The sequence below is a fragment of the Hibiscus syriacus genome, unplaced genomic scaffold (assembly GCF_006381635.1).
Source record: "Hibiscus syriacus cultivar Baekdansim isolate YM2019G1 unplaced genomic scaffold, ASM638163v2 tig00110864_pilon, whole genome shotgun sequence".
In the NCBI taxonomy this organism is placed as follows: domain Eukaryota; kingdom Viridiplantae; phylum Streptophyta; class Magnoliopsida; order Malvales; family Malvaceae; genus Hibiscus; species Hibiscus syriacus.
The window spans coordinates 1419179-1491267 of NW_024062893.1; the positions used below are offsets into that span (position 1 = coordinate 1419179).

Consider the following 72089-nt stretch of genomic DNA (forward strand, 5'->3'; position numbering starts at 1 on the left):
TAGGTTCTAAAACCCCCAACTGAACCCATATTTGGTTATCATAGCTAAAACTTGCAAAGGAAGACTTGAGATAACCAATATATGATTCTTACTTTTAGAGTCTTAGACCAAGCTTGTTAGGTCACCAAGTTGCTATGTTTCTTAAGACACAATGGGGAGTTTGAATGAGGAATAAGACAAGGGTGAAGAAAAAGAGACATGAAGCTCTTCCATGTTGACATCATCCCTTATTAAGGGAATTCAACTTTAGAGAAAGTTTATGGGAAAATCGTTGCCTTTGTCCCCTAAGTCTTAATCCTATTATAAAGGTGTCATCTTTATGACAGCTTGGGCTCAACCCAATCCCAAACTTACACTACTTGGGTTAAATTTTCCCATAAGGCTAATGGACTTATCTAACACACTTGCGGATTAACCCAAAACTACTAACCCAAGATTCGGGTTGCTACATCAATATTTATGTTTTCTCAACTTCTTTCAATGCTTTGAACCTGAACCATACTTCTTCGGTTCTTCTTGACCCTTATAAACAACCAAAGCAACATTTGGGGTTTCTCGACTTTTTTCGATGCTTTGAACTTGAACCCTACTAGAAAATGAGATGTTAGTATATCTCTTATCATGAACTAGCTTGAGCAAATGGTTCATTTCAAACTCAACCATTTCTGGTTGAATCCCATCATCTGACCACAAATAAATATCCATCAAAACGAGTAAGGTACGGAGGAGTTTCTACTCCTTATATCAAAGATTTCCAGTACCACCAAAAGTTTCTAATTACCAGTTTTGCCATATTTATTACAAATTGAAACAATTGTAATACTATTTCACTCCAACTATAATTCACATGAATATCTTTTCCACAATGAGGATTCCTAAGGAAATGAAAGTCTGTAGAGAGCTTCCAATCACCATCTTTCACACTTATAGAGCTTTGTAAGTGGGTAAATAAGTATATAAGAAATATATGCAACAAACTCACTACAAATGATGATTTGATTTCATGAGCAGGAAATCCTATTTCACGAAGTAGGTCTGAAATAATACTCAATCCACAATGATGAATTACAATTTGATACAGATAATAAAGTGTTGTAACCGTCTCTTAAGCTCGGAACGAGTCTCGACTTATTTGTGAAAATTTTAATTTTTGTAAAATAAATGTTTTGGAGTCGCCATCAACCTTTTGGGTTAGGTAGGTCGAATACCTAAAAAAGGTCTTTTAAAAGAGTTTTTAAGAAAAAATCATTTTAAAAGATAAACAAGTCTACGTGTAACCAGAAATTTATTTTTTGAATAAAATAAAAAAAGGGTTTGGGTCTGATTACGCGTGGGGAATGATAAGCACCCCACAACGCCCAAAATTGGTACCCTATCGATTATAAATTGTCTCCAATAATGGAAATCTAAGAATTCAAATATAAATTTAAGTTATGATCCTATTATTCCAAATTCAACCATACAATTTTTTAACGGAAAATTCTAAGGAGAAATAGAAAATATTCCAATATTTACAATCGAAGAGAAAATAATCCCTAAAATACTTTAGGATGAATATTTCTCTTTCTAAATGAAATAAAAAGAATATAATAATTTCTCCCAATAATTATAGATTAAAATAATTTGATTAGACAAAAATAAAAAAAATAAGCCAATTAATCCAAATTATATTAATCATGCTAGATGATGAAAGTTTATACTAGAATGAAAAAATATAAACACAATAAAAAACAATGATCCAAAAATAAGTATCACACAATATAAGTGCTTAAATAAAATAAAATGATAAATAACAAAAGGATCAAAATGCTAGATAGCAAAATAAGGCATTCAATGTGATAAAATATGAAACATACATACATATATTCATAGGACTAAAATAGAATAGGCAGAAAATAAAGCGTAATAATAAAAGGACTAAATTTAAAGTACTGACAAATGAAGGGAACAAATAAAAAGACAGTAAATTAAAGTAATGAAATTAAAGGACTGCAATTAAATAAATAAAAAGTAAAGGGAAGAAATTTAAATGTGAATAAAATTAAATGACAAAAATAAAAGAGCAATAAAAATAAAATCTTAGTGTTAATTTTTAATATTTTACCCGGACCGTAAATAATGTGAGTAGTACTCGGGGCGGGTCGTCACAAGGTCATACTATGGTTTAAATATAAAATAAATAAATAAAAAACAAGTTAGCAGTTAGTGGTTAGCGGTTAGATGTTAGTAGAGTCTGGACCATAGTATTGTGGATCGTACCTTGGTCGAGTCACCACAAGGTCGATAAAGTTTAATATTTAAATATTTGTATTTTAATAACAAGGATTAAAAACATAATAAATAAATAAAAACACCAAATTGGCATTGAACAGTAAATAACATAAACATGAGTGACCAAAATATAATCAACAAAAAAATAGCATGAAAAATTAAAATAAAACAAAAATGCAAAATATGACCAGAATGTAAACAAATAAATTAGCATATCAAAAATTAAAATAAAGTGAAAAAGTGACCAAAATAAAATAAAAATAAACCAAAAAAGTGACCAAATTGAAAGTTAGTAAATCAGTAGGCTAAAATTGTAATAAATTTAAAAAAAGGCACAGTAAAGCGAATGAGATGCAGGGAATAAGAGAGGATTTTACCAAAAATTTTAATATAACTCAAATTTTACTAAGCCCATATCTCTTCCTCTCGTGCTCTCAATCCCCCTGTCAACACCATGCGACCGCCTCTCGCAAAAAAACCACCAACGCCAGCCACCGTAAATCGATGGCAATCCAAGTTTTTAACAGCACCGATGTCGACCGGTGGAAGACAAAATCACCCTCTAAAACGATGTTAAACCCCTAAGTCTCTTTCTTTTCTTCTCTTCTTCCTTCGAATGAGATCATCGAACCCTATAAAACTCTAGACCGAACAAACCATCAGCTACACAAACCCCAACGAAGGGTTCAAACCATTGGATAAATGCTCACTCTGGACCCGACGATGACCAAGGTAAATGTCTAACTCCTTCCCTGTTTTGGTACTAGCTTTTGATATCAAACAAAGAAAACAAATTGTGCTGAAAATGAAAAAAAATGAAGAAAATAGGAACTTAAGAAAGCTTTTTATTCCAATATTAGGGGGATAAGAATTTCTTATAGTGTTCTCTTTTGTTTTTCAGAGATAAGAATTGGCGATAACAAAAAAAAATTGGGGGAAGAACTCCCTTATAATTTTTTATTTTTGGGGGTTTTATAACCCATATTACATGAAAGAAAATTTCATTTTCTTTGTTTTTATGTTTGGTGTCCTGCTGAGGATGCGAGCTACTAGGATTAGGTGATAACAGCTATTGGCGTGGTGTGATAGAGTGATGGCATGGAGCAGACGCAGATGGCAGGGCATTGTGGTGTTTGACTTTTTCTTTTTGTATTTTAATTAATTTTTATGGATAAAATGGTGATTATAATTGTCCCTCTTCGCTCATTCTTGTGAAACGAGAATGGAGCGAAGACATAAAGTACCAATTTTATCCAACTTGGCTACCTGAAATCTTTAAGCTCCATGCTCTTCATTATGAACTCTTCACTTTTTTGCAAAAGGTTCAACTCCTTCTCTGATAAATTAGACAAGTTTTTCTCATTAAGGTGAATTTTGAGGTTGAACAAGCTCTTCCATATGAACTTCATCTTCTTTAATCACTTCCCATTTTTCTTGAATGATTAGTCGAGCTCTTCTCATTATGATTTTTTCCTTTGATGAACGAGTTCTTCTCATTATGAACTTCTTTTCCTTTGATGAACAAGTTCTTCTCATTATGAACTTTTTCTTCGGGGTGAGTTCTTCTCATTATGAACTCTTCCACTGGAAATAGCGATCCACCTCCTTCTGTGAGGGATTTGAGTAAAAGGTCAAACAAGTTCTTCTAACTATGAACTTTTTTTCTTTGATTATGCTGATTCACCTCCTTTTGTGATTAAGTCTAGCAAGAATGACAATGTTGATCCACCTTATTCTGTGATGAAATCAAACAAAATATTGATATTGATCTATCTCTTTCTGTGATAGAATCGAGAAAAAGGTTGAACAAGTTTTTCTCATTATGAAATTTTCTCCTTCTTTGGACGACTTCTTCTCATTATGAACCAATCCATTGGAAATGGTGATCCACCTCCTTCTGCAATGAATTTGAGCAAAATGGTGATGTTGATCTATCTCCTTCTGTTATAGAATCTAGCAAAAGGGTGAACAAGTTCTTCTCATTATGAACTTCTTCTCTTTCTTTGGATGAGTTCTTCTCATTATGAACCCTTCCATTGGAAATGTTGGGCCACCTCCTTTTTTGATGGATTTGAGCGAAAGGTTGAACAAGTTATTCTCATTATGAACTTTTTCTCCCTCATTGGATGAGTTCTTCTCATTGTTAACCCTTCTATTGGAAATGTTGATACATCTCCTTCTGTGATGGAATCAAACAAAATGACGATGTTGATTTATCTCCTTCAGCGATAGAGTCGAGCAAAAAGTTGAACAAATTCTTCTTATTATGAACTTCTTCTTCCTCTTCGGATGAGTCATTGTCATTATGAACCTTTCCATTGGAAATGTTGATTTATCTCCTTCTGTGATGGAATCGAATAAAATGCTGATGTTGATCTATCTCCTTCTGCGATAGAGTCGAGCAAAAGGTTGAACAATTTCTTCTCATTATGAACTTCTTCTTGTTCTTCGGAGGAGTTCTTCTCATTATGACTTATTCCATTGGAAATGTTAATCCACTTTCTTCCGCGATAGATTCGATCAAAATGTTTTTTTAGTCATGGATTTGTGAAACAAAATCTCTGTTAACTTTTTGAATTCCTGTCAAACATGAATGAAAAGAATTTGTTGCAATCGAAGTTATCTCAGATGGGATAAAATTTGTTTAAAGTGAAACAATTCCAAATTTTGTATTTCAAGAGAAAACTGTCTTAAGCGAGAAAAATTTGACTTTAAGAAAAAACAATCTCAAGTGATATAAATCTTGTTTTGAGTGAAGCATTTCCAAAACTTGTGCTTCAAATGAAACTATCTCAAGCGAAACGAAATTGATTTTGAGAAAAACAATCTCAAGTGAGATAAATATTGTGTGAAGTGGAGCAATTCCAATACTTGTGCTTCAACGTAAATTGTCTCAAGTGAGATGAAATTGCTTTTAAGAAAAACAATCTCAAGTGAGATAAATTTTGTCGTATCAAATGAGAAACTTTGAAAATCAATTTTTCATTTTCCAAAAATATCAAATGAAAATATCATACCTGAAGGTCTTATAGATTTTTTGGAAATAATTTATTAAGTAAGAAACTTTGGAAATCGCTTTCTTACTTTTTGAAAATTTCAATTTTGGGAAAGATTAAATGAGAAACTTTGAAAATCGCTCTCATTTTTCACAAATCATATGTAAACATCTTAGTGGCTGGGTGACATGCCTCACTTCCAAGTAATAATATTTTTGTGGATTTGGCTCCTTTGTTCTTGAGACTTTGCCACTCTAAACATGATTTTCTCTTCTCGAGGTATTGAAGTCATAAGCCTTTTTATTTATTTAGAAAATTTGTAAAAAACTATGCATTTATTTATGAAGATATGAATACAATTAAATGTGTCTAAATGTAATACATTTTATTATGCAAATGATGTTCTCATTGATGCAAAAATGTTGTTTCATTTTCATTTTGACTTCAAAGTGGAGAACTCGATCTTCCTTCACTTAATCAAATGTTGGCTAGAGCCTATTCCAATAATAGTGCGGAAACTTGTGAATTCAAGCAATCATTCTCTTTTTTGGAAGAGCAATCTGATCAGATCGTGTCATTATGTCTTATTTCTTCTATTGCTTTTATTTTTTATTGAAAACCTCAGAAGAAATGCTATCTTTTAATTCTTGTTGTAATCAAGTATATGATCTGACGTTTTTTCTTCAAACTATTCTATTAAAGAAGTTTCTTCAAGACTATCCTGCCAAATGAAGCATGAATGGTTTGCTTTTCAAAGTAAGCTCTTATTATCTCTATATTCTACCCATGATACTCCAAGCAACGAGTTTTATTCTCAATACATTATTGACTTGAATTTTGTTATCCTCACATGATTCAGGTCTTTGGTCATGCCCCAATGTGGGTACTTATGACGCTCTTAATCATCGTTATCAAAAATCTTATTGCCAAACTTGCTTTTACAAGTGATTAATACATTTAATACAGGAATGACTTGAACATTTGTTATGACTTGAGATGCCATGAGATCTCAAAATAATACATGTCTCTTCTTATTAAGGTGGTTATTTGATTCTTAATTGGTTATTGATGATGTCACAAAGAAGTGTGAAAAGTTTTATTCTTGAGTCTTTTGATCTGTCAGACTTCATTGTTCCAAGGATCGAAGAATGTCTCCCTTGCCCTTGCATTTTTATTTGAGACAGAACAAGACTCGCTAGCTTCAAGGATCTCTATCATTCTTTAGAAATCATCTTATTTATTTTCCCCAGATGACAACATCTTGAAAAAAAAACTTTTACGGGGATCGAATAGTTGTCCTCATGAATTCAGCTTATACAATCTTTTACAAATGAACACGACTGTTAAGGTTTTTGGGCTACTTTTGATTCCATGTACTTTAAAAGATTAGCTCAAAGTAATACCAAGAAATCTTTTATTTTCTTTTCAACTACGTTAATCTACTTATAAGATGCTTGTAAATGAACAAAATTAGGGCTCGATATGAGAAAATTAGAATTTTATAAAGTCATGACAACCATTGAAAGGGTAAAAATCGAGAAATAAAGTCAGATGCCTTAAGCATAACTAACATGAATGTTCATGAACCAATTGACTTGATATAATTTGGAGCATTGAGGTAAGCTTCTGTTTAGAAGATCTCAAGTGTTGTCAAAGTGTCTGTAGATGTGAAGCTCCTTTTAAAATATCAGGCTTTGTAAATCAATCAACAAAATATGGCCCCGAAGCATAGAAGTAAGTTCTTGTGTCTAAAGGACTTCAGAATCACCAAAATGTTTGCAAACACAAACTCATCCCAAAGTACCAGAATCATCAGAGGGTTTTATTTGCCAAATGTCTAATATTAACATATTTGATTCGCCTTTTCAGGTTTTCAACTCAAATCCTTCATTTGGTTTCAAGATGATTTTTTTGGATTATCGTCTTAAACCCTCATTTTAATTTTCTTTCCTTTTTCTCCTTTTTCTCCTTTTTCATTCTTCATTCTTTATTCTTCTTCTTCTTCTTCTTTTCATTTTTATTTTTTCATTTTTTTCTTTTTTCTTCTTTTTCTTCTTTTTCCTTATTCTTTTCTGTCATTCTCCTTTCTTCGAGTGTAGTACTTCTTATCCCAAATTTGACTTTATTAGATTACTTAATTTAACAACACTCCTCCGAAAACAACCTCATTGACAATATTTGGTCGTTTCTCCATTAAGCATCCATCTCCCAAGGAAATCTTTATGAATTGGAAAGATCTTTTCAATCACTAGATCACCATCTCAGACTTATATTAGACAAATTTTCTTATCATGAGCTCACGTCATTTGCTTCTGACACCTTTGTTCATAGCAGATAACTTTCAACCTCTTTTTCTAACAGAGTTCAACTGATCACATCATGCTTAAATTTTGCCTCAGTTATACTTTTGTTGAAACTTGAAGTAACGAGTCTCGACTGTGATGAGTAAGATTATTTTTATTCCAGAACCAAATGGAAATGACGTTGCACCTCATCAGGGTACATACTGAAGTTGGATATGTATACACAATGAATGATAATTTCCTATGGCAATTCTCACTATCTTCGTAGTTTATAGACTTCTAATCGAGGAACTTCCACATACTTTAAGCACTGACATATTCTTTCTATGACTTCTCTTATCCTCAAAGCACAAGCCTCAAGTTCTGCCATATTGTTAGTGCAAAAGAGCTTTGGTCTATTTGTGAAAGGGTAACAGACATTAACACTGCCCCAATTCCATTTCTCAAAGCATTGAAAGCCCCATTAAAGTTTCCGAGATTCATCTCTTAATTTAATTTCTTCTTTAGTAGAGATGTACAATAAATCCTCATATGAAAAATTAAAAATGAGGGACTCATAATCATCTGATGCATGACTAGCCAGAAAATATACTACGACACTTCCTTTTTATCATCTTTTAGCTTGCATACACAATGTGAGATTCTATAACAACCCTTGCTATTGATCCATTCTTCTAGTTAATGATGATGTCTGTGTTAAGCACTTTAGAGGATCGAGTCTAGAGATCGGCCAAGTTGTAATGTACTACCTAAACCTTCAGGCAACCCATACCAAGGCACAACATAGCTTTTGAATTGACGGGTATTAGATCTCTCAATCAATGAACTTCCTATTAAAATGGTAGATGGCTCTTCTATTTTTTTTCCAGACTCATCATACAGTCCCAGTACACATCTCAATAAATTTTCAAAGACTATTAGATAGAGGGTTAATAGTCTATCAGGAATTTGTGCATTATTACATCTGTATTCAATCTTAGCATGTTGTGATACGATCAAGAACAAATTTCTTTAAAATCTTGTAGTAACTCTACTAGTTATTGCATTATTTCATGTGAAAAAGTAAAGTCAATTTCTATATTTCTTCTTTCTTCGTTAATTATAGATTCAGAATCTCGATTAATTCTTTATGATATAAGCTCTGTTTATCCTCCTTTTTCACCAGCGTTGATGATTTTCTAGAAACATCATATTCTACCTCATTTTTGCACTCATATATTTCTACTAAACACGGGTCGCTCAAAATTTATTTCATGATTAAAATTCAGAAACATTCATATTATTAATGATTAGGGCACCTGTAAAGAAAATTTGGAACGAATATATACATTTAGAAGAGTAGTAGACATTTGTATAGAATGAATGGAATAATAAAAAAATGTAAAAATGAAATAAAAGAATATAAAGAATGATAAAGAATATGAAAATGTATAAAATGATTACCGCTTGAGAAATCAAGGAAAACATCTTTAATTGAAAAAAAAGTAAAATTAACATAGAAGCCATTCACAAAATATCCCTTAATGCTAGTGGGCAAAAGCATAAGGGTTAATTTCGGGTATTACTCTAAATTTAATCTAAAAAACTACAGGAAGATCCTTTGTTCTCCACTTAAAACATCTTTAATTGAAAAAAAAAAGTAAAATTAACATAGAAGTCATTCACAAAATATCCCTTAATGCTAGTGGGCAAAAGCATAAGGGTTAATTTCGGGTATTACTCTAAATTTATTCTAAAAAACTACATGAAGATCCTTTGTTCTCCACTTGTTAAGTTTCTCTTCAGGGAAACATGGTTAGATTTCAATGCAAATTTTCCAACCTCAGCATCTTCAAGCATCTTGCTAACATGCAGCTCTTTATCTTTCATCTTCTCTTCTTCATCAGTTGTTTCCACAAAATGTGGTTCAACATTAACCTTTCCAAACTAGAAAGTATTCTTCATATTCCTCAAAAGACAATCATATTTCTTCATGCTAACCTCTTTCTTTTCTTCTTGCTTGTTTAACCATTTCTTTTCTGGTTGGAAATTGAGCCCAAAATTTGATCCAAAATGGTTCTTCTTAGGGATGATAATATTAGCTGGGTTTTGAACATCAATTGATGCAATGATTGGTGGAGTATTTATTAGACTCTTTAAAATGTCTAATGTCACACTTGGCATCAGAAAATCTAATACAAGTGTCTGAGATGTTTTGAGGCTTGTATCTTAACAATTTGTTCCTAATTCTATAGGACAGTCTTGGATTACATTCAGTGAAACCTTCCTGCTTGGATTTCCTTTCTCCTTCTCTTGCTCCATCTTGCTCCATGTAACGTTCACAAGATTTGATTGCATTAGTTCTATTGGAAAAGAGGTTTTTGGGCACTGATTTTTAGCCTTTCACTTTCCTGCCTTACACCTCTGAATTTCTTACTTGAGAGGATCTTGAAATTTTCTTTCAAGGTCACTAGAAACCTTTGCTAAACATTTTGAGGTTTTAATCTAGTTTATCCAAGAAATCTCCTTATAGGATCATTCTTCTTTCGGAGGCTATTGTGGAAGACTCTAACCCTTTTTGGCTTTCTTGATCAGTATTCAGGTTTCTTCTTCGCCGAATTCTTTGAGTGAAGCCTACTCTTCATTATCAATTCAACAGAGCCTTCTGGTACCACATCTGAGTTCTAGAGCTGGCTCAAAACATCCTGCTCCCTAATAAGGTCTTGATCATCTCTCGTTATCCTTTTGACCCTACCACCATCATTTAAAATCTTATTCAGAGTCTTTACAGCGGGATCCTCTAGTGGTTTCTCCCCAAAAATCAAAACAGTCACCATGTGCATCAACTTAGACATTTGATCTCTTGACTCGTCTTGGAATTTCCTTACTTGATCCATCATCTCTATTGAGTCTTAATAAGTTGCTCTTGGAGTTTCTCAATTCTAGCAACTCGTGCTAAAATCTCATTTACGGCTCTTATCTTTCTCTAGGAAGACCAAGTTGTCTCCAATTTACTTTTTAGAATTTATGCCATGGAATACTCCATGAATTACTCCCAAATTTTCATTATTAAATACATGTAGAACAAGTTCAAAACAAACAAAATGTGAATGTGTAATGTAAAAAAACAAATACAAAAGTAAAGAAGCAAACGTGCGAATGTAAAAATGAATATGCAAATGCCATGAAAGTGTTAATTCCAAAGTAATTGTTATAAAACAACTTCAAAAAAAAATACACAATGTCTCAATACAACGACGTAAATGAAAACTACAAATCATGTCATCTTGCTCGATTTCATAAATTCTTTTTGATTGAATGTGCAAGGAAACATCATTCTTCTATCTATGGTTTAATGTATAACTCCAACATTTCAACTTATTTTCCCAAAAAGTGTACTTGTTGAGCAACCATATGCGACTAGCATCATCCACTGTCTCACATTAGCTTTTGTTGTTGTTTGATGACTTCAAATAGAGTACTTCTTTTCAGCTAGTTGTATCAACAGCTTGATCAATTGCATCGTTTGAGCTTTATGTATTCCAACTTGATGTACCTCTTCAGTTGCTTCCTAGAGCACCCTTCTGAACCATTGATGTGTTTTTACAGTTCTATTCTACCCCTTCGAGTGACATTGTCATATTGAAAGCCTTCTAATGCGACTATATACTCAGGAATCAATACCTTTTATGAAATGTATGAAACATGTGTTAATTCCAAGGTAATCATCTTAGAACAACTTTTAAAGAACTCACAACATCTTAATATGTCAAAACAAATAAAATAAATCTTATTCCCCCTTTCCTGTGGAGTTGTCATTTTGAAAGCCTCCTCATTTTGATAATTAACCCGGGAATTAGCACCAAGTTTATGCACAAAATAAAGCAACAAGACAAGGAAAAGATGTTAGCAAAAATAATAATCAAAGAGAGGAAATATGTGTTAGTGAAATATGAAAATATTAAATTCAATTAGTAAATAAACCATAAAAAACAATGAATAAAACACACAGGGGAAATTAAAACCCTAACCGCTTGTGTTCTAGTTCAATGCATTTATTCAAAAATAATCTATCGAATAAATTAAAATATAAAAGTTTGATTTCATTTCTCATTTGTGTACATTTATTTGGGTACTTATGGACAGAATTTCAGCATGGTCTTAGATCGGGTGGGTTTCTACAGTTTATTATATGTAAAGTTTCGGTTCTAGGAGTAAAGGTACTCAAATTGTCCTTGTCAGTGCCCCCTTGGGTGATCTAGACCATCAATCCTCACTCATTATAGGCTTAAGTGGATCGAGTTCAATTTGAGATGGCACATTTCCATATGCCTAACACGGAGAATAAATCCTCACGAAGATATAGGGCATATGAACCCCGGAAGCTATTTGTTAGGTCTGTTACAGAGAATAAATTATCATGAAGACATCACTTTCACTCACACTTAAAAAGGGAAGAGCTCAGGTATAGAGCCTATATTATACAATACACTTGTTATGTGTGAGGAGAAATTCTCAAACCTTTAACAAACAACCACACAAAAATCGAACTAAAGTGAATCCAAAATTTTAATATCTGAAAATCAATCAAATACAAACATTAATATATATAAGGATATAAAATTAAAAAAACTGAAAGGAACCAATGATGTGGTCACGCCTACCTTGGATCCGGAAGTGATACCTCAAGGTCTCATTACTAGATCAAGGGCCAAACAATTCAGGGAAGTACTCTTAACTAAGTGTCTTGAAGCTTTCAATTCATTCGACAACTCAACACCATCCAATGTTTAGTTTTATAATGTTTTAATAGCTAAATAATAACTTAGCATATCCACATCCCTATAATTGATGAACATTTTTATGATAAGTATAATTAGAATAGTCTTGCATTCATTTAAGCATGATTCATTACATTCATGAAATGATAGCATGCTTAATCATTCATTTGTTAACTCATGTTCATTCATTTTAGCTCTCAGACCATATACATTAGCATACATATGTTATATAATGATATACTTAGCTCATGTCGTGCATTCATATCTCATAAGGACATAATCATGCACGACAGCAAGGTAATTGGATCATACAAGCTCAATGCCTTTGACTTACCTTGTTTTCTTTGCACATGTAGGTACATGGGAGCATGGCACGCATTGGGGCAGCTTGTTGGAGTGTTTGGGATCCATATGTAGCTCACAATTAGCTCATAAACATCATGGCAGCTCGTGGAACACAATTAAAAGCTCAACTCGGCTAGAGGAGCTCAAGGCTAGCTAATCTCATATAGTTGGACTATTTGGAGACAATTTGTTGAAAGTGACATCAAATGTAGCTGAACATAGCTGAATGTGATGTTAGGAAGCTTGGGAGATCATGGCTAAGAAGTTCCTTCACCACCAGCCCTTGCATTGCTAGCTAGCTAGACACATGCAAGCTTGAAGATAGCTCAACTCATGCCCAAGCCTGCTGCACATGCTTGGTCTTCATCCTATGCATAAGGCGACATCACAAGCCTCCTATAGAACCATGTGCACGCCTTGTGACCAACTAATCTATGTGCTATGTGTATGCCCCTTTTAGGCTCCAAGATGAATGACTACATAACCATTCGGCCAAGCATCATTTATCCTCTAAATTAGCGCCAACTTGAAAGGACTCAAGCACTATTTGGCCATGAGACATTCCCCCTCCATTCTTTCAAACTAGAACCTATGTTTTCATGTTATTTATTTAATTATTTATGTCATTTTAGAGGACACAAGGGCTGGCCGAACCACCATGTATCCATTCGACCATGTCCCTTCAAAATCTATAAATATGCTAGTCATATTCATATGTAAACACACATTTCATTTAATATAAGTGAGTTTATTCTCTTTTATCAAGTCATTGGGACTTTTATCGACTTATTAAGTAAGTTAATTATTTGTGGCGTTAACCCTTTTTCATTGATACTTATGGTTCATATCTCCTTATAGATAGTGGGTCCAAGTCATTTGTTACCACCCCTTAGAGTGATTTGTAAGGTCGGGTCTTTGCTCATTATAGAATTGGTTATTCCTTGGTATTTCTAAGATAATATCCTCACTAACAATCCCTTGTTTCATTACCCATGCCATAGCCAGATCAACATACTTCCACAACCTTTTTCTCATAACATAAATAACCCTCTATTTCAACTTTACATCTACCACCAAGCCATCTCTTTGAGCCATTCACTTTTGCAGGTTGTTTTTCTTCTTTCCTAGATCCACAATCAATTTAAGGTAGGAGTATCTTACATCAAGCGGTATTCAAAGCTTTGGTGGAAGAAGCAAAGTGTAACAATAACGAAAATAAAATACAAAAAGAAGAAAATCAGCAAAGAAATTACAACACTCAAAAGAAGAAAACAAAAAGAAGAAAAGAAAAGAAAAGTTGAAAGCACACAACAACAAGTTTCATCACCAAGCTATTTCAAGTAAGCATCTAAAATTGATTATGGTGATAGAAGGGTTGTGAAGTGACTTTGTGTAAGTAACCCCTTTATTATCTTCTTTCTTATTTCTAAGCCACCATTTTCATTATATTTTGCTTTCCATTCCTATTAACCCTTTTCTAGTCGACGCACAACAAGTAAACTTTACTTGGTATAGTTTTGAGTAAAATTACTTAGAACTTGATATAAAGAGATTGAGAGGAAAAGGCTTGAGTGTGGGAGACTAGAAGAGGAATAGTAAAAGGATTGAAGTCCTAGAATGCAAACATGAGCGGATTGAGTGACATTCAAGTTTCATTGGAGTGAACTCGTGAGGCTTTGTGAGAGCGTTATTTGGTAAGGTAATATACACATTTCATTTTCTTATTTTACTAACATGTCTCTTCCATCCAACATATTTGTAGTTAAAGAAAGTTGTACAAATGTAGCAAGCACTCACATGGTGGAAAAGTTGGGCCTAAAGACTTCCAAACATCCTCATCCTTATAAACTTCAGTGGCTCAATGATGTGGGGGAAGCAAAGGTAACTAAACAAGTTGTAGTCTCTTTCTCAATTGGAAGATACAAGGATGAAGTTCTTTGTGATGTAGTGCCCATGAGTGCAAGACATATTATATTAGGACGGCCTTGGCAATTTGACATGAAAGCTACTCATAATGGGTTTTCTAATGAGTATTCCTTCCAATATCAAGGAAATAAAATCATATTGGCGTTTATGCTTCCAAGTCAAGTCCATGAATGTCAAGTGACCCTAAAGTCGCGCATAGAAGAATGAGAGAAGGAAAAGAAGGCCAAAGAAGTTCATACTCAAAAGATGAACATATATTCCAACAGAGGAGATGTTCAGAAACATTTATCAACAAAGAAAACTATACTTATACTTATGTATAAGGAAAGTTTTCTACTCTTTTGCAGGAATTTGAAGACATGTTCCCTGAAGAAATTCCTGATGTTTTACCATCGATTAGAGGAATTGAACATCAAATTGATTTCATTCACAAAGCCATCATTCCTAATAGACTAGCGTGCAGAAGCAATCCCGAGGAAATCAAGGAATTACAAAAGTAAGTCAAAGAACTACTAGACAAGGGATACACACGAGAGAGTTTAAGTCCTTGTGTTATACCAGTTTTGTTAGTGCTAAAGAAAGATAGAACTTGGAGAAGGTGTATGGATTGTAGGGCTGTGAACTAGATCACTATCAAATATAGACACCCTATACATCGATTGGATGATATGCTTGATGAACTTAGTGGTGCCAGTATCTTCTCCAAAATTGATTTGAAAAGTGTCTACCATCATATTAGAATGAGGGAAGGTGACGAGTGGAAAATCATATTCAAGACTAAACAAGGTCTGTATGAGTGGTTAGTCATACCTTTTGAATTAACTAATGCCCCTAGCACCTTTATGCATTTAATGAACCATGTCTTTCGGCCTTACATTGGTAAGTTTTATGTTGTTTATTTTGATTACATCTTGATATACAGTAAGTCCCTAAATGAGCATGTTAAACATTTAAGATCTATTCTTAGCACTTTGATAGAAGAGCACTTATATGCTAATCTCAAGAAGTGTGCTTTTTGTATTGTCCAAGTTACCTTCTTAGCATTATAAGTTCACAAGGATTAGCAGTGGATACAGAGAGTATTAAGGTAATTCAAGAGTGGCCAAAACCTATCAATGTCAGTCAAGTACAGAGTGTCCATGGATTAACTAGTTTTTATAGGAGGTTTGTACCGAACTTTAGTTCTATTGCTACCCCTTAACAGAGATTATTTAGAAGAATTCAAACTTCTCTTGGGGCAAAGAACAAGATGTAGCGTTCAACGAACTCAAGGATTGTTTGACAAAGGCACCACTATTAGTCTTGCCAAACTTTGAAAAGACCTTTGAAGTTGAATGTGATGCTTTCGAAATTGGAATTGGCGTTGTTTTGAGTCAAGAAGGGAAACCAATCACTTACTTTAATGAGAAACTAAATGCTGTAACTCTGAACTATCCAACTTATGACAAAGAGATGTATGCACTCATTCAGGCATTGGATACTTGGCAGCACTACTTGTTACCAAGGAATTTTCTTATACACACTGACCATGAAGCCTTAAAGCATATCAAAGGACAACACAAACTTAAGAAGAGACACTCCAAATGGGTCGAATTCCTTGAGTCGTTTTCCTATGTCATCCACTATAAGAAAGGAAAAGATAACATTGTGGTTGATTCTCTTTCACGCAGGTATATTTTACTTAACACTTTGGATTCTAAACTCCTTGTTTTTTTCATTCATTAAATAACAATATGCTACTGACTTGGATTTTGGAGAAAAGTATAAGTTATGTGAAACATGTGCTCATGTCAAATACTACCAACATGATGGATATCTTTTCAATGAATGGAGACTTTGCATCGCACAAAGTTCCATGTGAGAAGTATTAACCAAAGAAGCACATGAATGATGACTTATGGGACACTTTGGCGTTGAAAATACACTTAGCATCTTGAAAGAACACCTCTTTTGGCCAAAGATGAAAAGGTACATTAAAAGGGTATGTGAAAGGTGCTTAGTGTGTAGAAAGGCAAAATCAAGAGTTATGCCTCATGGATTGTACATGCCTTTGCCGATACTAACCATGACATGGGTAGATATCTCTATGGACTTTGTTTTGGGATTACCAAAGACCAAGAGTGGAAATGATTCAATATATGTGGTGGTTGATAGGTTCTCCAAGATGGCTCACTTTATACCATGCAACAAGACCGATGATGCTATCCATGTTGCAAATTTGTTCTTCAGAGAAGTGGTAAGGTTACATGGACTTCCTCTAACCATTATGTCAGACAAAGATGTCAAATTCTTAAGCAACTTTTGGAGGACTTTGTGGAGCAAAATTGGCACAAAACTACTCTTTTCTACTACATGTCATCCATAAACAGATGGACAAACTGAAGTGGTTAATAGAGTTTTATCAACATTACTTAGATCCATCATCAAGAAGAACATCAAAACTTGGGAAGAATACCTACCACACGTGGAGATTGCTTACAACCGAACAATTCATTCAGCAACCAAGTATTCTCCATTTGAGGTAGTGTATGGTTTTAACCCTTTAACTCCTTTGGATTTACTTCCTTTACCTTGTGATCAAATAGTGAACAAAGATGGAAATGAAAAAGCATAATTTGTTAAAAGGCTCCAACAACAAGTCAATGACAATATTGAAATAAGAACTAGACAATATGAGCAATAAGCAAATAAGGGAATGAAGAAGATAACTTTTGAAGTCGGTGATTGGGTTTGGATACACTTTAGAAAAGAAAGGTTTTCAAATCAAAGAAAGTCCAAACTACTACCCCGAGGAGATGGTCTATTTCAAGTTATGGAAAAGATAAATGAAAATGCATATAAACTAGAGTTGCTCGATGAGTTTGGTGGCGTAAGTGTTTCATTCAACATCTCAGATTTATCACCATTTAAGGATGGAAATGATTTGGGGACAAATCGCTTAAAAGAATGGGGATGATATGGTCACACCTACCTTGGATCCGGAAGTGATGCCTCAAGGTCCCATTACTAGATCAAGGGCCAAACAATTCAAGGAAGTACTCTTAACTAAGTGTCTTGAAGCTTTCAATTCATTTGACAACTCAACACCATCCAATGTTAAGTTGTGTAATGTTTTAATAGCTAAAGAATAACTTAGCATATCCACACCTCTATAATTGATGCACATTGTTATGATAAGTATGATTAGAATAGTCTTGCATTCATTTAAGCATGATTCATTACATTCATGAAATGGCAGCATACTTAATCATTCATTTGTTAACTCATGTGCATTCATTTTAGCTCTCAGGTCTTACACATTAGCTTACATATTTTATATAATGATATACTTATCTCATGTCATGCATTCATAGCTCATAAGGTCATAATCATGCATGATAACAATGTAATTGGATCATACAAGCTCAATACCTTTGGCTTACCTTGTTTTCTCTGCACATGTAGGTACATGGGAGCATGGCACACATTGGGGCAACTTGTTGGAGTATTTGGGATCCATATGCAGCTCACAATTAGCTCACAAACATCATGGCAGCTCGTGGAACACAATGAGAAGCTCAACTCAGCTAAAGGAGCTCAAGGCTAGCTAATCTCAGCTAGTTGGACTATTTGGAGACAAGTTGCTGAAAGTGACATCAAATGTAGCTGAACATAGCTAAATGTGCTGGTAGAAAGCTTGGGAGATCACGGCTAAGAGGATCCTTCACCACCAGCCCTTGCATTGCTAGCTAGCTAGACACATGCAAGCTTAAAGATAGTTCAACTCACACCCAAGGCTGCTGCACATGCTTGGTCTTCATCCTATGCATAAGGCTACACCACAAGCCTCCCAGAGGACCATGTGAAAGCCTTGTGACCAGCTAAGCCATGTGTTATACGTATGCCACTTTTAGGGGCCAAGATGAATGACTACATAACCATTCGACCAAGCATCATTTCTCCTCGAAATTGGCACCAACTTGAAAGGACTCAAGCACTATTCAGCCATGTTCCTTCAAAATCTATAAATAGGCTAGTCATATTCATTTGTAAACATACCTTTCATTTAATATAAGTGAGATTATTCTCTTTTCTCAAGTCCTTATAACTTTTATCGACTTATCAAGTAAGTTAATTACTTGTGGCGTCAACCCCTTTACATTGATACTTGTGGCTTCTATCTCCTTATAGATATTGGGTCTAAGTCCTTTTTACCACCCTTTAGAGTGATTTGTAAGGCTAGGTCTCTGCTCATTGTAGCATTGGTTCTTCCTTGGTCTTTCTAAGATACTATCTTCACCAGCCATCCCTTGTTTCATCACCCATACCATAGCCATATCAACATACTTCCGCTACTTTTTTCTCATAACATAAATAACCATGCATTTCATATTTACATCTACCACCAAGCCATCTCTTTGAGCCATTCACTTATGCAAGTTGTTTTGCTTCCTTCATAGATTCACAATCAATTTAAGGTTGGAGTACCTTACATCAACCAAAAGAATCGTAAATTAAACTAAATTATCAATTTCCAACTATAGAGACAATATATAATCAATTTAGGGCTTGATCCACTAAATCCCTAGTAAAGTCGCCAAGCTGTCGTAATTATCCCTTAAGCTCAAAACAAGTCTCTACTTATTTGTGAAAAATTCAATTTTTGTAAAAGAAATGTTTTGGAGTCGACATCAACCTTTTGGGTTAGGTAGATCGAATACCTAAAAATTGTCTTTTAAAAGATTTTTTAAGTAAACATCATTTTAAAAGATAAAAAAGTCTACGTGTAATCTAAAATTCATTTTTTGAAAAAAAATAAAAAAAGGGTTCGGGGTTGGTTACATGTGGGAAGGGATAAACACCACTACAACGCCCAAAATTGATACCTCATCGATTATAAATTGTCTATAATAGTGGAAATCTAAAAATTCGAATATAAATTTAAGTTACAATTCTATTATTCCAAATTCAACCATACAATTTTTATTTAACGGAAAATTCTAAGGAGAAATAGAAAATATTTCAATATTTCCAATCGAAGAGAAAATAATCCCTAAAATACTTTAGGATGAATATTTCTCTTTCCAACTTAAATAAAAAGAATATAATAATTTCTCCCAAAAATTTGAGATTAAAATAATTTGATTCGACCAAAATAAAAAAATTAAGCCAATTAATCCAAATTATATTAATCATGCTAGTGATGAAGGTTTAAACTAGAATGGCAAAAATATAAACACAATAAAAAGCAAAGACCCAAAAATAAGTATCAAACAAATATAAGTGCTTAAATAAAATAAAATCATAAGTAACAAAAGGATCAAAATGCAAGATAACAAAATAAGGCATTCAATGTGATAAAATATGAAACATGCATATATATATACATACATTCATGGGACTAAAATAGAATAGGTAGAAAATAAAACATACTAATTAAAGGACTAAAATTAAAGTACTGACAAATGAAGGGAAAAAAAAAGACAGAAAATTTAAGTAATGAAATTAAAGGACTGCAATTAAATAAATAAAAAAGTAAATGATAGAAATTTAAATGTGCATAAAATTAAATGACAAAAATAAATGAGAAATAAAAAAAATTAATATTTAACACGGACCGTAAATAATGCGAGTCATACATGCGGTAGGTCATCGCAAGGTCGTACTATGGTTCGAATATAAAATAAATAAATAACAAGTTAGTGGTTAGTGGTTAGCAGAGTCTGAACTATAATAATGTGGATCGTACCCTAGATCGAGTCACTACAAGGTCGATAAAGTTTAATATTCAAATATTCATATTTTAATAACAAGGATTAAAAACATTATAAACAAAAACAACACCAAATTGGCATTAAACAAGAAATAACATAAACATGAGTGACCAAAATATAATCAACAAAAAAACAGCATGCAAAATTAAAATAAAACAAAATGTAAAATATGACCAAAATGTAAACAAATAAATCAGCATATCAAAAATTAAAATAAAGTGCAAATTTGACCAAAATGAAACAAAAATAAACCAAAAAAAGGCCAAATTAAAAGTTAATAAATCAGTATGCTAAAATTGCAATAAATTAAAAAAGAAGGCCCAATGACCTAACTGAAAAAAAACACGGCAAACCTACAGGGACTAAGAGAGGATTTTACCAAAATTTTTAATATAAGTTAAATTTTACTATTAAAAAAAACTTAAAACACCTAAATTAAGCCCCTATCTCTTCCTCTCGTGCTCTCAACCCCCTCCCCCGCTATCAACACCATACAACCACCTCTCACCAAAAGGAAAGCCACTAACGCCGGCCACCGTAAATCGGTGGCAACCCAAGATCCAAAGAGCATCGATGATCAGGGTTTTAAATAACATTCGCGATCACATTTTCGGTGGCATCACATTTATCACAGTTGCGGATATAACGGATGCTATTGCGGTCATTACGGATATCGCAATCGTTAATATTTTTCCGAATGAGTTGATTTTTTTAAATAAAAAACATGTTTTTTATAATAAAAAAATTAAAATAACAGAATAATAACAAAATAGCAGTTTGCTATTGCCGTGATTGGTCGCGATCCGTTAAATTGTGGACGCGATCCGCCACTATTGGTGTAATCCTGCTTTACACAATTATTTTTCGCGATAGCGATTTCTAATACCGTCGCGACCGCGATACGACGGTTGCGACATCGTCCTCTAAAACGATGTTAAACCCCCAAGTCTATTTTCTTCTCTTCTTCCTTCGAATGAGAGCCTCCAATCCCCTAAAACTCTAGACTGAACAAACCGCCGGTGACACTAACCCCAACGAAGAGTTCGAACCGCTGGATAAATGCTCACTCCATACCCGACAACGACCAAGGTAAACGTCTAAATCCCCTCCCTGTTTTGGTTCTAGCTTTTGATATCAAACAAAGAAGACAAAGTGGGCTGTAAAATGAAAAAAAATAGGAACCTAAAAAAGCCTTGTATTCCAATATTGGGGATAAGAATTTGTTAGTGTTCTATTTTGTTTTCCAGATAGAAGAATCGGTGAGAGCCAAAAAAACCGGGGAAGAACTCCCTTACAATTCAATGTTTTTGGGTTTTTATAATCCATATTACATGAAAGCAAAATTCATTTTCTTTGTTTTTTTTTTTGTTTGGTGGCCTGCTGAGGATGGGAGCTGCTAGGATTTGGTGACAGCAGCTGTTGGTGCGGTGTGATGGAAGGATGGTGTGGAGCAGACGTGGATGGCAAGGCATGGTGGTGTTTGATTTCTTTTTTCTTTTTGTACTTTTAATTAATTTTTGGGGATAAAATGGTGATTACATGATGCAACATATTAACTTGTGTAAATCAACATAAGAACCCAGAAGATATTAGTAGGGCCCGTATTCACACAAGAGCATACAATAAAACAGTTGCAAGATACACTTTACATAGCAAACTGAAGTTCCATAGAAATACGAGGACAAACAAACAGTAGTACACAACATCAATATTTTACTACATTTGGGACCATATATGTCGTAAGATCTGCCCCAGCTGTAAACTGGTAGCATCAGAACTTTTATCAGGTTATAGCGAAGATGAGCGGCTCAAATGGGTGTTCTGCATATTTTGATCCTTCATCTTATCAAACGCATTGTTCTTAGAAGACGAATGCTCGTTCAAAGGAGTGTTTATCGAGAGAGTCGATCGCAAGTTGGACAGTGCTCGACTCGTACTCGTTAAGAAAATTTGTTGCTCGACTTGTTGTTCGTTAAGCTTGTTGATCATAGCCTGATTTCAGATAGATTGTACTTGGGAAACTCCATCATTATTTTAAGCCCAAGAGCCATAAGATTGCTTTAGCCATTGCCTGCTTAGTCTTGGCTTTGGTGGAGACAAAGACACAACCAGCAATGGAGCTCTTTTATGTGTTCAATATCGTTGTTGGTCCCTGCAATGGAGCTCTCTAGACCAACATGACATCACATGAACCTCTATAACAGAATGTAAACAAGTAACCATGACAGAATGTAAACAGGTCACATTTATTGATTCGAACATAAAAAAGTATATATCATAAATTTAGGCCAAGTGTTGTTACATTTCATGTTTCTGGCGAGTGAAGAATTTTTATGGAGATGTTTGTATGTATTTGATTGTTGACACAAATTTAAAGCTATTATTGTTCAGGATATGTTCATTTAAAAAAAATTCCGAAAGATTTATTATGTACTTATATCGGAATTGAGAGGGACCAAGGTAATCTTTTTAGAAATTCAGAGGGACCTACGGTGTTTTTTACCAATCACTTTCCTATGTCTTTTTTCGAAAACGGGAATAAAGTTGAGTGATCAAATATGTAGTTTATCCCAAAATTTAATGCTCAGCTGAAGTAAACCTCACGGGCCATCCATGAACACCCCACATCACATTTCTTTCTGCACTGCTGTTCTCGCCGGGAACAAATCAACCAACCAAGAAAACACCATTTTTTTCCTTCCCATTTTCTCTCCAACTCCTTCATTTATCCATCAAGCATCGTTCTTTTTCAAGCTCAACGTTTCGGTTTTTTTTTTCATAGTAATTTTTGTTTGTTTTCGATTACTGAAGAAGTAACATATATGAGAACAGTGAAGGAAAGTCAACAGGAAGAACACTACGAGGAAGAAGAGTTTGGTTCCAGAAAACGAGGGTCATCTTCTAATCAAACGATGTCTTTAAACGCCATTAACAACAACGGTATATTCGATTGGATCTACTCTCTACCCCTCCCGATCCCCTCTTTTCATTTTCTTCTTTATTTTATCACTTTATTTCTAGATGATTGATGATTGTTTCTCAATGGGTGTTTTTTTATCCCGTATTTTGATGAATTTGGAACTCTGGGTACCTCCCCCCAATTTACTGCCTTTTTTTTGGTTATCTGAAAACAGATGGGAAGAACAGGGATAAGGCTAACGCTATACGGTCGAAACACTCGGTTACAGAGCAGAGGAGGAGGAGTAAGATTAATGAAAGGTATATTATTTTCCATTTCAACTTCTTGGCTTGGGATAGATTGAGTCTTCCAGAGTTTTGAGCTTTTATCCATGGATGGACCGAGGGTCCCCCTAAAAAATTTTAAATTAGCGTATAATCTGTTTTCGTCCCTATAAGCATGGTAAATTTTATAAGTTTACTACCTGTATAAATTATCAGAAACTGCAAAATACCGATAGGATATCAACCGAAATTTGAATCTGCACTATCCATTGCCATCCTACGATTTTCAAAACCTGTTCCATTGAGTTAAGAAGTGGTTTAAAAGAATGGTTTATTTTGGTTTATATAATGTTTTGACTTGAAATGACACCAGAAGTTAAGATGCTAATGGTTATGTGATGGTGAGATATGATGGTGGACGAGCGTTTGCTTGTTCTTTTTCTAGCTTTGAATTAAGTGCTTGTTGTATATGAATAGTAGTACTGATAGATTTTTTTTATGCTTTTAGGTTTCAATTATTGAGAAATCTAATTCCGAATCCCGATCAAAAGAGAGATACAGCTTCATTCCTTCTAGAGGTAGGTTGTGAATCGGCAAATTGAAAACTTTCATATACATTATGTATATGAAAATTCTGCTTTATCTAGTTATTTAAGAAATTTCTGCTTGAAAATTTTGTTGACATGGGATCAATGTTCTTTTGCAGATGATAGAGTATGTCCAAGATTTACAGGAGAAGGTTAAAAAGTACGAGGGGTTATACCAGGAATGGAATTCTGAGCCGATAAAGTTGGTGCCATTGGTATGTTCTTTTATGCTTTCCCTCCGTGGGGTTTAGCGTTTAATTAGCATTTAAAACTATGTTACTCGGACTCGGGTGTAAGTTCCATATATGGTTATGTGTCCGATATGAGTATGTTTGACGTGGATGATACTTTACTTGGCTTATTACTGGATTTTTTTTTGTATCCATATGATCTTGGGAGTAGGGTTTTACTTACTTTCAAAATGTTAAGTTGTGTTCTTAAGTTACTGGGCATTAAAGATTTTTCGTATTTCATTATAGAGAAATAGCCACTGGAGGTGCATTAATGGACATTAATGGAGGTGCATACTCTAATGAAGAGATTGAAAATATACCGGATGATGACTTGAATCAGGGGCTGTATGTTGGACAGAGTAGTGGGGACAAGAATCATGGTTCCAATACATTAATTAATGGAATCCAACAGAGGGGGGTTAAAACTGATGAACAGAAGGTTGAATCTGATAAGTTGAAATTAGTAGAGGATGACAATCAATTGTTCCTTAATGCTAACAAATCCTTGAGCTCGAGGATGAGAGATTCTATTGTGAATCAAGGTGGGATAAGTTCAATGTTCCCTATGGTCGATAAATGTAAAACAGTTGGAAATATGGGGATCTGTTTTAAAAACTCGGTCCAATTTTTATCACGCCCAAGATGTCTTGGTAATCATAGGAAGTTAAGGATTGCTTCAAGCAGGTATGGCAGTGATTGCTCGGAGGGTGAAGTCTCTGTTAGTTTTCACGATAGAGTGTATACAAGGGTAGATAGGGGTTTGGTCAGGGTTCTTTGGATCAGGGCACTGTTAATTCAGAGTATTTACACCTTGAAGATATTGCTAGGAATGAAGCCGTGGCCAACAGGGAGGTTTGTGATATGTTGAGGATTTCTTTCAAAGGGGGACAACATGTTCTGGAAGAAGAGATTTTGAGGATGGAGTTGAAAGGGTCTTCATTTTGAGGGATTTTAAGATTTATTTTTCCAATGTCAAATATTAAAATTATTACATGGAACATAAGGGGTTTAGGGAGAAAGGAAAAAATAAGAGCAGTGGCTAGACTTGTAAATAGGAATAAACCAGTTTTCTTTTTTCTACAAGAGATGAAACAGAACCGAAACTTTAATGGGCTAAGAAGAAGATTAGGAGGTAAGATGCTTCAAGGTGTAAGTTTCTATCCAGCGGAAGGGTCAGCAGGAGGACTGATGTGTTTATGGAATGAATCTTTTTTTCAAGTTACAAGGGAAGAAAAGAACGGCAAATTTTTGGCAATCTCAGGGATGTTCAAGTGGAATAAATTTGAATGTGTGTTAATTAATGTGTATGGACTGTCTGTTGAGGAAGAAAAGGAGGAGTTCTTTAGGGAGTTGTTGAGTTTTGTTACAAACTTAAACCTCCCAGTTTGCATAGGGGGAGATTTGAATGCTTATCTTGATCCATCAGAAAAATATGGATTTGCACAAAATTGGCATGCTCTAGATCTGCTCAAATCCTTTCTACAACAAACAAGCCTCATTGACCTCCCTTTATCAGGAGGTATGTACACTTGGTGTAACAATAGAGAGTTTCCTACGTGGGTAAGGTTGGATGGTTAGTAGCAATTTTCTACAGGGGTTCCCTAAATTGATACAACGAATTTTACCCAAATCTCTCTCTGATCATAATCCAAATGTGCTGGAAGAAGATGGGCAGAACTGGGGCCCCAAACCTTTTAGATTTTTTAACTATCTATTAAAGGAAGAAGGTTTCGATAATTTGGTTGAAAATTCCTTGGCTGATTTGAAGAAAAAGAATGGAGGTAGGGGAATTTTTAACATATTAAAAGGTTCTAAAAAGAAGATAAGAAGTTGGTCCAGCAATAAACATATGGGGATCTCAGAGGCTATTTTAGATTTTGATTCCAAAATAAATGAATTGGAATTGAAGTCACAAGGCGCTGCCTTTTCTCAACAAGATAGGGACCAGTTAATGTTTTTCAGAAGTGAGTTATGGATACTGCACAGAATAGAGGAGATCATTTGGTACCAGAAGTCTAGAGTGAAGTGGGTCAAAGAGGGAGATAAGAACACGAGGTTCTTCCATTTAAGTGCCTTGAACATAAACAGAATTAATGCCATTAACTCCTTGAAGGTGGAGGGTGTGGAATTGACACACACAACTAACATTAAGTCTCATGTCTCGGATATTTTCAAAAGAGTTTATAGTACGATTACTATGCTAGAAGTGGGGGATTTTGATCTGATTTTTGCAATGCTATCTGCTGAGCAAAGAGATAGTCTTGAGGAAATTTTTTCAGAATAGGAAGTTTGGGCAGCAATCTCTTCATCAGTTAATGATAAAGCACCGGGACCAGACGAATTTACTATGGGTTTTTTTAAGAAGTATTGGCATATGTTAAAGGAGCAGATCATGAAGTTCATCTGTGACTTTTATAGGGGCAGAAAATGGGATCACGGGATTAATCATGCATTCATCTCCCTAATACCTAAGAAACTTAATCTAGAAAGTTTAGAAGACTATATGCCAATTAGCCTTGTGGGCAGTTTATACAAGATTATTTCTAAAGTTCTATCCAAAAGGTTGGTGTCTTGTATTAAAGACCTAGTTAGCCCTTATCAGTTCGCATTTATTCCGGGTAGGCAACTGCTAGATTGTGCATTCCTAGCTAATGAAGGTATAGATTATTGGAGGAAGCAAGGGAGAAAAGGGGTAGTCTTTAAAGTTGATTTTCGAAGGGCTTATGATACGGTGGAATGGCCGATTCTTCTTAAATTAATGAAAGCTATGGGTTTCGGGGAGAAATGGATTTCTTGGATCGAATATTGTCTTTCTTCTTCATCAATTTCAATTCTAGTTAATGGTTCTCCTACTGAGGAGTTCCCAATGGCGAAAGGGTTAAGACAAGGCTGTAGTCTTTCCCCTTTATTGTTTAATTTAATTGGCGAACTCGTACATCAAATGTTGATTAAAGCTGTTGATTTGGGACTTTTTCAGGGTTTTGAGATTGGTAGATCAGTTAATCCATTCCATTTAACTCACCTTCAGTTTGCTGATGATCTAGTTTTGTTCTGTCGTGACTCTCTGTCTAATATCCAGAATATCAAAAGAGTGCTGAGGATTTTCAGTTTAATGACAGGGTTGCACTTAAACCTTTCTAAGAGTAAATTGTTTGGTATAAATGTTGAAGTTGATACCTTAAATGAATGGGCGAATGATATTGGTTGCTCAGTGGGTTGTTTTCCCATGGAATATCTTGGCTTACCTATAGGTGCAAAGAGAAATTCTGAAGTACTTTGGGAGCCGGTTATATAGAATTTTAATAGTAAGTTAGCTGGTTGGAAGATTAATTCATTGTCAATGGCGGGCAGATTGGTGCTTATAAAATCGGTAGTAACTTCGTTATCGATTTTTTTCTTATCCATTTTTAAAATGCCGCTCAAAGTAAGGCAGAAAGTTAATTCATTGATGGCTAACTTTCTTTGGGGGGGGGAATTCACACAAGAATCGTATGCATTGGGTTAGCTGGCAGGCTGTTTGTAAACCTTTGGAGCCTGGTGGCTTGGGAATTATGAATTTGAACATCGCAAATAGGGCTTTGTTGGGTAAATGGGTGTGGAAATTTGCAAATGAGAAAGAGTCACTTTGGAAAAGGATGATATGTAGCAAACACAACGCTAGTATTTTATCCCTGTCAATTACTAAAGTTGTTTCGCCTCAAGACTCTTGGATTTGGAATGGAATTGTGAACAATTATTTGAAAAATGATGACATTGGAGGATGTTTGAGGTCGCATTCTAGGAATCAATTGGGGAATGGCAAGTCTATTTCGTTTTGGAATGATGTTTGGGTCAATGACTTACCCTTGAAGACGCAATTTCCAAGGATTTTTGCTTTATCAAACAACAAAAGGGGTACGGTGGCTGAGTTTGGTAACTTTGATGCAAATGGATGGGTATGGAATGTTCAAACTAGAAGAAACTTATGTGATTGGGAATTTAACCAATGGGTCGATCTAATGGCAACAATAAATTGTTTTAATTTATCTGATTCAATGGAGGATTTTCTTTCTTGGTATAGGAAGGGGGACGGGCTGTTTTCAGTGAAATCCTGCAGGTTGGCTTTATCAAATAGTCAAGAAGAGAGTTTTTCGTGGAAAAGGTGGGTGTGGTCAGGTTTGGCTCCTCCTAGAGTAGAAACCTTCCTTTGGATGATCACTCACAAGAAATTGGCAGTGAAAATGGAGCTGAAGAAAAGGGGATTACTATGGAAGACGTTCTATGTCCACTTTGTAAATTGAATGAAGAAACAGTCCAACATCTTTTCTTCTCTTGTTCAGTTGTAGGGGACCTTTGGAACAGATTTTTAAAGATTTGGGACATCTATACAGCTTTGCCTAATAATCCACTAGTTTTGTTAAGTTCATGGTTTGATTTGAAGAAAAACTCACACATGGAAATTCATCCCGGGAGTAGTTCTTTGGTCTATTTGGAAAGCAAGGAATTCAATTGTGTTTGATAATTCTAGCCTTGATATAACCTCTCTCTTCTTCCTAATAAGATTTAGGTTGGCTCAATTGTTTTTAGCTAAGTTTCCCCATATTCAAATTCAAATGGATTTGTTGGTAGGGGACCCCTCTCTTGCAGACAAGATTGTTATTCAGAAAACTCACAGAAGTTTGATACAAAGTTGGCATCCTCCACCAACTGATTTTTATAAATTTAATGTCGATGGGGCGGTCAAGTCTGATGGGTTGGCTGGAGGAATTGGAGGTATTTTGAGAGATTGTAATTGTATCATTTTATCGACTTTTTCTGTTAGTATTGGTCCAGGACCTCCTTCGTTGGCTGAGCTGAAAGCTATTAAGAAAGGTCTAGACATTTTTCTATCATTAGATTGGGCTACAAAGGGAAGACTGATTCTAGAAAGTGACTGCAAATCTGCAATTGACTGGATATTATTGCCTAATTCTGTTCCTAGTTTTTTCAATTCCGTTGTTTTGGATATTGTGTCCTTAGTTCAAGAGAGGGTGGTTATTATTCGATGGATTCCTAGGGGTTGTAATTGGAAAGCAAATAAATTAGCTAAGGATGGGATCGGGTAATTGTAAGGGTATTTCTATAGGGTGCTTTATGGATTTCAGTTTTATTAGGATACCCTCTATGTATTGGTGTACTGTTTTGTAATAGTTCTATATTCAATAAATCAATGTACTCTTTTTCTCCTTCAGCTAGTTACTCTTTTCTAGAGTTAATTAAGAGGGAAGTTTTTAATGAGGCCTATTATTCCTATCAAAAAAAGAAAAAAAAAGAAATAGCCACTGGCACGTTCAGAGCTTTGTTGGCCAACAACAAGTTATTAAAAATGGTTCTGGTCCGGGGTCAGCATTTGCTGGAAAGTTTGATGAGATTAACAGCAATATCAACCCTTCTATAATCACAAGTGAACAAAATCCAGTAGAATCTGATCCTGTTAGAGACGCTACATCCAAAGCTATGGATCGGCAACCTGAGTTAGCAAGCAGGGGAATGCCCCTGCCCTTCCAAGGTAATAACTTGCCTGTGCATCCCCTTCAGAAACCAGTCTCTGAGGCTCAAGCGACCGAGTGCTTTATCGGCAATGATACTGTGAACCAACATGAAGGTCTGACTATTGAAGGAGGAACAATTAGCGTCTCAAGTGTCTATTCTGAAGGGTGAGCTTTTCTTCATTCCTTTTTTTATGCTCAATGTATATGCACATCAATTTCTGGCAAACTTTTACATCAGCTTATGGATTCTGATGTTGAGCAGGTTATTAAACTCTCTGACGCAAGCATTGCAGAGTGCGGGTTTGGATCTGTCACAGGCCAACATCTCAGTGCAGATCGATCTCAGAAAGCATGCTAATAGAGAACTAACGTCAGAAACTTCTGCTAAGGTATGGGTGAAACAAAGAAAGATATTGGTCACCTCCTCTTGGTTGATCTTATTACAGGGTTTATTGTTCCATGTTCTTAGTACTATGTCAAAGAAATAAGTCAAAATACACAACAACTTTCGTTTTCGATATTTTGACAGGATCCACAGAATCCCCCCATTCAAGCAATGACCCATCTTAGAGATGCAAGCAACGGAGCGGAATCCGATCATGCTCAAAAGCGGATGAAGAAATAAGCTAGTCAAGTTGAGAATTATTATTCATTTGGTTTGAGCTTCATTTGGTCATTGTAAATGCATGTGTTTGTGATATGAAGAGCGGTTATGTGTTTATACGGAGTGGTTCCTGGCATTTTTGTTTAAGGGATTACCTCTATTATCAAGGATGTATCATTCTCATCGTCTTAAATATAATCATGTTATTTATACCCGTTGGTTTTACTTGTTGCTTTCCAGCATCTGAATACACGATTCATATTTGTTGAGCTCTTAACCAAATCTGAAACTGACATCAAGAATTTCAAACAAGTAAATCATTCAAATTTAAAACCATCAGAATCTAAATTACCTCCAACTTATGTTTGAGATCCGAAATTTTTGAGTCTCAACATTAAATTATTAAATTCAAATCATTATTGAACTAAAATAATATAAATCTGAGATATGATCAAAACCATTAAAAAAATAATTTGGATATGAAATGATTAAAATTAAACTAATTTGAAGATTTTTAAGGCTCAACCTGAATTTCTTTTTATTAAGATAAGGTAATTACAAACAATATGTTCTAAATACTTTCAGTCATTTGATAATAAATGTTCAATCACTCTGTTGTGTAGCTGTTGGTGCTCGAACCCGTAGGAACAACAACCGGTTCGAGCGAGGAGGTGTGGAGCCGGGCCATGGCCCACTAAATGATATATTTGTAACGTTAAGCCCTTGAAAATCTTAAGTTTAAAAGTTAATGTACTGATAAAAATGCATTTTAGCCTCTTAAATTTATAAAGTTAGTGATATATATATTATTTTTTATTTTATGACAAAACGTGTTTTTCAGACCAAATGGTATTTTGAAACAGAAAATATTATTGGAATAAAGGGTACAAAGGTAATTTAGAAAAACATAAAGGGGTAAAGTGAAAATTAGAGTAAATTATAGGGGTGTAATGAGATAGTAAGACGAATTTTCTTCCTTCCGTATTTAACAGTTTTGATTCCAATTTGAAAGCACTCACCCAATTTTTCATATAACCCTAACTACTCAATTTCGTCTATGCTCTCACTGTTCATTATCCCAATAAATCCATTGCCTTTTCCTTTCGAACCTCCCCTTTTTATCTATTTTCTTCTCTTCTCGGTCGCTTTGATTAAAGTAAGTTCGCACCATTGTTTTCAGTAATTTGATCTTTTAGTTCCCCCCCTAGTGTCATTATTTTTTATGGTATCTATCTCCGGCTATGCTTATATTTTATGATTTCTCTTCAATTTTGCGTTTGTAACTGCTAGCTGGAATTAGGGTTTATACTTGATACGACTTTTTGTGGTTTTTTGAATTATCTTCTTTTTTTTACGTTTTTTAATTTTGTTTAGTCTTTATTCCATGAGTTATGTTTCTGTGTGTTTCGAGCTTGAAAATTTTATTTTAACGATTACTTAACTTCTCGATCATTGTACTTATTAGATTATGCCCATGAATCTTGCGGCCAATTCTCCTGAGGGTTGTACTCGGGACAATGGTTTATATCCTTCACATCAGACTCAACGCTATGTTTTGTTTATGTTTGTTAGTGGGCTATGTGTCTAATTATAAAATGCTAATCAAATGTTGCTTAACTGGAAAAAGGCTATTTATAATTGTTTAAATTATAACTGTAATATTTCCAAACTATATGTTTATATTTTATTTTTCATGAAAGTTTGATTTGAAATTATTGTGTATTTTGTATTGCAGTTGTATTATTGCTAATCACAAATATGTTTTTCTTTTGTGCATGTAGGAAGCAAAAGTAAAATGAGAGGGAAAGGAGCAAAGAACAACCTGCTGAAAAGCTGCAACATGAATGGGAAATTTGAGAATGTTGTTTTCATTGATGTTGATGGTGATAGATTTGAGAATGTTATCATCATTGATGCTCCTGAATCTGTGGAGGATGATTTACAAGGTTCCAGTGGATCGAAGGGTGATAAGCATTTCCCTGCTCCAGATGTAATTAGCATTGATGATGATGAATCTGATAAAATGGATGAACCTGAAATTTGTGTTGAATGTGGTGATGACTTCTATAGTGATGCCTCCTCAAGAAAAAGTTGTCCTGTACCTGACTTTAAGCAGAAACCTACAGGATTAGATGATGATGACTGCTGGTTCATCAGGGAAAAGAAACCTGCATTTAAACTATCAAAGTGCAAGAAAACCTATGCAGGGAAGACTTCTTGTGGAAAACGTTTTGGTTTAAGTCCTGAGTCCGAGGATAGCTCATCTGAAAGTGATTATTCTGATTGTGAAGTTATTGAAGGTTCTGTTGGGAAATTTCAAGAACAGTGGGAGAAAACTTCCCAAAGAAGGAGATATAATTTTAGAAATGGTCAATCTGGTTTAGAAGATCAGACTAGTGGCTCAGGATCACATAATGATACTCCTCCCGGAGTTGGAGAAAATATGAGTCAACAATACTCTGAAACCCCTGCGACCTCTGGTTCAAGTGATTCAAATATTCAGAAACAAAACTCTTCTGCCTTTGAGACTAATAATGATGATTTTCTGGATGATATTTGTCTCAATCGTGGGATAGAAAGGCCTTTCGTAGAATCTGAGAAGAAAGATGAGCGTGAAAGCTTTTCACAACCAAATTATGGGCTTACTCCTGAAGCAAAGTTTTCTCATGTTCAATCTGATATACATGGAAGAGAAAGATTTATGAAAGGTCCTCTTTCATGGGATAGCAATCAAGAGTTTTCTCGGTCACCCTCAAATGGTGACCCCCCAAGTGACTTGCAACATGGAAATACAGTTGCAAATGGAAAAGAGAAGCAACAATCCAAAGAACCATTGATGTCAATTCCTAAATCATTGGAAGAACAAGAAGTTGATAATGGCTTGAATTCTGTTGTTATTAAAGTTGGAACACTTTTTGATGAATCCACTTCTGCTAAGATTCCATTAGATGGAATTCGAGTAGTCAGCAGTAAGAATTATTGTGACGGGGACAATTCTCAGGTTAATGGAACTCAAACTAGGCAGTCTTCTCTCATGGCAGAGCAATCAAACATTAATTCTATTCCCAACAGTAAAAAATCTGATGAAAGTGATGCATTACATGTTCAAGTAGTTGATACAATAATTTCTTGTGAAAAAGATACAGTTATTGACCGAGAAAAGCTCAAGGAGACAGATGAATACAAGCGAGCTGCGGAAGAAGAATGGGCATCTCGGCAGCGACAGCTACAAATTCAGGTTTGGCATTTATATTGGTTCTCTATCTTTGGCTGGATGATTACCTTTTGTTTTCAGTATATTGCTAGGATTTTAGGGAACAAGTATTTAAAAATTTGTTTGGATGAGGAAATCTGCATTCTGCCACTAGTCTTTCATATAGTGGTCTGATCTTTTAGTTGTCAGAAAGTGTGTCGGTGCAATCACATCTTCCTCATCTCCTTTTTAACTTCAAGACAGTTTCCTTTGTGCTGTCTGTTTGTCATCCTCTATACTGTTAACTCAGGTTAATTTGTAAACATGTTAGTTGTTGAGTGGTGTAAATGTTATAATCTTTAAATAATTTGTTAAATAAATTTCAGTTTCTGTCCCTTTTTGAATGATTAATATTGGTCTTATTAACAGTTTTATACTTGCCTATTTTGTATTAGTTTAGTGTTTAAACTTGATGAAGCTGGACTTTAAAATTAGTTTTGCAGATGGCATGTACATGTAAAAGGTAAACAGCTTTCTCTTTTGCTAGGTCGACTTATACCTAGGTTTGAAGACATTGATTTTGAAGTTTTGCTTTTTCCGTGGAATTTTTTTTTGTGTGTGTGTGTTGAATTTTTTTTTGTTGTACATGGAATATTTGAGTGAATGTGTTTAACATGTATCTCACTACTTTTTCAGGCTGAAGAGGCTCAAAGATTGAGGAAAAGGAAAAAAGCTGAAAGTATGCGTTTACTGGATATGGAGAGACGGCAAAAGCAACGTCTGGAGGAAATGAGGGAGACACAAAAGAAGGTAGAGATATTTATCTGTAATTCTATTTTATGCTCATTTTGCATGTTGCTTGTACTACATCCTTTTCCGCTTTATATTTGATAAATAATGTCTTAATCTGTTAAATGATTTCTACTACAGGATGAGGAAAATCTGAACCTAAAGGAACAACTTAGAATAGAAGTACGAAAGGAGCTTAGTATATTGGAAATATCATGCATCGATATGGTATCATTGCTTCGTAACTTGGGAATCCCTGTAGGTGGCAGTTTTTATCCCTTGTCCAATGAGGTGAGTGAAATTGAATTTTTTTTATTTCCTTGACAATATTATAGTTTCTTTTGAGTGAATCCTCAGAAGGCTTTGAGATATAATTCCTGATTTGTGAGTCCATGGGGAGATTAGAATTTGTATGCTATATAAGTCCATCTTAAGGTTTCAGCTTGTTCTCTGACAATGATTAATGGTCTTTCCCAGATTCATGCTGCTTATAAACGAGCCTTGCTAAGATTTCATCCTGACCGAGCATCTAAAACCGATATTCGCCAGCAGGTTGAGGCGGAGGAAAAGTTTAAGCTTGTTTCTCGCATGAAGGAGAAATTTTTAGTGACTTCATGTCTCTGAGTGCTAACACAGGTTCAAAATTTGATATTGCGATGCAATTTTTATTGTTTCATGTGCCAGCTAGGATTTAACATTTTTGGTGTTATTGCATGTATTAGGAATTTTTTGCCAGTTCATATCAGGTGGACTGGTCAAAATTGTAAAGCGATGTAAATACTTGCAAAGATATCATTGCTATACGCCAGGAACATCAGGTTATATTTTATACCGCAGTTTGAGAAAGGAACTAACGCTTTTTAATTGTTTCCTAACGTTGATGTGCATGACATTTGGGTTAGGAGTATTTTGAACTCGACTGCTGTGATTTAATCTATAATGTAGAACATGTTGCATCACAGGTTGTTGCTGTACTCCCATAAACTTGCATTACAGGGGAGCTTATCGTGCAAGTTTTATCATTCCACAATTTACTCTTTAGATTAACTTGTCCTATTTTCATATTGTATGATTTTTTTAGTTTGAAAACTGTGAAGTATCTCCTACATCATGATTTATACCTACTTGGATATATTTAGTACAAAAATGTGTTTCAGAATTATTTTATTTGTTTTTATATACTTGGATTCGAGTGTAAGTGTTGGACAAGGTTTGTTCTATTCCCCCCTTTTTTTCATGCATTTTGAGTGTCTTCGGAGAATCATGTCCTACATTTTTTTTAGATATACGTTAAACATGGGTATTCGGATTAGCATAGATTCATTTGACCACGAGCAGACCAATATGAAGCCATAATTTTAAATTAGTCTGCTTTGTTATCATATTCATTAAGTTTTTATTTTTGGGTAAATTTTGTTGAGCTTTTATGGCTTTACCAGATTGGTGAGTGGATGTGTATATTGGGGGTCCAAATGGTGTGGGAATCTTCAACCGTTCTTTGCTTAGTTAAAGTGCATGCTCCATGCTTGAGGGACAAAGGACCCATCAATGTACATACTTATATATAGATGGGCCTTACTCTTCATACAATGCTCTCATGGTCATGGGAAAGATAAAGAAAATTGCTTCAGAATCTGTTGCATTATGTCGTTGAAGTGCATTTTAAGCATGCATGAACAAATGGGTCACTATTCCAATAAAAGATTGGCCACCGTTGTCATTTGCCTTAATCATTGTAATGTAACTCATTAGCATCAAGTGTTGAAGTCCGTACATTTTGTTGTTTAGTGTTATATCTTTCTGAGCCAATTGGGGAAGGGCCACCTACAGCTGCTGAAATGGTGGCTATTAAAAAGGGTTTGGATCTTTTCTTTGATTCTCAATGGAGTTGCAAAGGAAAACTTATTCTTGAGTGTGATTGTCTTGTTGTGGTTAATTGGATTAAGAATTTGGGGGTTGCCCGAATCAGTTGTGTTCATTGTTGAATGAAATCATAGAGATTTATAGGGATAGAGATGTGGTGATCAGACATATCTCCAGAGCAACTAATTGGGAGGCGGACAAGTTGGCAAAAGAGGGAATTGGATGAGTGGGGTGTGTGTTCGACTTATGTCATAGACTTGGGGGTGTTGTATTTTTTGGTTTATAGTGGATTGATGTAATGTTCTGATGATTCCTAAGGTGTAATGTTCCTAAGTTGAACTATATATATTTAGTTATCACTCAGTTCAAAATCGAATCAAATTCATACAAATCGATTGACTAATTGAATTTAATGTTACAATTAAATCAATTATTCAGTTTCTTGATATTTTTTCCTCATCATTAAGAGTGGGACCCCAAAGGGGTCAAGGAAACCAATTATCTTTCCTTTTATCCATAAACACCTGGCCGTGAATGATGACACAACTCAACCTTTTCCATTCACCCCAACCCCCCTTTTCCATTTTCTCAAGTTACTTGACAGCTTTAAACCAGTGTTAATTTAGGGAAATTTTCCGTTAATATTCTATTCATATTCACCACAACAGGCAACATGACCAACAAAATCAAATTCAAAGAGTATTATATACAAACAAAAGATTCCAATTAAAGAAATATTGGGTGTGTAGTTTCAAGCCAAGAGCCAGAAATCCTTGTGGCGTTTAGTGGTGATCAAATAGCCACCAAGTTTTTTGCTTTTCCTTCTTACTGCAACGGCCATGCAGGTAGCATTTTGGATACAGTATTCGACCGCTCCGACTGCTATCTGATTGCCGGCCCACATCATTATCAGACGCCAAGTGATCGACTTCTTCTTCTGTCCCAAAACTAGAAGTGCCACTCCCTGTCTTTTGGCTTCTTCCACTACCGCAGGACCTTTCTCTTTTCCCTCCACCACTGCTACCTCAACTTCCACCTGCCACTCCAAAACCCATAAAACCAAATTAGAGATGATAAAAAAAGATACATCATTAATAAACTGCCATTTTGTCCGTATCCCACCTCTGGTCTCTTCTGCTTGCACATATTTTTCAGGGAGGAAACCGGTTCACATGACCGTGTACCTCGCTTCTCATCATTTGAAACTGCAATATGATTATTAGGATTAATTCAAGATAATAATCAAAACACTTTCCATTCTGAATTTAGAAGGAAGCCAACCTTGTTTTGAGGGCTTAGCCACATGGAGAAGAACAAGGGTGTCCTGACATTGAACAACAGTGTGAGAAAGTGTCCATTGTAAAGCTCCCTTGGCTTCAATGCTGGAATCAACCACTATCATGATCTTCCTCCCGCTAGCTTCTTCTCCAACTTGACCTTTTGGATGTGTTGTTTTAGCACTAGGATTGGGTTGTGTTGGAGGAGACTTAACTCTAACATGAGGCCTAATCCTGTTTAGACAGAAACCAGGCAACCTCAGCCCTGTTCTTCCCATCTCCTCAAATGCTTCACTGCTGCTATGTTTGTTGAACCAAATTTCTATATGTTAGCTTGGAGGGGCATTGCTTTATTTTATTTCTGCTTTCTTTTGTTCGATGATCATGAAAGCAGGTCTTTGGTTTCCTTTTTTTTTTTTTTGGCCTCTTTGTGGGACAGTTCCCGAACGTGCCTGTCATGAACCCGTAGGCCCAGCCATCTTAGCAGATATAAATATGTGTCGACTATATGTAAACTTTGATTTTCATTTTTTTTTATGTATTTTGAAAATCATAAATCTCACATAAATGTAAATGGTAAATATTTGTCGTATAAAGATATTCGTATTTAATACTCATCCGAGCTTGTGTAGTATCATAGTCATCTTCAGCAGTGATCACTCCAAGATTATTGTTTAGGGTATAAACAATCAAAGAAGAAGTGATCTGTAAAGGTACGCTTCATTCCCTTTCCTTTTCCCCATATTTAACGTGAATCAAACGCTATTCTACATCATTCCGGGAATATCAAGAACGAAAAAGAATAACAGAAGAATACTGTGTTAGAAACAAATGATTAATAAAAGCCAAATAAAGCAAAGGGTCAACTCTATAGTGTTAATTTGCAGGAAAAGTCGTGATGGTTTTGGAATAATCACATAACGTGGGAAAATAACTTCACAGATGAAGAATGTATTAGACTCAATAATAGACTAGTAGGACAGACACAATAATAAAATATGCGAAGGACATAATACATGGCATTTTCAATAATAAAATATATGAAGTTGATTTCTTTATATATAAAAAATGTTTATAACATCATGAATTTAGTCTTGAAAGCCAAAACTTTTAAACCTTTCCATCTTTGACGTCTTCCATCATCAGATTAAACTGATTTTTTAAGTTTTGTATTTATTTTCCGGATAAATTACTCATCTTGTACCTAAATTGTTAGTTTTGGCCCGTTTTAGTACCTAAAATTTTAATTTTTTAAAATTATGCCTAATGTTTAGTTTTTGTTTCATTTTAGTACCCACAGTTAAAAACTTTAGATTTTGTTTCATTTTAGTACCGCGTTCAAAATTTAGTGTTTGAAAAAATTGAAAGTTTACGTACTAAAACGGAACAAAAATGATAGTTTAGGTACCAAATACGTTAATATTTTAACGGCATGTATTAAAATGAAATGAAAACTAAACGCTAGGGATGAATTTAAAAAATTAAAAGCTTAAGTACCAAAACGAACCAAAATTGATAGTTTAAGTACTAAATGCGCAGTTTATCCTTATAAATGTTCCCATCATTGAAATCGGTCAACAAATCGTTAGGAATGAAATCGAAATTCTCCTTTCTTTTTATGTCATTTTATTTAGGGTAAATTACACATTTAGTATCTAAACTATCAATTTTGGTTCGTTTTAATATATAAACTTCAATTTTTTTTAAAACTTAATGTTTTTAACAGCGGAGTATTAAAATGAAACAAAAACTAAACTTTAAGTATGGTTTTGATTTTTTTTTTTGAAAGATTAGGTTCTAAAATGGATCAAAACAAATAGTTTAGGCACTAAACGTACAATTTACCCTTTTATTTATTATAATTCTATGACTTTAGGTTAAGGGGGAAAAACTTGGATTTATAAAATTTCAAGAGGGTGTGAAAACAGATTTTTAATAGAAAATACATAGAAAAAAATCTAAAATATATAGTAATTTTAAATTTTTAGGGGAGACTACCACACCCCTCCCATTAATCCTTTATTCTATTTGTCTTGTTAGCTTTTTTTTTTTTTTTTAAAAATAACTTTTTTATGTTTTATTTCGGTTTGGAATTCTATTTTTTGTAATCATTTGATAATGTAAGTTTTTAATGTTTGCGTTCTATTTTTTAATTTTGGTCTTTAAGATTGAACCTAATTAACAGCCAAGTTTCAAGGACACGAAGGACCTAAAAATGATAAATGATCAATTATTTGCTAGGAAACAATGAAATATGAAAATTTTATACACAGAAAAAATTGCCACATCATGAACACTTGTCTTGCTAGGAAAACAGAGGTCCTTTCCTTATGTTTCAAGCTTTTAAATCTTCCTTAATTTGATATTCTGAGTTATAATGGATCAACATTACCACATTTCCAACTTCTACATCTCTAACAAAATGACGTATCATCATGATGGTTTGTTGCAATTAGCTGCTTCTGATGAAGTATCACACCGCTAGCAGTTTCCATAACCAAATTGTTTGATTGGAAATGGCAGCTACAACTATGTTATTCAACTTCCGCCGTTGATTGAGTCACTGTTTCTTGTTTCACAAGGCAAATGTACTCGAGCCACGGATAAAAAGATAGCCTGAGGTGATCTTCATCGTCAAAAGGCCCTACCTGGTTGTCGTCGATGTATCCAAGCAGCTTCCGTTCTTTAGGCTTTTTAAGGAAAACATGAAGATCAATTGAACCTTTGATGTATGTGTTTCATCTTGCCGTTCTTTTCAATGATCTGAAATGAATTTCACTAGGACAAGGCATGAACCTTGAAAGGAGACCAAAGGGGAACTCAATGTCGGGTTTAAGTTGACGTCCTGTATCAAATAGTGGATTAAGCGCTGTATACACTTTCATCAGCATTCTCGTAGTTGTCATCCATGCTAACTTGGCATTAGATTTGGTGCAAAACCGTGGCTAGAGAGTTCTTGAACAGCTGTTTCTTCGAGAACAGTTACAAGAGCCGAACCAATACCATCCACAGGACGAAAAACATGAGAAACAATTGCAGCGAGCTCATTTTGAGGGTACCGATGAGGCCGTGGGATGTTCTATTTGCTGCTGCTGCTTCTGTTGTGTTTTCTCTTTAGAAGCAACGCTATTTGCATCTGTCAAACTGCAATGTTGCAATATAAATTCGATCCATAAGTTCCTCAATGAACTTGGAATCATAGTACATTGCATACAACAGCCCAAATATATACATCATGAGCATTTAAGAGCGTCCAATAAGCACAATATGAACAATAGACAATGCCGATACATGTTAAGTTATAGGAAGGGAAAAAGAGAGAAGCATACATGGTCCACTTCCAACTGTAGCAGGCCGCCAACCAACAATTACAACAGTTTCTTTTCTTCTTCGTGTTTCTTCTGCAACATAAGAGGCATATTTTAAGCATCGAGAAAGCAGTAGAGTTTGAAATGTATTTGAAATGGTGAGGAAAAGTAGACAAAACATAAACATAAGTGATCATCATAACCTAAATCCCTAAATCGCAACTCATTCCATCTCCATCTATCACTCTCTCTGGCGACATCCGTTCCTATATCCAACGACATCCTTCCCCATCTCTAATTTTTTTTTACATAATTTTATTTCTATATAATTTTTCAATGATTTCTCTCCCAAATTATCAACTATCAACTTAATAAAGGTATGTTTTTCTCTAAGTTAGTGATGATATGTAGTTTATAGCTCGTTTGTTTAGTAAACTAATTTACAATTTGTAGAATGAAATCATCTAATGTTGATCATGTTTGGATATATTTGTGTTTTGGAGGGTCATGGGAGAATATTCATGGTGTTTTACAATATCTGCCTTTACCCATGAATCTTCAACTAAAACTGTCATTAAAAAAGTTAACTTATGAAACTCTAATGTTACATGTTGCAAAGAAATTGAATTTAGAGCCTCTAAGTGGATTTAGGCTATCTTATCAGAGAAAGGTAAAGTTTATTTGTTAATCGACAATGAAGATGTTGAACGATTCATTGCTTACATTAGTGTTTCGCAAGAAGATGATGTTACATTGTATGTTGTTGAACCTAGAAGTAGTGAAGTTGGGTCAGTAGCGGGTAGTAATCAACTAAGTTCTTCAACCCCAGTTTATGGTGCTCACAATGTACAACGTTGTTATCAACCTCAAAATTTAATGGCTCCACCACAATTTCATCACCAAGAAAATTTTGTTTCACCACATTTCCAATACCAAACACAATCTCAAAACCCACAACCTTTTCCTAATCCAAATCCCAATCAACTTTCAGCACCAAATTCTGGTTTTCGTATTGACCAGTTAGACGATTATGAGCCAACAAAAAAAAATGTGAGTACTAGTCAGTATTCGAAATTTGATATTGGTCAATACCCGGACTTTGATCTTGGCCAATACTCGGATTTTGGTGATGTTTCAGAAGAAGAAACAGACCCTGCGTGTAATGATTTTGATATTGGTCAATACTCGAAATTTGATGATGAAACAGCCGCTGCCGACGAAGATGTTGTTGATGATAATGAGGAAGAAGTTAGGATTGTGAATGAACATGTTGAACATCCATTCTGTAATTCATATAACCCTGAAGAAGAAGAAGTCCCCGAAGAAAAAAAGAAGAAGAAAATTCCACGGGAGTATAACTGGAATATGCCAGAATTACTTCAGATACCGGAAGAAGAGTTGATAAAGAAAGCAGTTGATTGTTACACAAAAGTTATTCGTATCAAGAAAGATGATTGTTTTGATACAAAGGAAGACTTGAAGATAGCTTTATATACGAAATGTGTGGAAGATGGCTATCAACTAAAAGTTAACAAATCAAGCAAAGATCGTTTCGAAACAAGGTGTATGATTGACAAAAACTGTACGTGGCGTATGATTGCAAAGAGAATAAAAGATTGCAAAATGTTTCAAGTTAGGACTTTTATTGATAAACATACATGTTCAAGAACCCAAGTTTTTCCTCACCATAGACAGGCAAACAAAAAGGTGTTGGGTGGTTTTCTGGCTGAGTTAATGTTTTTGAATGGAAGGGTATATTGGGGACATGAAATTATGACTGACATGAATGCTCGGTTCAAGATTAGTATCTCATATTCTCAAGCTTGAAGAGTCAAATATTATGCCTTGGAATTATTGAGGGGGTCGCCAGAAGCATCGTTTACCCAACTGTCGGCTTATTGTCACAATTTAAAGCTGAAAAATCCTGGGTCGGTAACTCATGTCAAAACAGATAGAGATGGATGCTTTGAGTTGTTGTTTATCGCCATTGGTGTTGCGGTTAGTAAATCATTATAATTTTGTTGACTCATTTTTGTTAGTTGCATGCATTTCACATTTAAATGATTATATTTCTTGTGTATATGATTTTGTAGATTCGTTCGTTTATTACTTGCATGCGCCCAGTTATTATAGTTGACGGAGCACATTTGAAAGGTCGATACCTTGGAGTAAACTTATTAGCAGTAGCCATGGATGCTAACAATGGGATACTACCAATAGCTTACATTGTTGGCAAATCTGAAACCTCTTATTCATGGACATGGTTTATGGGGCATCTTAAGGATTGCATAGGTCCTATTAGTAATCTAACAATCATATACGATAGGGCAAACTCAATTGACAACGCTGTTAGAAGGTGTTTCCCAGATGCTTTTCATGGACTTTGTGGTGTTCATTTGTACAGAAATCTAAAATCAAGGTCTGCTGGTATAAAAAATCAAAAATTGACATACTGGAAGGCTGTAAAAGCTTATCGGGAAGTGGATTTTAATAAGCATATAAATAGTTTAAGACATGTTTTGCCTCAATGTGCTCAAACACTAGAAGATGTCGGGTTTGAAAGATGGTCAAGAGTACATCAAATTGGAGCAAGATATGGTTTTATGACGTCTAATAGTGTAGAATCAATCAATGCTCTAAGTCGTCATTCCCGGAATTTACCCATTACTATGTTAATGGAGTTTTTTCGAGCCTCTATTCAACAGTGGTATTACAAGAAAATAAATCATGCAAGTATTATTTCTTTAAATTCGTAACTTATCATATTTAATATATTTTACTAAGTATTATTTATTTTAATTTACAGGAACATTGGAACGTCGTGTTACACCATGGACTGAAACAAAGATAACGAAACGTGTTGTGAAGTCAATGTCATGGAGAGTTGAACCATGTTCAAACACTTTGTTTGAAGTATTGGATAATAACTTAAATGAGCTTGTCGATCTAAATGCAAAGACATGTAGTTGTAAGAAATGGAAAACATCTGGTTATCCGTGTGGCCATGTTATAAAAGTTGCTCTTCATCTAAACCAAGATGATTCAAGCGCATACGCTATGGATTGCTACACTACAGAAGTATATCGACAGACTTATGCTGAGATTGTCTACCTTATTCCACATCCTTCTGAGTGGGACATACCAGATGACTTACAAACAGTTTTGCCACCAGTCATGGACACCAGGCTACCTGGCCGACCAAAAAATCACGATCGTATACCGTCTAAGGGTGAAGAGAAGAGGATATTGACATGTAGTCGGTGCAAGGAAAGTGGTCATACAAGGTTAACCTGTGGATCACCAGTGCCATCACAATCATCTTTTCCTCTACCAAAATATGGATCCTCATCAAAATCCAAAGCTCATATGGTGCCAAGAAAAAGGAAATCAAAATCGCAATCAAAATCAAAATCCCAATCACAACCGGCTTCACCTTTTGGGACTTATTAACTTAGGTGATTTTTAAATGCAAATGTTGTATTATGTGTATTTTATATGTGAATGCATACATTTTCAGTTAGACATTCATTAGTAACTTGAGTTTGAACATTGCTATGATTTGTTCAGTTGTTATCACTTATCATATTGTTGTCTATTATCTTTTTGAAGGTGTTTTCCTTGAATTCGCAACGCGAAATCGCAAACCAAAAATCGCAACGCGAATTTGACTTTCGCGTTGCGAATTTGTACCTTCAACAGGTCTTTTTTGCCTTCAACATAATGCAGATTGAATTTAAAATAACAAATCAACTTTTACAAATCAATTAAACAAGCAAAAAAATAATTCTTATTTACACATCAAATTAAACAAATCAACTTTTACAAATCAATTAAACAAGCAAAAAAATAATTCTTATTTCCTCATCAATTAAACAAATCAACTTTCAATGTAAAATTCAATTAAACGAGCAAAAAAAGTGTACCCCGTACTGTTGTTTATGCACAAATACATCAATTTCACGCAGCTCACTTCAGAATTAAACTGCAGAAACCAAACATTTGCTCAAACAACACTTTCTACATATCTAAAACCAATAAACAGCAAATTACTGAATTATAGGTACTTAACCAAATATTTTCAAACCAATTAAAGAGTATATATGTTAACAACACTTGCTCAAACTTACCAATTGTTTATGCACACTTTCAGCACGTGGATGCAGGTAGGCAGCGTCTCGCATATATCGATCTAGCCATAAAATATCGAAACCACAAGCCTACTGCACCTCTATCTCTACTGTGGGAGGTAGAAATTGTTTACTTCCTGTCGTCAAACGTTCCAAGCACATGCATACGAGAGGACCACAATCCCCTCTGGCTCCCTAAGTTTATTGTGGAACAGTCTCGTATCTAATCATTGTAACTTTGAACTTCTTTGGCTTCTTGTTTCCAGAATTAGTCAATAATCAATCGCATCCAAGTATTTAGCCAAATGAGCGCTCCATCCCTTTGTAATAATATCTCTCAAATTAGACAATGGTATGTAATTCAACATGCTGTCATATACTATTGTCTTCAGGGATGGGAGCTGAAGCTCGATGAGAAGCCAATGACGATGTTCCAAAACAGGGATAAACACCTGCAATCATAAATAATTGCGCACATCAAATAAAAATTATGAACACCTTTAAAATATTCAAAAAATAAATACTAACCTTATCGACCTCCCACCACGCAGGATAAAATTTAGCTTTTCCATTACCCAACGTATATGAAGAATCTCTCAGATCCTTCAAGTGAGCTACGTGAAAAGACGTTGGCATAATAGTCCATCAAGTATTTTTTATTTTCTTCAATTTCCTTATTACTAGAAGACGTGACACCCATGCATCAATATGTTATTTTATATAAAAAAATACATATATTAGTGAATTTATTAATGTTATTTTATAAAAAAATACATATATTAGTGAATTTATTAATAAATTTAAAAAAATTTAATCAAAATGCAATATAAGAAGAATATAAGACTTACCCCCTTTCGAAATAGCCATTATCTTTAACCCCTAATAAAATAACCCACCAAGATCGATTAAGAAACAAATGTATAACATCGTCGAGTTTGCATATGTCAGAATAACACCCCTGGCTCCGCTCATGTAGATAAAAATTAACTGCGATCTTAGCCCAAAGGGTATTATCCGTAATTGTGTCCAGTAGTGTTTCCCTCTCCTCTTAAAGAATGGTACTGGCTGGTAACTCATACGAAAGCCAACATGCATCCATCATATCAGGCACGGGAGGGGGTTTATCAATATGTCGACAAATGACGTGTTTTGAATCGGGCTTTTGAACGGTGGGAGGGACCCATTGAACAATGACAGGGGCCTCTTGAATGGTGGGAGGGGCCTCTTGAACGATGAGAGGAGCCTCTTGAACGATAGGAGGCACCTCTTGAACGATGACAGGTGAATCAGGCTTCTTCTTACGGAGTCTTGGCACTAGTGGGGTGAAAGGAGGCGTAATGGCATGTGCACGACGTCTGATGCGTGAACCCCGTCGTACAAGAAAAACCTGACGTAAAGCATCTACCTTATCGGGCCACTGAAAATAAATTAATACATAAATCAGTAAATAAATAAATAAATAAATAAATAAATAAATAATGCTGAAAAAATGTTATTTGCATTTTTAGTATATTATTAAACAAATTTACCTCATTGCGTAGAGTATGAACCTCATTTTGCAACGATGAAACAATCTCACGTAGAGCAGCTACCTCATCACGTAAAGTAGATACCTCATCACGTAGCGCACCATTGTCATCGCGTAAAACATCCACCTCACTACCTCATCACGCCATGCACCATTGTCTTCACGTAAAGTACCGACCTCATGACGCAAAGCACCGACCTTATCACGTAACTCCCCTAACTCATCCTGTGGAGGTGAAGAACAGGGAGATAAATGTCGTGGCATTTTTGTCGGTCGCCTATCATGAGGTGATGGTGGAGAAGAGGCTCGATAATGTGATGGAATAGGTGATGGTTGAGGTGGAGAAGAGGCTCGATCAGGTGATGGCTCCAGGTGTCGAGCTGTAGAATTGGCCCGATCAGGTGATGGCTCTCGAAGTGGGGGGTGCTCATCATCTGTCCCATCAAAAAACCGCTTACTAGCTTGCCACCAATCAGTGGCAAGCTCAGCCTCTGTGGGTGTCAGCCTCTGTAATGGATAGTTGGTCTCCTAACAATATAAAAGCTCAAACAATGTTAAATGTGTACTAGTAATAACTTGTTTAACTATATGGTAGTATTTGTCTGTTAACTTACATCATTCATCGTCGTATATGGTAGTAACTCTTCCCAATCCAACATGCGGATCCTCTTCCAGGTAATAGCCCTAGGAATATCATTTGAATTTTTTATCGCATATGTCTGCATGCTGGGAAAAGCCTCAAATATCCAAATCTACAAACAATATAATACACAAACATCAGTAATTATTAAATAATTAATTATAAATTTGGAAACATTATATAGAAATTCTAACCTTAAAGGCCCGAATAAAGCCAACCAAAGTGTATTTAGAACCATCACCCCGTAAACTTTTTCGGTCCTTAAAGGCAGACGACAACTTCTTCCAGGTAGCTTTCCATAGATATGAACCCCACGGAAACAGGTTCCATGCATTTAGGTCCTTTAGCAATAATATTAGGTCCTCAGAAATAGGTTGTCTGCCCTCTTTGCCTAAAAAGTCAGCATACAAAAGTAATAAATGACATACTCGGACAACATCAATGTCATCCATCCGAGTAAAACCATCTTTAACAAATAATCTCTTCAAGTCATTGACGTGTAAACTCGATTTCGACTTTGCCAGATCATGAAAAAACCCGAGATAACCATGATGGGCAAGAGATATGACTAGTGTACCGGGTTACTTCATCGTGTCTGAAGTGTAGACAAGTGATTAAGCAAAACTCCTCTCGCTCAAAACAAGTATACGCCGGAGGAAAATGAAACCATATCTCTTCATCACCACATTGTATCTTCTCGGGTAGATCGTTAGTCATGGTCTGAAGAAACAAATGTTTCAATATAGTATCTCCACTCGAATGTTGTACTTTCAGCCATGGCCCGAAGCAAGTATCCTCAAACAATTTTCTTTGTAGAGGTGTAAGCATCGACGCAATTTTAGTGGCTAGGCTTAATTTATTCCTTAAGGTCAATTGAGTCGAAAAACATTTCTACAAAAATAATAAACATACCAAGTTAGATATACCAAAAACTACAAAGTATACACTATAAACAGACGTGATATTAAACAATGAAAACAAAGCCAAATATGTTTCAAACTAGCACGGTATTCACCCAAGTCATTATTTCATCATAGTTCACAAAATGCATCAGATAACATTCCAGAAGTAAACACTTATATAAACATAAAAGGACAATATATAGGTTTACTGCAGGTTCAAGGACAACATAAAGAGTGGTAGTTTATTCTTGAAACTTAAATTAGCAACACTGTGAAGTTAGTATTTGTCTTTGTTTTATGGTTGAAGTAATGCAATTCATTCAAGTTTCGATTTGCTAAACTGTCTCGTTGCAATTTTCATTTTCGCGTTGCGAATTTAAGTTTCAGAAACTACTCTTATTCTGCAAATTGAAACTTGAATGAATTGCATTACTTCAACCAAAAAACAAAGACAAATACTAACTTCACAGGATTAAAGACTAAACAGTTTAGCAGTATTGGCAGCAACCGAATAAATTTACTAAGCAATCTCAGTGAAATGGTTAATCTATATATATTGAAATTACCAGCAAATTTATCATCAATATAAGAAAATTCTAATAATAATACAAAAATTTCAAAATAAAAATAAGAGATTAAAAAAACTAACCCTCGGTGGTTGATTTTCCATTTCTAACGGTGAATGGTTGTGAGGGTTGCTCTGAGAGATGGAGATAGACGGATTTCACCGGAGATGGGGATGGATTTCACCGGAGATGGGGACGGATGTCGCCGGAGAGAGTGAGAGATGGAGATGAGACTGAGTTGTGATTTAGGGTTTTAGGTTATGATTTATGATGATATTGTTTACATTTGTATTGCGAAATTAATATTGTGTTTCGAATTCGAAAATAAAATAAAATTCACGTTGCGAAAATAAACGCGCTTTGCGAATTTGACTTTCGCGTTGCGAATTTGACTTTTCGCGTTGCGAATTTGAAATTCAGTGTTGCGAATTTGACTTCTGTGTTGCGATTTACAAATTCATGTTGCGAATTTGACTATCGCGTTGCGAATATGACTTCTGTGTTGCGATTTACATATTCGTGTTGCGAATTTGGAAACTGGGTTGCGAAATTGGAGTTCGCGTTGCGAATTTGTTGGTCATTTTCGCAAATCCAAAAAAAGTTGGTTAAAATAGTATATTATAAGGCATTTTCGGTTACTGAGGTTATTTTCTCTATTCTTCTCCTTTCACATATCCAACTGCATGTTGTGTAACCCTACCCTTATTATTCCCATTCCGAATAAAGAAAAGGAAATTGCAAAGGCAATATCAATGACCTACCTCATGGCCATTGTTGGTCGAATCTCTTCTAACACCTCTTTTGGGTTTCATTCCAAATCTTCTTACAGAACTAGCCCTCAACATGTCTTCTTCCATTCTTCTAATCGAAATTGTCCCTGCCGAACACGTTTCACCTGACATCCTCCATAGCTGAACATGCTCTTCTTCTGTCCCCATATTCACCGTCGCATCATAAGCCCTAGGTCTCTCCGGTGGATCCTGCAGACCATCACAAAAACAGTTAAATTTCATACCATCACATGTTTCCGTTCGGTTGAATCGTGTTTATTCTGTTTGTGGATTTATCAAGAAATAATGAATGATTACCGAGGGTTGTTGTTGTCCTTTGAGTTGAGGATGATCGAAGGCAGGCTGATGATGCAATAAAACACAATCAATAATATCATCATCTGGACTCTGCAACAGCAAACCAGAAACAAACAACGTCAAAAGAGGATAAACAAAAAACTTGTCTGATAAGAGATTAATGAGATCGAGGGCAAAAATTAGATTAAACTGCCTGAATTGTCTTTACTGCTGATTTGCTGATCTGGTTGAGACGTTGTCTTATGATTTTCAACTCTTTTAGTGGTCGGAAAGTTTGATTTGTCGCACGGAGATTGTGGGGTTTCGACGACAAGACAGGACAAATATTTGAAGAAGAAACAAGAAGAAAGGTTACGAAGATATGAATGATTGAAGAGATTTTATGACAAGAAGAAGCCATTGTAGTGCACCGGCGGAGTTGTCTTATTCCGTAATCCGATATAAGATCAACATTGTAAGAAAAAACTTTCTCGACCGCTTCAATATTCCTTCACCATTTTTCGAAACTCTTGAAAACATCCAAGAATGGCACAAAATAATTTTTTAATTCCCTCTTCTTATCTTACAAATTCTTATAATGGTATTGGTTTGAATTTGTATGACTTTTGGTTTATTAATGAAAACTATTTCTCACTTCCCTATAATTAATGTTGTTGGTGTCAGCTACCCATGAAGCTAAAAAACTTGCCCACTTTCACTTTGCTTTTATCGTAATCATGTTTAAGAAATTTGCATAATGTGTGGGGTTTCATGCACTTGGTTACGTGCGCTGCTCATTGCATGCCTATGCGCACATCCAACCTGTAGACACACTTTTTTTTACCATACAAATATACATTTATATAAATTATTCTTATTATTTTATTAATATTTTTTAATATTTTTTTGCACCCCACTTAGTTGGAAAACAATAACCCATTACCCTATTTCCTTTTCTCTCACCTTCACCACCCACCTTCCACAGTTCTCGACCCCTTCCATACCTACCTTGACCATTCTGTTATGGGTTGAGTGCTTCACAAAAGTTATATAATCCACACTTGCATACTGAACTGGAAGGGGCGCAAAGAAAAAAACATAGGAGGGGCGCATAGAGAAAAACGTGGGACCACAGTCCAGAGTTTGAAACACAAAGTACCCAGTGTGCTGCTGCTTCACACGATCCCAAGATATTTAAATCCAAGTCCGGGGTTACACCAGTGGTGCAAAAGCAAGCAAGAAGAAGCGCTAAGGATTTGTAGCTGAGCTGAATACACGAACTTTAATTTCCATTTGCAGTTCGAAAGTTTTTTTTAATTTCTTTTGTTGTTTTGGAACGTGTTTGTTTGCGGAATTTTACAATTGTTGTTTTTTCTGCTTTATAAAATACCAACACTGACTGTTTTGAAATGGACGAGTTCTATATTTTGTTGTGTTTATTTCACATGTTGGTGTTTCTCATGTTCATTTGTCAGAATAAATATGAATTAAGAAATGATAATACATTATTTATTATTATTTATTATTCATTTTTTTTCCTTTTTGTTTAGTATTCAATATTTTATTTTGTCATCTACCATTTTGTTTATTTTTGTTTCGGTAGTAATTTCAACCGAAGGTAAATAACTTGAATCGGGTTTTTAAATTTCAATTTCAATTTTTGTAATTAAAGACAACCGAAAAATTAATTGGTACCGAAAGGGTGGTTCAAGGGTGCTAATCATTCCTTGACCGTAACCGACTCCCGAACCCGACACGTTTCTGGTACAATACAGATCAGGTAAGATGGTGTCCGACCCACCTAAATTTGTTTTAAAGTGGTCAGTGGCGACTCTAACCCATTTAATCCAAGTTGTATCCCAATTTCGGGCCCAACCGAAATACGGTCGCGACAGCTTGGCGACTCCACTGGGGACAGGTAAGTGAGTCAGGCCATAATTAATTTTCGGTTGTCTTTTTATGTGAAAATAGTAAATTTTAATTTTAATTTATTTATTCGAATCAAATTATTTACCTTTGATTATTTTTCAAGTAAATAGTTGTACTGACGCTTTTTTTTTAATGATTTTAGTTTTCAAAATTTTCATCTCAGGCTTCATATCTGAGCTCTGAACCCTATTTAAGTGGGGGTAAAAGCGATGCCTTCGTGTGAATTTATTCACCGTGTGGGCCTAGCAAGTAGCCTTCGGGATTCATATACCTTATGTCTTCGTGTGAATTTATTCTCTGTGTGTGGACATAAGTGAATGTTTCCTCTCGAGTTTAACTTAGTCCACACAAGCTTGTAATGGGCTTAAGACTAAGGGTCTGGTAAGCCCAAGGGGGCACCAGCAAGGAGAATTCGGGTACCTTCTTTAGAACCTAAACCAGGAGAATACAGGGAATTAGAGCCCGCCCCAAAGCCTCATTTCAAACCCTAGGCTGCTTTGTTTCCTGCTTTACTTTCGGTTCAAAGCATGCGAACAAGACAAATATGCGGTTAGGATTTGTTTGAAATTAGCATGCGGGATAGAGATCATGTTTGGGTAGGAATTAAAGCATGTGGGGTAGGATCTTTCATTTTTTGTTTTGATTTACCTCACTAACTCTTTTTTTGTTCTCTTTTATTTTGTTTTCACCATTCACATCATTTAAAAGAGGTGTTGATCCACCAAAAACGTGTTTGTCAAACATGAATAATCTGCATTAATGGACAAAGGGGTTGTAATACAAGAGATTGCAAATGCAGAGGACAGTCTACAAGGCGACTATGTGTCACATTCAATCCAGAAGACGTGGTGCCCACAATTGAAGAGTATATCACTTTGTTGCATTATAAAGGAATCAGAATGAACCGGATCTGCATCAAGCACAATGAAAGTTTATCTTTAAATAACTCACTAGCAAAGGTTACAGGGGCAAGACGAGGAAAAGGTTACTGACCCGGATGCTCCTTTCGAAAACTACAAGAACAATATGACAAAACCCTAGCTGAACTGAATGCCATTGCTGACGAATTCAAGAAGCAAGCTTCAGATAGTTTCTATCGATGGAGGGCTCCAATGTTATTTCCGTTAGGGAACAGACTCAGCGGAGAGTGGAAGCCGGGGGTGCAGTCCTTCGAGACTTTTTTTTTTGCAAACAAATCGTTATTTGCATGGTTCATCCAGAGAAGCCAGAGCGGTTCGACAGGTTATTCAACCGGTGACAGACGAAGGTAGAAGACTAGTCAACATATCAGAAGCTGTTAGGATATTTTTGTCTCTTAAAAGATAAAACACTTTTGTCATCAATAAGGATTATTTCTAATAACAGACACATTTTTTGGATCAATGCTTCGAACATTGCATGCATCATGAATTCCTTCATATTTCACATTACTTTTCTCTTTTTTATTACATTCACATGTCTAATAAAAAATGAGAACATTTTGATCCTATGACATATAAGGAGCTTTACCAACAGTTGTTGACGCACATGTGGTGTCACCATATCCAGAGAAATCCATGAAGCCCATGTACCCCAGGTAGTATGATGAGAACGCTCATTGCGAATATCATAACGGTGTCCCATGGTGCACTATCAAGAACTACTCCACATTCAAGAGAATCGTACAGAAAATACATAACAAGAATTGGATCGACTTCAACAACTCGGAGGCATCCAAGTGAGGCAGATCATTTCATCATTTGAGGCATTCTGTTTGAGTTTTTTTTCATTTTTTCTCAAGTTTTTGTAAGAACATTTGAATAAATTTATGTTACTTTAATGATGACGAGCAATGAATCACATTTACAAACTTGTAATTCTTTGAATATCAACTGAATTAAGAAGCTCTGTAAATAGTTCAAAGTTACAAATCCCTGACAAAGTAACATGATTTAAAATAAGGACTTTGACATTACCCAGAATATACACTCAAATACCATACCCTTCTCTTGCAATTAACCTTTTCCTTTCATTAAGTGCAGACAACATGGGGCATCCTTTTGCATATGACATTACTATACTTTTTATTTAAGACGTTCAGTGATGATAATGATCTTCACAGATGGAATAGCCGAGTAACCAAATCTAGTTTAGGTCAGTTGCTTGGAAATTGAACTTTAAAGATGAGATTCCTTGACTTTTAACAACACATAGACTATAACAGGTTCTTCTTGACAATCTTAAGAAATTAAATCCGTAAAAACTGAGCTATTCCGATAAGGCAATTGGTTATAGAGGAAACTCGAAAGCCCTGACTTTATGAATAGATTACGTTCAAACCATGATATTGCTCGGACACTTGGCAACTCGGTGTTTGCTCCACTACTATTGTCAGGCTGAAGACTTTGTGATGAGATGAACCCTTCAGTTAACCTGATAAAAGTTATTATAATATTAAGCTTTCCCTCTAAAGCAATTGGTTAAACGCCCTGGCTTTATGGATTTGGCTAGCCAGATAATGACAAATTAAATCAAATTTATCTAAACAAGAAATTTTTGGTAATGATGGACTAAGGGAGTTAAGGAACACCTGTTATAGTCAAATTCACACGAGCACTCAAGAATTTCATTTTTAGACCGATATTTCTGCACTACCTTTGTTAGAGGAGCTTACAAGGCTTGAACAAATGGAATATTTCAGAGGACCGAAATAAAAGGTCTAGTAATTGATCATGCTAGTTGCGTCATTTTGTTTGCACCCAATTAAAATGCCAAACAAAAAAAAGCATGTTGTAATAACAAAAATGATCTTTTTATGGCTGAAACCTTAGGTCAACCTAAAGCCAACTCATCCATTTGAACATTTGTCAAAGAGCTGTAACTCTGAAAACATTAAAAGAGCTATTGATTCCTTTGATATACTTTGAACTCATGTTTATAATTTGATTCAATTACGAAAAATATTTTACAGAATATTTATCCTTTTCCCTCCTAAAACAAGAAAAATGATAAAAATATTTTCAAACAGGAAAGTCTCAAATATGAAAGGTCTGTAAAGCCAAAACTTGAAATGGGGCATGGTTGATTCCAACGACAAGACCAGCAGACAAAAATGAGGCTCCATCCAAGGGATAAAGCAGAATTAATCCATGTTGCATGCATCTTAGACATACTTAAGAGCATCGCATTTATCATTTTTAGCATACATTTTTGCAGCTTTTTGAGTCAAGTTTCAACTTCAAGACGAAAGATATTCGATTCAAAAGCACATTCAAAAGTTGATGGTGGTTGCTCGATCTCACAGCGAAGTGAGACTGTCTGACAATAAAATAACTTTTTGAGTCTCGTTCAGAGTCAATTTTAACTTCGCAACGAAGGAGATTGGACTCGAAACGACACAATTTGCTCGATAGTAGATTTCAACTTCACAGCGAATGATATCTAGATCGAAGCCAAACTTTACAACGAATGGGTCATCCACGATTTTAACTTCATGACGAAGGGAATCGTGTCCACCCGCAACATACAATACTTGGATTTCAACTTCACGACAAAGGATATTCAAGTCAAGGCTCAACTTCACGACGAAGGGGCCATCCGCGATTTCAACTCCACGACGGAGGATATCGTACCCACACATCCACGATTTCAACTCCACGACGGAGGATATCGTGCCATTTGAGGCTCAACTTCACGACGAAGGGGCTTCCCAATTTCAGAGCCAATTTCAACTTCACGGCGAAGGATATTGGATTCAAGACAACACAAGCTCAACTTCACAACGAAGGGGCGGCTGATTGTCAACAAACAACTTCTCAGTTTCATTCGGAGTCAATTTCAACTTCACAGCGAATGATATTAGACTTGAGACAGCACAAGCTCAACTTCACAGCGAAGGGGCGGCTGACTGTCAACAAACAATTTCCCAGTTCCAGAGCCAATTTCAACTTCACGACGGAGGATATTGGACTCGGAGCAATACAACTTACTTGGATTTCAACTTCACGACGAAGGATATCCAATTACCAGGCTCAACTTCATGACGAATGGGCCACCAGCGGTTTCAACTTCACGACGAAGGGAATCGTACACACAAGCAACATCCATCTCAAAATTGGATTTCAACTTCACGACGAAGGATATCCAACTCAAAGAAGGAGTGTCTGTCAATAAACTTTCCAGTTTTAGAATCAATTTCAACTTCACAACGAATGATATTGGCCTCGAAACAACGTAACTTACATTAGATTTCAACTTCCCGACGAAGTATATATAATTCCCAGGCTCAACTTCACGACGAAGGGGCCATATATGTTTACAATTTCACAACAAAGGGTATCGTACCCCAGCAGATTGACCCAACTTCACGACGAAGAAGTCATCTGCAACACAGCAACACCAAAGTCTTCAGGACAAGTTTCACCTTCACGATGAAGTATCTTGGGCTAGAAGACAATCCATGAGCTACTTTCTAATACTCTGAGTCCGATTTCAGCTTCACGACGAAGGATTTCGTGCTCAGAATTTTTCAGTTTCGGCTCAACCTCACGACGAGGGAGTTATTTTGTGGTTCAATCCAGATTGGCAAACCAGTTATGACGTCGGATTTCAACTCTACAATAGAGGATATTCGATAAAAATGGGAATTCATCCATGTAATAGATGGTGTTAAATTTGGATACATTCATGAAAAGTGTGTCTTCTAATATTTTCCCTACACCCGTTACACGACTATGAGCAAAGAGGGGCAGCTGTAGACACACTTTTTTTTACCATACAAATATACATTTATATAAATTATTCTTATTATTTTATTAGTATTTTTTAATATTTTTTGTACCCCACTTAATTGGAAAACAACAACCCATTACCCCATTTCCTTTTCTCTCACGTTCACCACCCACCTTCCACAATTCTCGGCCCCTTCCATACCTACCTTGACCATTCTGTTATGGGTTGAGTGCTTCACAAAAGTTATATAATCCACACTTGCATATTGAACTGGGAGGGGCGCAAAGAAAAAAACACAGGAGAGGCGCACAGAGAAAAACGTGGGACCACAGTTCAGAGTCTGAAAAACAAAGTACCCAGTGTGTTGCTACTTCACACGATCCTAAGACATTTAAATCCAAGTTCGGGGTTACACCAGTGGTGCAAAAGCAAGCAAGAAGAAGCGCTAAGGATTTGTAGCTGAGCTGAATACACGGACTTTAATTTCCATTTGCAGTTCGAAAGGTTTTTTTTAATTGCTTTTGTTGTTTTGGAACGTGTTTGTTTGCGGAATTTTACAATTGTTATTTTTTTCTGCTTTATAAAATACCAACGCTGACTGTTTTGAAATGGACGAGTTCTATATTTGTTGTGTTTATTTCACATGTTGGTGTTTCATGTTCATTTGTCATAATAAATATGAATTAAGAAATGATAATACATTATTTATTATTATTTATTTATTTTATTATTTATTATTCATTTTTTTCCTTTTTGTTTAGCATTCAATATTTTATTTTGTCATCTACCATTTTGTTTATTTTTGCTTCGGTAGTAATTTCAATCGAAGGTAAATAATTTGAATCGGGTTTTTAAATTTCAATTTTCGCAATTAAAGACAACCGGAAAATTAATTGGTACCGAAAGGGCGATTCAATGGTGCTAATCCTTCCTTGACCGTAACCGACTCCCGAACCCGACATGTTTCTGGTACAACGCAGATCAGGTAAGATGGTATCCGCCCCACCTAAATTTGTTTTAAAATGGTCGGTGACAACTCTAATCTAATTCATTCACGTCGAAACCCAATTTCGAGACCCAACCGAAAGACGGTCGCGACACAACCAAATGTATTGCTATTGCATTGCATGCTCCATCTATCACACACTCTCCCTCATGCTTCTATTTTGGGGCTCAACTTTGATTTCTTTCCCGCCATGGATAAACGCACTTTTATTTATATTTTTCACATAATATTTTTTTTATATTTCTTAACTAAAAGTTACTAAAGGTAAAAGATGTGTAAGGAAGGGACGTGCGTAGCTAAGATCGAATGTTGAGAGAGTAAAATTATTTAAAAATTGAGATAAACAAATAAGAACTCATATTTTAGACCTAAAATAACTCATTTTTCATCTGTAGGGAGTTCTACCTGATGGAAGAGAGAGAGTTGTGAAGAGACTTTTCTTTAACAATCGACGTCGAGCTGCAGATTTCTACAATGAAGTTAACATGATAAGCAGTGTGGAGCATAGAAACCTGGTGAGATTATTGGGATGTAGTTGTTCAGGACCCGAAAGTTTTCTAGTCAACGAGTTCCTCCCTAACAAGAGCCTTGATTCTTTCATCTTTGGTAAACATCAATACTTAACTTCCAATATAGATACTGAAGATTAAATTGATACTGATATATCACTTACAGCTTGTTTTAACCTCCCGAAAGCATAAACAGATTCCAGCAGAGGAAAAGAAGTTACATGGGAAAAGAGATACCAAATTATTATCGGGACCGTAGAAGGTCTAGTCTATCTTCACGATAGCCCCACAAACAAAATCATTCACAGATACATAAAAGCAAGTAATATCCTGAAAAATCAAAAGTTTCGTGCCAAGATCGCTGATTTTGGTCTGGCATGGTCTTTTCGATGAAGATCAGAGTCATATCAGCACTGCCATTGCCGGAACATTGCAAGCATCGTCTTCTTTCTGCTCGTACTAGAAACTATTCAATGTTCAGCATAATCGAAAGCTTCTCATGTTCGAACTAGTAATTTCTACTTGTATGATCCACAGAGGATACATGGATCCGGAATACCTAGCCAATGGCCAGTTAACAGACAAGGCGGACATCTATAATTTCGGAGTGCTTTTACTAGAGATCATAACCGGCAGGTTTCATTTTAAAACATACATTTTTTAAAATATTTAAATCCAAACCCATATATAAATATATTATTCAAACATAAATCGATACACCTAAATAATTATTCGAATCTAAACCCCAATAAGATTATAAACCTAAACTCAATTGTACAAATTAAATACAAATTTAATTTAATAAAAATAAAAATTCCAACAAAATACAAACCCCTAAAAATTGAACATTTAGTGTAACAAGGTAATGTGGTTTGGATTGTATGATGAGATAGTAGTAATTATAATTTAAACTTGATCATCTTGAGTAGGAAGTAGAACTGGGATTAATTCATCATGTATGATGTTTATATGCAATGAAATTGGTATCTGTGGCTGAAAGCCAAGCTCGTGAAAGAAGTTTGCTACATATCTTTAAATAACATGAGTGAATCACTTCAATTTCTATTAAGAAGAACCAAAAACTTGCAACCCAAGAAAGTATGATAAAATTCTACATCCAATACCCTTAATGCTACCGCTTTGGCATACGAGTCCTGTATAAAGACGATCCAATGGCTTCTTGTGTCTTCCTATAGTCTCCTCTTCCCTAATGGATCGACTCCTATTAGTGTGGCTCCGGGTAATTTGGTAATTTTATGTTTTCTTTGAATTTCTATAATTACTTTTAAGATTATAATTAAATTAATAAATTATAAAATATAGAAAAAGTTAAATTATTAATTTATTTAGAATTAAAATCGAATAGAATGTAAGAGCTAAATGTATTTTTATATTACTTAAAAAGAGACCATATCATTTTCTTTAGCAATAACCAAATTGGCACTAACTTAAAATGTTAGTTACTAAATCTTGATTTTTAGTTTGGTGATAAAATACATCTTATATTTTCATGACTAATTGAATAGATTATCCTAAAAATTGAAGGCTTCGAATTCTTTTAGAATGTTTAAGGGTAAAGGTTGAAATGTTAATTTTAAAATTTTGAAACATGAAAAAAGTTATAGGTATTTTTTTATGTGACATATAAATTTAAGGTATAATAGTAAAATTATCATGATCACTTTGATTTTTGTTTTTTTAGAGAATTTTAACCTTCAATATTTTAATTTTTAGTTAAAGTATCTTTTGTTAAAAGAAATCATTAGTAGAATAACTGTTATAGCATGATGTGACACGTTAACAACGTTAATTGTTAGCCAAATAACAAATTCTTTTTCTAATAAAGGTAATTATCATCATAATTTTATCATTATGCTTGAATTTATAAAAAAAAATTCAAATTAAAGCTATTATAAATATATAAGCAAGACATATATATAGGTGGATGATTGTAAAGCTGGATGCAAGAATAAAACATGTGTCTCGCACTGTATCATCTCTACCCATAAAGTGAACAACGTTAAATGTTGGCGAAGTTTGCGGATACGCATGAAACAAAAGAAGAAGAAACGACTTTGAAAATCTAAAACGAGTGGAATATGAAGGATTCCGAAGGCTTCCAGTGTCGCTTTCTTTGATTTATGAACCAATTGTTGATTTGCTTGGGGTGCAGTCCCGTTGTTTCAGCCAATGCTATCTTATCACCTTCCTTCAACCACCGACCAAGTAATAATATTAATATCTAATCATCATCCTTGAAGCGAGAGGAGAGAGAGAGGGAAGGGTACCGTTGGATATGGCCATTTGTTGTGAACATTCCACCACTCTTCCAATATTTGCCTTGCTTCCTTTCCCAGTTTTCCTTTCTTCTTCTTCTTCCTCGCCAACTCCATCTTCAGGCTGCTTATATGATTCCCGAATCTACTCACCAGATCTTCTTTCAGAACTTCTCCGCTCCCATCTGATAATGACTCTATTTTAAAAATACTCAAAAAAACAAGACATTTGTAATTTCAAATTAAAAGCACATTCCAAGAATTAAAAATAACAATAATATATGTATGAAACCAAGTTTAACCCACCGAACCTCAATGAGTAGACAAGACGAAAGAGTTAAAGGAGGGGATGGTGACCCAACGGCAAAAACAGAATGATTAGGGTTAAAGACAAAGACCACCCAAATGTGTGGTCATATCTACTGTCAGTTCGAGTCGACATGACTCTCTAATACACAACAAGCTTAGTATATACTACCTAATAAAGGATGACCCAGCAAATCTTCTTGACCATATCACCCCCCACAAGTGAAGATCGGAGATAAAGAAGCCTGGACTAAAGTGGCGGCAGAGATGCGTGAAAACCGGACAACGTCGGAGAATTGAATGAGTGGTGTCATTAATGTTATTTCACAACAAACCCTTCAGCGGATTCCCCGGCTGTCCATGTGAATCCTCCTCCTCTGCCTCTCTTTCTATCATAATAAATTACTAATGCCATTCAACCTTGTTTTGTCTTAAATTATGGACCAACATCATACAAACACATTCGAGAATTAAGTTAACCAACACTCAAATTAAATGAAGTAAAGTAACTCGAAAAGATTACAAATAATTTAAATAAATAATATATTAAAATTTTTAATTAAATTAATATTAATATTATATGTTAATTATTCTTTTAAAATACAATATAAGACTTTCATGTATTTAGATTCAAGATTGAACTAGATTTGAACTTCAATCAAGCTAAGTCTTAGAATATTTCTTATTCAAGTTTTTTTAAGTTTCAGTGGAACTTCATTTTTTAATTTCAAGTCAAGCTTAAAAATTTTAAACTCACAAGCTTTCGAGTCGACTTTTACTTTTTGATTTTGAATTCAAGTTGAATTTAACAATTTTAAGCTCACAAACTTTAAAATCTAATTCAATTTTGAACTTTTTAGTCGAGCAGAAGTCAACAATACTCAAATTTATTTAGAGCCCTACCTTAAACTTCACCTTCCAAGCTTGCATTCCAAATCTAATTACTATTATTAGAAATGAATCAAATCAGCAAATGAAGACTAATTAATATCTTAACATAATGCATCTAAATCATTCTAATCACAACATAATACATTGCAATTTGAATGTTATGAGATTTTTTCAAGACAAATATAAAATCAGCACATTATTTTATTCAAATATACAATATGATCTATGAATTTTATTTTAATATAATTATACATATGTATATTTAATTTTATTTCATTCACAGATATAACACTTTAATCATGGTTTATTTCTACAAATTTTATATTAAATAATATTATTCCATGAAAATTCATGCATCACAATATACAAAATAAACCAAAAAGTCAAAGTATTTGATTATTAAACCAAAAAATACCTTCATATATCTAATTAAACCAAAGATTTGATTATTAGATTAAACATTAAATTCATGTTTAGATACCTATAAAAAGTGTAAATACTTTTATCTCACACAAATGAAATTACACATGCAAATACTGGCTTTAAATAAAATAGAGCCTAAAATCAAGTGATATTTGCAACAAAATATTATTCGATTTATTTCATCTTGAGTTGTAAAACTTTAACTTCACACACTAAAAAAATAGAATCATTTACTTGGAATGATATTAAAAATCAAATAACCAAATTCGAAAAGTTGATCCATTATTTTGAATCAATAGAACATATGGGCATCACCCTACAGACACGCATGTACGATCACTGCTTGCACGACATTGTGTGAGAGAAAAATATGGTAAATGCTTTTATTATTTTAGCACACATCATGGAGCAATTATACACTGCTCTCATCAAACAAAAGTTTCCAGCCTAGAAACATTTCGGCAAACTGCAGGAAAAATAATTCTATGTATCTTTTACCTATAAAACACTGTAGTCATGATGAAGAACTGTAAATCTACTGTATTTAAGTTCATTTGAAAGATTAACCTCTTAATTCGGATAAAAACCATTACTGTTCCTAGGGGGATCAACGAGGGTAGCCATGATTTGGTGATCATGCAATAACACAGTTGAAGAAAACAAACGCCCGTGTTTGACACATACTTGAACATAAATCGATAATCCTTCAAATACATGCAGAAAAGACTTGGATCAACTGCATTGTTAAAACTCAGTACTGATGTAGGACAAATGTGTCAAATACGGAAACTTCAAAAAAGAATGAAGATAAAACTGAGATATAGAGAGAAGACCCCTTGGGGTAAAAAATGATATAAGATAACCCAAACGTTCAATCAACTCAAACAACTGACCCTAGGCTTAGGTTTTTGCATAATCTAAGGCATTGCAAAAAAGAAACAGTTGAACGCATAGGTGAGAGTCTGTCGACCAATTATTTCGAATGACACTCACTAAACTCTGAAACGTCAGTTCATAATCTCAAAAATGAAACCAAAAGATGTCTACTTTGAGGCTTTCATTTTTCATTTTCTCTGACAAACAGCCAAAGAAAAAGAAGAAGATAAAACTGAAACTACATTTAGAAAGTAAAGATGTGAAATGACAAACAAAGATGATCATTAACAGGCAAATGCTTACTGGGGAATGATCAACCCCTATTCCACCTCAACTATGGGATATTTAAGACGGAAATGGTGTCTAAACAATAATATTTGTCTATACATCATCTCTAGGGTTTCGTTTACTTTTCAGTTAGTGTTAACTATCATATTATTGATACACTCGAAAGATTTCTCCTTTTGAGTACTGTTGTTGCCCTCCCCTAATCGATTCTCTAGCAGAAAATGATATGATGACGACTAGGAAATGAATAATTGTCGTCCATTCGTGCGTTCATATTATCATACACCAAGAGCCTACGAAACCCAACTTTTCCCTGCCAGTTGAAGGCATTCAAGAGAGGTTTATAGACCAATTTTAGCTTTATTCAATTATTTGAGTAAATTTTCTTTTGTAATTGAACCAGATAACGAAGTCATGAAAAGAGAAGATATGAGAGCAGAAAAACCAAGAATCGAAAGATTGAACAAAGAATAAAGATATCCAAAAGAAATAAGACTGTAACACTCTGACTTGTGGAAGAGAGAGGAGGGACTGACCAGAAGGGCCTGTAATGGAAGCATCCGTGCAGAGATTTCGAAGCTGCATCTCAATCTTGTTTAGAAAAGCAGTCGCTTCATCAAAAGGCCTTGAAAGATCAGATTTGTATTTCACTAACACATCGCAGTAAGTTTCCTGAACAAATTAAACCCCAGACCATCATATATACATATATATACACAGCGAAAATAGATAAGCAAACTTCAAAGTCGCAAAGGAGAGAAACCATGAACTCGTCGAGCTCAGGATCGGCTCCCAAGCAGGTTGGCACAAAATCCCGCTTGTTAACATCGGTCACCGTCAGAACTTCGTCTAATATCCTCGCCATCTCCGCAGGTGCTCCGACCTAAAATAGAAAAAAAGAATTCTATAAAGAGCTTAGAACAATAATCGAAACAAAGCATCAACAAACTGCATACACTCTATTTGATTAAAAATCCATGAGATAATTCCGACTAAATTATGGAATTTGATTGAGTCAGCTTCTTTACGAAGAGTAAGAAAAAAAAAGGGTAGGAATTAGGATCATGAAATTGAAGAAAAACGAAGTGCGAACTAGTTTGAGACTAAAAAACCCTCGTAAACCACTCATTAATGGCGGAAATTTAAAACACGACAAACAAAGCAACTGCAGCAAATCTTACCTTGATGTTCCTGCACATAACATCTACAGTGCCGTTATATATCCTATTTAATGAAGCTATGGTGAAAAAGAAGAATGAAAAAGTTCGAAATTCTTTTATTCATTTTTCAGTGGATTGTTTCCACCCGAAATAGAAAAAAACAAAGAAAATTCTTTTAGTAATTTTAGTTCCCTTCACCTTCTGGCAATCAATATAAGCCTCAAGCAAACGAGGAAAAAAAGGATGAGAAGCGATTTTTGCTTTGATCACGTTTGAAATGTCCACTTCTCGTTGAATTTCTGGGTTGATGGAAGCGGCTTCGGAGATAGCGGAAGCGAGAGAGATTAGCTCGTCGGATCTAAAAGCCGGAGCCCCATCTGATACATAAAGCTGGGCTTGGTAATCGGAAGGAATTATCATGTTTTCCGGTGACATTAAAGCGTTGTCAACGTGCTGATCTCCCATGGTGTAGAATCCGTACATTTCATCCATGAAAGCCAACGTCACCCGGTAAAATAAACTAACTGAGATAGGAAAAGCCGAAAAGCTGAGAAAATTAATGATTTAAAAGGAGAAAATGGTTACGGGATTTATTTGCGTAGATTGCTTTCCATTATAGAAGTGTATATGAAGGCCGCATATGAAGATTGTATATGAAGACTGTTCAATTATATATTTATTTAATTATTTATTTATACATGCATTGCATTTTATCTTTATTTTTAATTTTTTGATTGTCGGAGATCTTCCACGGAAGTTGCTCTCAACCTGACGTTAGGGGCAACCTACTACCCTACCTCCCCCTTACCCCATTGCATATGAGAATAAGGTTTTGTTGTTGTTGTTGTTGTCATTGTTGTATCAAGTTATAGAGTCTGGATTAAATTTCAAGTTAAAGAATATAAATGATCCCTCAATTATATGTACGATGTTGGTTTGTCGAGTCTCTAATTATTAAAAGTTATAAAATAATATTTTGTTATTATTTTATTGAATCTTCTAACTATTGAAAGTTACATAATAGTCAACCAACTTTTTATATGTTCTAAATTCATTTTTTTTTGTTAAAAATTGACAGTCTTATGAGTTAAACGTTAACATGTTGAATGAGATTTGATAAATTTATATTTTAATAATATATATTGGTGTTGCAATTGCTTTTAAGAACTGGCTCGACGGAGTGATGTTTCATGCATTGGTTTGACAACATAATATAAACAGAGAGTCGATCCACAAAATATAATTCAAAATATTTTGAGATTGAATTTTATTATATCTCAGTCATCATGTTAACATTCAGTTTAGATTATTTTTAATTTTTTAACAAAAAATAATGAGTTTGAAACATATAAATAGTTGTGTGATCATTTTGTAACTTTTAATAGTTGGTAAATTTTATTATCTTAAGACAATTTTATAACTTTTAATAAATGACGGACTCAACAAAACACTGTCATATAGTCAATGAACCATTTGGTTTTTTGTACAAAAGAGGTGAGGCAAACGACAACGTTTCCTCTACATTCTTAGGGTTTCTTCACTCTGCCTGTTAGAATCTAATAGTCGTAATAAGATTTCAGGCTGCTCGTTTTTTCCCTTTCTTCTTCATTGAGACCAAGCTTTACGAGAGAATCGGTGCACCTGTTGGCTTCCCTTAGGATATGTATAATGTTCTTCACTTCTTGATCTTTTAATAGCTTTTTACAACCTTCGATTAATAATTTGAGGTTAACATCCTCAGATTTGTCTGTTTGTAGGAACTCGATCGCCGGCAAAATCCACGAGATAATGTTCTTGAACTTTTATTTCACGAGATAATGCTTTGGACATATTATTTGCTGAGATAGGGTGAATTCTACATTGACAAAAGGAGGTCGCCATGCACTCCGGGCGACCAAGGAGGTTGCCATGCAATCGGACGACCAAGGAGTAATGCATATGGGAGCTGTGGGATGAATGTGGGAGTTGTGCATGGGCCATGCACGTCGAATGGTGTAGGTCGCCATGGAGTCCCGACGACATGGTAGGTCGCCATGGAGTCCCGGCGACATGGTAGGTTGCCATGGAGTCTCGGCGACCAAGCTCTTGCATCCCTCATGCATGTGTTGCCTCCATAGCCTCATGCATGCGTTGCATCCATAGTTGTATTATTGCAGTGTTAATTTAGCTGCTAAATGCAACAAATATTGATGTTCAATTGCAGCCTTTCAATGCTCAATAGTTATACGATTCAATGCTAATATTATATTTGCTTCAACAGTCAAATTTAATGACTATGTCCAACGCTCATTTGCTTTATATAAAGGATATGGGGTTTAGGGTAGAAGCAGAACCAGAAGCATAAGCATAAGCACATATAAACTTTGCCGAGAGAAAGAAAAGGAAGAAGAAGAAAAGAAGATAAAGGCTCAAACATATTTCGTGAGGTAATTTTTTATTGTTTAATTTAGTTTATTATATGAAATTATTAGTTTGTTAGTTTAAGGTTTAGGGTAAAACTAAAATCTAGTTAATTAGTTTGTTAGTATAAATTATTAGTTTGTTAGTTTAAGTTATATTATATTAGTTTGTTAGTTTAAGTTATATATTATATTATATAAAAAAATAGTTAATTAGTTTCTTAGTTTAAGTTATTAAATATAAAAAATATTAATTAATTTGTTAGTGTCTTTAAACATATATTAGGTTGTTCGTTGAAGTTGAAGTTATATTATAAAAAAAATTAATTAGTGCTTAATTAGTTTGTTATTTTAACTAAGTTATATTATAATAAAGAAATAGTTTATTAGTTTAAGTTATATTATAATATATTAGATTAAATAAAATTAATTTGTGGGAGCTATTGTTGTTTAAATAAATATTTTGTTTACACATACAGGGCATTATTCCACAACATTTGCCCCACGTACAGATTGATTCGAAGAAAGAAACAAGGAAAAGAAAGGAAATGAAGAAGGCATAAATACGTGAGTAATTTATTATTTTTTGTTGTCCATTTTTTTGTTGTTGTATATGTGTAAATTAGTTAGTTAGTAAGTTTATATTAGATTATATACACTAATTTGTGCGAGATAATTTTCGTTTAAAAAAATATTGTGTTTAAAAATATTTTGTGTTGTTTTAAAAGAATATTTTGTTTAATTTATATTGTATGTGTAAATTAGTAAGGAGTAAAAAATAATTGAATGAAATAATTCGGCCAACGCATTATCTCGCGAAATAATTCTTTCGAGAACATTATCTCGACAGTTTTGCCTAACAAATTTGTTTGATATTTTTAAAAAATAAAAAATATTATCAAACTAATCATTATTATTATTAGTAATAATTACTAAATGATTAGTATCAAATCTAAATCATTAAATATTTATAATAAATAATTATTAGTAATCATGACTAAATCATATTATTATTAAATCATTAAATATCAAATCATTAGATTAATAATAATTATTAAATCATTATTAGTAATATTAGTAATCAATCAATCAAGTTAATAACAAATTTTATTTGATCATTAATATAATATAATATTATATTATATTTAATGATTTATGAAATTATCTTATCTAATTTTTTAATCTAAATTAATTTATTTTTTTATTTGTAGAGAAAATGAGCAACAACTTTTTCACGATTGTCCATTATAATGGACAGATTATGGAAAATGAGGTCGGAGTAGTTTTTCAGTCTGAAAATTTAATAAATATGATGTTAAAAAAAGACATCACATTTATAGAAATGAAGCATAAGATAGAAAGAAAAATTCGAGCTGCAGTTGATGGTTTGAGGTATAGGTTTATGATATGCCCCAACCCAGTCAGATATGTTGCAGTTCCACTTGAAGAAGATGATGATATTGGAATCATGGTTGGATTACATGAGTTAACCAATATAGCAGTTATTGAGTTATTTGTTGATGCGCGTAACATATGTGATGTTCCTGGGTCATCAAGATGTGTTTGCTCAAAATCCATCTGAAATGGCTTTATATAGTCAGTTTGAGGAGCCGACATACAAGTTCCCGAACAGTTTTATGACACTATTGGAAAGTGTAAATGAAGTCGGGGGACATCTGCAGTAGCAGAGTATGAGACGAGAAACATACCGGAATTGGTTGTTGATATTGACGCTGAAAATCGATGGGGATAAATTCATGATGATTCAAGCGAAGATGAAGAAACCGAAGAACCAGTTTTGGGCGGCGACAAAAATATTTTTGGTGGAGGTGTAATTGATGAAGTTTCAGCACCGTATGAAGCTACTCCTCACATGTACGAGATAGACTATGATGCGATGAGGGCACCTGAATTCCCAGACATGCCACATTTACCTCCGTACCAAATGACTGAATTATTCGATAATTCTGGTGAATTTTCAGTTGGGTGCAATTCAGAGGAAAAAATTTTGATGGTCAATATAGGCATGTACTTTTGATGGTAGTTTCTCAAGATGGTGAGCGAAATATCTTCCCAATTGCATTCGCCATTGTTGAGGGAGAGACAACATAGGCTTGGGATTTCTTTCTAACCAATCTACGTCAATATGTCGTTCGTGAAGATGGAGTTTGCTTGATATCCGATAGAGGAACGGGTATTTTGACGGCAATTGAACGACCAGGAAGTCATTGGATACCTCCGTATGCATATCCGACATTTTGTATCCGTCATATTGGCAATAATAGTATCGACCAGTTTCATAACGCATACATTCGTAGCGAGATAATCAGCATGGGTAAGTTTTATTTTCAATATTTGTGCATTTTTACGTGGTTTTTTTAATTGCGGTTTAACACAATATATTATGAAACAGGATACGAACTACGTCGACCAAATTTTGACAAGAGATTGGAGAATTTGAAGGTATTTTACGATGATCAGCGTGTTTGGAAGTGGGCTTCAAAAATACCGCGGGAAAAATGGTCGCAAGCATACGATGAAGGTCGGAGATACGAACATATGACCACAAACCTTGCTGAGGCCATTAATTCGGTACTAAAAGGTGCACGTCATCTCCCAATAGCGAGTGTGGTGAAAGAGACGTACTTTAGATTGGCTAAAGTTTTGTCGGACAAAGGCAAGGAAATTAAGAGTCTCATAAATAGAGGTAAAACTTGGGCTCCTATAGTGGTGGAATCAATGGAAGCAAATGAGCGATTGGCAACATCAATGGTTGTTCATAATTTCGACCGAGTTGGTCATACTTTTGTCGTGTCGTGCATACGCCGTAACGTCGGAGGAGAAGACCAAACATTTAGAGTTGATTTACGATACAAATGGTGTGATTGTGGTCGTTTTCAGGCATGAAAATATCCATGTGCTCATGCAGTCGCTGCATGTATGTATGCTGGTGTAAACGCATATACTTATGTTGATGAATGCTTTCACCTACGTAAGATATTAAATGTCTACAACTATCCGTTCAGACAGATCCCGAATGAATCATATTGGCCCAAAAAGGATCATGATGAATGGCTACCAAATCCAATGCTTCGCAGAAGTCCAAAGGGTTGACCTGAGTCCACTCGTATTCATACCAGTATGGATTTCCATGCTAGAGAGAGAGGTCAAGCAAAGAGATGCGGATTATATAGGGGTGAAGGCCATTCAAAAAATAATTGTCCTAATTTACCAAGATATAGGCCTCATAATTAGTAATCATATATGTATTTATTTGGATTTAATTTTGTAATGATTTATAATTCGAGAACTTGAACAGATTTGAATGGATGTGTGGTTCAATTAACGCCATTTTCGTTACATAACTAATATTGTCCCGGCATACATACCAGAGTTTGTGCAGTCTGAAGCACCCATCTATTATTAATATTTAATGATTTGATAGTAATAATTAGTAATAATGAAATTATTATTAATTTTTAATGATTTGATAGTAATTATTAGTAATTATTAATAATAATGAAATTATAATAATAATTTGATACTAATAGGGTGATAAATTATTATATATTCACATTAAAGTTGAATTTATGTAATTTTTGTCGATAAATTATTATTAATATTTAATGATTTAATAATAATGATAATAATGATTTAATAATAATCATAATAATAATGATTTAATAGTAATGATTTTATAATAATGATTTAATACTAATGATTTAATAATTATTACTAATTATTATAGAATAATAACAAATGAGTGTACAAGTGTGGACTACTCAAATTTAAATTTATACATAGTCGAATTTATTAATGATTTGATACTAATGATTTACTAATTATTATTAATATTTAATTATTTGATACTAATGATTTACTAATGATTACTAGTAATGAAATTATAATAATGATTTGATACTAAAAATCATTGTTAAGGTTAAAAAAATAGTCTAATTTCAATATATAATTTGTAACAAATAGAAAACGAGTTTACAATTGTTGTCGATGCCGAGGTGTTGTTGAATGAAAATGTCTGGGCGGACCTCTGATACGTTGTGGCCGTTGCGGTTGCTCAGGATTATGGTACCCATCCTCCTCATTCATTGGGGGCATTTGAATTGCCATGTGTTCAAAGTTATACGTCGACAAAAACATAGGAGAATAGATGGGTGCCTCATGCTACACAAACTCTGGTATGTATGCCGGGATAGTAGAATCATCAACTGCGTGATGCAACGATCCCGCATCGCCGAACAGTTGCGGTGCGCTATTATCCACATCGGTCATTTCCGCTTCAGGTTGTAGAGATGAACTCCCACTCGGTAGAGAGTATTCAGCTTTACCAAATCTTTTCTTAAACCTCAAAAATTATCGCCTCTCTACCATTGTTGTGAGGAACGACTTTCCATTATCCAAAAAATAAGCAAGGTAAGCCGAAATCTCAAAATTAAAGTCGTCGTCTTGAATGTCGTCAAGAGTTGGCATGAATGAAGCCCTATTGTTCCAAGCATTAATGTAGGTTGCATGCTTCTCAACCCAATTAACATTTTATTTACGACAACCATCAAATCTGTGCAGGTCGTCATGCATCTCAACCCAATTCACCTGACGACGACTATCTAAGTTTTGGAGGAGGTCATGATCCCATGGACTCCGCGGAATGGGTTGGTGGAAGTGGAATTGCCTCAGCACTCTATCCCCAAATTAGATCTCAACAAAAGCAAAATTGATCAATGGTGTAACAGCACACCAATATTGAAACCCATCTAAAATATCATGCGGTATCCACGCAAATATTTCTTCATTCATGTATGGTCTCCAATTAAACTGTAAAATTACAAAAACAATAAAATTGATTTAAATCAAATAATATAGTTAATTTAAATAATAATTAAAAATAACAGATTATATATACCTCCTTTTTGGCCTTAATGTCGATCTTCAGCCTGAACTCTTTAATGTTGTTGTGCACCAACCCCGTGCCTTCAATTTTATGCCTCCATCTGCATATCAATCAAAACAAAAAATATTACCATTTTGTTCAATAATATTAACCAAAATAAATATTTTCTAATTAATATTTTATATTAAAATAGAGGATTCATATTACCTTCCGGCAAGTGGAAAGTCAACCGCAGTCCGACTAATCAGTGTCAAAAATGGAAGTCTATGCCAAGCCCATGATTGTAGCAGCAACAAACATCCACCAATTTCTGTTGTATTATTATCATTCACGACTAATGACGCCTTGCACATCTCACGATACAAGAACGCCAATATCGCTGATCCCCAGTTATATTGCCTATTATTCTCAAAATTTCTTAAAAAAAATAAGATATTGAGTGTGAACATAACTACCAGATTTATCAGGCATCAAAATTCCCCCAATCAACTGTAATATATATACTCGTGTTGCATATATAATTTCGTGCTCCGTACTATTTTGTTGAAGCTGAAATTCATTCTTCAACCATGACAACCTCACACGCCACCCTCTACACTTTGGTGGTACGGGTGCTTTCCCAAGAAACAAGCTGCAAAGTTGTGCCACATTATTAAACTCATGTGACATTACCACCGGC

The 72089-nt window shown here is 34.8% G+C and overlaps 3 protein-coding genes, 1 long non-coding RNA gene and 1 pseudogene across 6 annotated transcripts in view; 3 read left to right on the plus strand and 2 right to left on the minus strand.

The window, feature by feature from the left end:
* LOC120143826 overlaps positions 1-4932 on the plus strand; it is an 18169-nt gene extending 13237 nt beyond the window's left edge. Inside the window, exons 2-3 of the long non-coding RNA XR_005517977.1 lie at positions 1082-1094; positions 4922-4932. This is a non-coding gene — a long non-coding RNA (uncharacterized LOC120143826). The remainder of the gene's footprint in view (positions 1-1081; positions 1095-4921) is intronic.
* An 18026-nt stretch (positions 4933-22958) lies between these two features.
* Positions 22959-30615, plus strand: LOC120143812 (annotated as a pseudogene).
* An 871-nt stretch (positions 30616-31486) lies between these two features.
* Positions 31487-35328, plus strand: LOC120143850. Of its 3 annotated transcripts, none has more exons than XM_039158070.1 (5): positions 31487-31631; positions 32253-33709; positions 34361-34474; positions 34595-34744; positions 34931-35328. In XM_039158070.1, exons 1-5 carry the CDS (start codon positions 31529-31531, stop codon positions 35075-35077), a joined length of 1971 nt encoding a protein of 656 aa, XP_039014001.1. In that variant the 5' UTR covers positions 31487-31528; the 3' UTR covers positions 35078-35328. The 3 variants fall into 3 exon arrangements, with proteins under 3 accessions (XP_039014001.1, XP_039014002.1, XP_039014004.1); XM_039158071.1 differs by having other exon boundaries at positions 31543-31627; XM_039158073.1 differs by having other exon boundaries at positions 31583-31627; positions 32260-33709.
* Positions 35329-37026: 1698 nt separating this feature from the next.
* LOC120143800 lies at positions 37027-37966 on the minus strand. Its single transcript, XM_039158031.1, has 3 exons — positions 37598-37966; positions 37439-37521; positions 37027-37352 (listed from the first exon to the last, which is right to left on the minus strand). Exons 1-3 carry the CDS (start codon positions 37869-37871, stop codon positions 37068-37070), a joined length of 642 nt encoding a protein of 213 aa, XP_039013962.1. The 5' UTR covers positions 37872-37966; the 3' UTR covers positions 37027-37067.
* A 22002-nt stretch (positions 37967-59968) lies between these two features.
* On the minus strand, positions 59969-64662 carry LOC120143871 (homeobox protein knotted-1-like 6). Its single transcript, XM_039158086.1, has 5 exons — positions 64304-64662; positions 63709-63828; positions 63456-63617; positions 60174-60356; positions 59969-60094 (listed from the first exon to the last, which is right to left on the minus strand). The coding sequence occupies exons 1-5, from the start codon at positions 64595-64597 to the stop codon at positions 59969-59971; spliced, it is 885 nt and encodes a 294-aa protein (XP_039014017.1). The 5' UTR covers positions 64598-64662.
* Between the last annotated feature and the right edge of the window lie 7427 nt (positions 64663-72089).

What these genes read in the sequence shown, in the direction of transcription:
- LOC120143850 (XM_039158070.1), top strand. Translation starts at nt 31,529, where the DNA reads ATGCTCTCACTGTTCATTATCCCAATAAATCCATTGCCTTTTCCTTTC. An exon ending in TGAGGGAGACACAAAAGAAG is followed by an intron (nt 34,475 to 34,594) that starts GTAGAGATATTT and finishes TTTCTACTACAG; the next exon opens with GATGAGGAAAATCTGAACCT. An exon ending in TTTATCCCTTGTCCAATGAG is followed by an intron (nt 34,745 to 34,930) that starts GTGAGTGAAATT and finishes GGTCTTTCCCAG; the next exon opens with ATTCATGCTGCTTATAAACG.
- LOC120143800 (XM_039158031.1), bottom strand. Translation starts at nt 37,871, where the DNA reads ATGGGAAGAACAGGGCTGAGGTTGCCTGGTTTCTGTCTAAACAGGATT. An exon ending in GGCTAAGCCCTCAAAACAAG is followed by an intron (nt 37,522 to 37,597) that starts GTTGGCTTCCTT and finishes ATCATATTGCAG; the next exon opens with TTTCAAATGATGAGAAGCGA. An exon ending in GCAAGCAGAAGAGACCAGAG is followed by an intron (nt 37,353 to 37,438) that starts GTGGGATACGGA and finishes TTGGAGTGGCAG; the next exon opens with GTGGAAGTTGAGGTAGCAGT.
- LOC120143871 (XM_039158086.1), bottom strand. Translation starts at nt 64,597, where the DNA reads ATGGATGAAATGTACGGATTCTACACCATGGGAGATCAGCACGTTGAC. An exon ending in CTTATATTGATTGCCAGAAG is followed by an intron (nt 63,829 to 64,303) that starts GTGAAGGGAACT and finishes TTTCTATTTTAG; the next exon opens with GTCGGAGCACCTGCGGAGAT. An exon ending in CTGAGCTCGACGAGTTCATG is followed by an intron (nt 63,618 to 63,708) that starts GTTTCTCTCCTT and finishes TAATTTGTTCAG; the next exon opens with GAAACTTACTGCGATGTGTT.